The following is a 72,089-nucleotide window of genomic DNA, read 5'->3' as shown; positions in this document are numbered from 1 at the left end:
CACTTCAAAAATTGGAAGAAAGAGAGGGACACTAGAAGAAAAGGAAGAAGAGAAAATCTTAGAAAGATGAAAAATCTGATACTAAATTCTCAGCATTAACTAACTTTTAATATTTTAATTATGGATATAAAAGCTTTGGGAATAGTTGTTCTGAGAGTTATAGTAGCAGTAGCAGTACTAATAATGATGATTAATTTAACATAGGTGTTTGAGAATGTTGAAAACCTTAGCTACATTTTCTATAACAGAATATTACTGAAGAGAAAACTACCTGTCAGCAATGTTACCAATGAATTGATCATCTCTATTCACTTACTCTCTAAATATAAATTATCACTATTTCTTCTTCTTCTTATCTAAAATAGATTTCAGAAATCATTTTCTGGTAGGATTATGAGTCTCATATTAGTATTTTACTTGCAAATCAAAGTATATTAATCTAAATTACTGTGATTGTAAGACCACACAGAATGTGTCATGTCTTCACGAACAATTCAAGAAATTCAATTAACCTCTCTGTTCTTGTTCTCTCTCCCTCCCTCGTCTTTCTGTCAGCTCACCCTTCTCTGTGTGTGATTTCATGCCTCTCTGTATCTCTTCCTCTCAACTAGGAAATAAAAGTTGAAGACTAGAATGATATTTAAGGCCTTTTCTAACATTCATATTCTGTTTATGCCTACTTCAGTTTTTAAAAATAAAAACATCAGTGTAGATACCCTAATATACATAATTGCAACATTTAATTGCCAGTCTTGTGATGAAGGTAATAATGAGACCCTCCTAGAAAGTATATTTTTATGGATTTTAGAGATTTCTAACAATTTCAAAGATGGATTTTACCAGATAATTTGTTTCTTACCAGTATATTCAACAGTTTCATTTTAATGTTTGAAACAGGAAGTTACACCAGGAAATGTATGGCTCTGGGTCAGACTTCACCCAAGCAACCTGAGAGGACTTTAAGAAAACTCCAGACTTTTTTCTCCTCTCACCACCTTCTATGTTTTGTTCAGCCTCTTGAGCGTTGCAGCCCTCAAGAACCAATCTTTCTTAGCAGCAAGCTGCATGAGTGATAATCTAGCCAAGCAGCATCGCCTACCTGAAGGGTGTCGGTGGAAATCACATGATTTGTAAGAAGGAAGTTGTCACTTTGTGCATCATATTCCATGGTGAACCTGGCCCAGGATATCTTCACACGAGCAGCTTCCCTCATACCAAGCACAAATTCTCCGCTCAAACGGGGAGAGCTCATTCAGGTGCAGTGCACAAGGGCAACTTATACTTTAATTAGAGTTCTTAAAAGGTCTTGGAGGAGAAAATGCTGCCAATTGATGGTGGCAATTTGATGCATTCTAGAGTGATGTCGTTCATTAGAGACTTTGCTCAAGACGTGCAGCTTGCACTTAGCACTTTGCTCACTGCTGACTATACACAGATTGCTTCAATTCATAAAATGTGAACTTTGTAAAACAAGTATATGAATGCTTTATTATTTTCAATATGAAAGTATTCTTAGGGTTGTTTGAAAATCAGCTTTTTTGTTCTTTTTTTTTTAGTAGTAAAGGAGTTTGCATGTGATTAACCATTTAGCAAAAAGCCTAAGATGAGGAAAATTTTACTGCTAGACCGCTGATTCATAAAAACAATAAAGAATTTTTAGAATAAGCCATAAATTCACACTGTTTAATAAGTCTGTTTGTTCTGAAAAGAGGTACCTTTTATGGCAAAAGCACTGGAATGGAGCAAATTTATTTTAGGGAAATATTTATGGCTCATCTACAAATGAAAGACCAACTTACTGTTTTGGCCCTTTCCAGGCATAAAATGACAATTTTATTTTTTAAGCAATAATTTCAAGTTCATTAATTCACACATATGTGATAGACAGATATAAATTTTTGTCTTCTTTGATGATCATATGAATTTTGTGAAAAGTAATAATTAAATATTTTTGCATTGTATGTTATACTCAATTTTTCCATTTAAATTATCTTTATTCACCTAATTTGATTTTATATTAGCATTTTCCTAATTCTAACGTCTTATTATAGCAGTCCCATTTAGTCAGCTACCCTGGAGAATGGATATTTATACGTGGGCAGTGTTTGGCCGAAATCTGGCGTATCATTTAATTCTTTGGTTGACTTCTTGCCCCATATTATTGAGTTATTGAGTGTCATCCTGGCTGCTGCGGGGAATACAATATACATTTATTCATCAAAGTTCTACTTTAGTTGACACTGACTTAATTCTGGTACCTACAGAGACACGTCGGGCATATGCAGAACATGTGCCTCCCCCTTCCTCCAAGAGGGCGATCCCGAGGATTTCTGGGCCCTTTCGGGTTCCTTTCTTTTCTTCTTGTTTTACCTTTATCCTCGTAGCCCGCTCAGCCAGATGAACCAAGGGATCCACTGAGTCTGCTGCTTTGGGCTCAGATTCATTCTTTTCGAGTTTTATTGCCGAGGCCGGCATCGCGCAGTGCAGCTGCTCTTCCTGTGAGTGGTTCGGGAACCGGTTTCGCACACCCACCTCTCTCCTTCCCTCCCCACAGCACTGCTGAGTCTTGCTGGGCAGAAGTCGCGCTGCTCAGCGCCATGCCGAGTCCCCCAGCACCCAGGGGCTCGGGCCGGGACGCGGTGGGCACAGCAGGAGCAGACGCGGAGGTCCACTGTCAGACTCACTCCCAGTCTGCTGTTCCCTTAGGAGCCCATCACACGCACAGGTACCAAGTTCAGATTCCTAGGTGGACGGCAGGTATCAGCCACGTGTCACTTTGGCCCAGCAACCTCCTGGGCGCGGAGGAGCCCAGCCCTCTGCGGGCCGGGCCTGCTCTGCTGGCCCGCCCCTCACACTCTTCGGCGCCTGCCATCCCAGTAACTTCTCCCCATAATTTACTGAAGGATGTATTATGAGTCCTCTCCACTTCTCTGATTTAAAGAAATGGGAAGCAAAGAGAGAGAGAACCAACTGTGAAAAGTCATACAATGAGGGAGAGGTAGATGATTAGATTTCAAAGCCAAGGTTTTCATCCTCATAATGTACCCACGCAGTGCATCCCTGAAAAATATTCCTGTGGCGACCGAGCGAAGCAGGGCTGCAAACAGCCGGCCACTCAACACCAGTGCAAGCGTGGAGGCTTCTTTCTCTGTTGTCACTGTAACTGTGAATTGCACAAGGCAAGAGTTATTTCCATTCAGCAAAACAGAAAAATCAAGGCCTGACGTGTAGTGGATGTAACTCTTCATTGCCACTTAAAATTTAAATAAATTTCCTGAGTCAGTCCACTATTTCTGCCTCAGAAAATATGTCTGGCATGAGGACCATGGTGCTCATGCTTTAAGTGCTATCTGCGATAAAAAGCTGCTGAAAGTTTTAGAGGGAGACGAAGCTCAAGAGTGAAGTTGAAATTATAATCACTTTTGGAAGGCAGCTGAGCTGGGTAGGAAAGCTCCCCCCCATTCTGCCCTTCGGGGATGAACATTAATCCACCATCCAGCAATCTACTCACGTCTCACATGGAAACACAACCAGGGACATACCAACGCAAGGCAAGCATGCACTTCATGGCTCTCACAGAAATTAATTCCGTCCACGCCCCTCCACGTTTATTCTTTGGATTATTAAATCCTGACATTTGTGCATAAAATATGTAAACTAAAGTGCTGGAGGTTCATCTAATTATTGTAAATTGGCAAGAGCTGAGGCACTGCAAAATATGGTGCACAAAATAATTTTCTTCCCTAATCATGAACAATCACAAATACTTCTCCAAAGATAAATTCAAATGTCATGGAGGTGCAGTGAGCACTGCTAACAGAGGCTAACTCAGAATGTACAACAAAGAGTATTTTTAGGGAAGGCTTAGTTTTAAGAAATATTAGTAGAGTTTTTTTAGGATAACTTTATCTCTCCCCAACATTAGCAGATTATCATAGTGCCCTTTGTTGTTTATTGTTAATTTTTTAAGCAAATAAGGAATCTCCAGATCACCATATGAAATATAAGGTAAAAGGGTATTATTGGTTAGTTTTAAATTTTTCTAGATATTCTAAAGTGTAGGCAGGGTTGAAAAGATTTAGAGCATTCCCATTCTGCTATTTGTAGAATCTTTTTCAGCTGACAACTGCAACATATTTCTAGGTCAAAGATGACCAAATGTGCATTTATTTTAGCTAGAAAAAGTAAAATATAATTTTGAAGAATTCAAGGGATATTTTATATACGTCTTTAAATATCAATTTATAATCCAACATGATATATGACACAGAAAATTTAGAAAACTGAAAGTTTTAGTTTCTATATGTAGTAATAGAAATAATCTTGTTGGCAAACATTTTTCAAAGTAGATGGTAACTTGTCTCCAAGTTGGCAGAAAAAATAACTGAGCTACTGAAATCTTCTGAGCGATCTATTTGTTCATCCTGAAGTCCTAAAATACAATGTGTCTGTCTTTGTAAATATTACTACATTAGGTAAAATTTTTATATCCAGATTCTCTGATTTGGCTTATTATGTCCTTTACAACCGCTCTTATCTCTAGGTGCCCTTCAAGACTCTAACTTGGCTCTCTTTTATCTTCCTGGAGCTCTTCATTATCTATCCCTACCATCAGTTCAAGTTAATGAGAAAGTTTGAATCAAAATACTCACGTGATCAGATTTGTATTTTAGAAAACACTGGCTGCTGTATAAGAATCAATGGGATTCAGATAGGGGTGAGTATGGCAGAGGCAAAAATAGGAAGAAGGAAGACTAGGTGAGCATTTAGTACAGAAGATGAGATGAAAAAAGATGACATCTTAGATGAGCACAAGTGGAGAGTGGTGGCCGTCATCAGGACATATTGATGAGCAATAACTGCTTTTTAATCCCCCAAGATCAAATCTGTTTTGTATGATAACTGGTTTGCTTAATGCACTAGATAGCTGAGGATAGATTTCTGTGCTTAATGTGGAATATGTAGGACATCATGCTTTGAGAAGAATGAATAACTTGATATGAAAAACATGAATGTTTTGTGTGCAAAGACTCCTACTCCATCCCTATCTTAACAGGTTTGGGCCATTTAATTTAAATTTGGTCATTAACTCAGCTGGGTTAAGGGACACTAGGAGCGGGCTGGATTTTGAGGGCATTCGCCGCACCGATGAGTCAGTGGATTGATGAGCTCCTAGCTTAGTGGAGGCAGTGAATCGTTATTGCATCAGTCTGACCTTGGGACGGACCTCACCCTCTGCCCCTGCCTCCTCAGCACTGTCTGCTCTGCTTGCAGCTCCATCTGCTTTCCTCCAGGCTCTTCACTGAGACGGCTCTGCCTGGGGACCAACTCCCCAAGACCCTCGCCAACTTGTCCCATAGGTGTGGTGTTCTTCAGGGCTTTCTGAGAAAAATCGGAATAGTCTTTGGTCAGTGTAGATCCTTACTCGGTTTCACAGCAGGAAACGATTTCTTATCTCTTCTGGGAAGGACTGCTTGGATACTAAACATGATTTGATTATGATTTAGAAATCCCATTCATCAAATCTTAATGTTCAAATAAGATTTCCAGGAATTCCATTTGATATGCTCTTATAAGACATCAATAATATCTTTGTGTTTATTTGTGAGTCAATGTGTTTGCCACATTTCTGATTTTTTCCCTCGAATATTTTGAGGTAAAATGTGTAACTGATCTGCTTTCCTCCCAAAATTTCCCCACCCCAAATTAGGTTTAATGCAGAGTGCTGTCAACATAACTATTTCTCTATTCAATTAAATAACAGATTATAGGAAGTAACTTTTGAAGCAACTCTTTAATTTAATGAAAGTGTACATTTTATTTCATGTGCCACCTAAGCCTTACCAGGCAAATGATTTCCACAAGGATTTGCTTCCTCTCCAAGAAGTAACCAATTATTCATTTTGAATTGTTCTGCAAATGGGAAGGAGATCAAAGATGGAGAGAGGTGGAAAGAGGAAATAATGAGAATCAAGACGTGTGACATACATGCAACAACTCCCCACATGAATGTTGTCACTGTGTACTGCAAACGTGTACTGATAAACATAAAATATAAAATAAAAACCAATGTGACAGTTATATAAAAGCATTCATTGTTGCATGCAAATCGCATTTGTTGATCACCCACCACACACCATCTGTCAGCATCATCCCCAAGAGGACAGCAGCATCCTACAATTTGGGCAAATGTTGTCAGAAGAGTGGGAGGAGTGTTTTAGTTTCCTAGGGCTTCTGTGACAAGGTGCCAAATCTATGTGGTGTCAAATATCGGACCTTATGGGCTTGTGCTTCTGCAAGTTGAGTTCCCCAGTCAGTGCTGGCGGGGCCTCTGAGCAAGTTCCTGGCCTCCTCCCCTGCTGGCCTGGGCTCACATCCCTTCAGTCTCGTCTTCCCCATGTGTCTCCTCACATCACCTTCCCTCTCTGTGTCTGTGTCCAAACTCCTCTTTTTATAAGGACGCTGCTCCGGTTGGAACAGGGCCCACCCCAAAGCTCTGCTTTAATGTGATCACCACTAGAAAGACCTGATATCCTACTCAGATCACAGTCTGAGGTACCAGGGGCAGGACTTCAGCATGCGTCTCTGAGGGCACAACTCAACTTACGACAAGGAGGGAAAGCTGACCGAGGATAAAGGCAAAAGAGAAAAGGAGAGGTGAGACAATTCCCAGAGCAAATGAGCGAGGTATGTTGTTACTGCCAGGAAATTTGCCCTGGAGATAAGAAAGTTGGAAGTGGCTCTGCTGAGATCTGAAAGAAGGCAGGGATGCTTGCTTTTGGCATTAGTGGGAAGGGGAAGGAGAGAGGTTGGTTACTGGGTATGGTGCTATTGTCTAATACCGGGAATAAGATCTGGAGGTCTGTGGCAAAGCAAAGAGAATGTAATTAATAGTAATACATTCCACATCTCAAAATGGAAGAAAGAAACTGGAATGGGGGCTGGAGATTTAGCTCTGTGGTTTCGCTGCCTACTGCGCAAGCACAAGGACCCGAGTTCGATCCCGGTACCAAAAAAAAAAAAGAAACTGGAATGTACTCACCATAAAAAACTGACAAAAGGTTAAGGTGCCAGATATGCTAACTGCCCTCTGTAGGTATGTTAATTGCTCAGTTTATACATAAATCAAAACATTACATTGTGCCTCATAAATATATACAAATATTATGTGTCAACTGAATAATAGATTTTAAACAATTAAAAAAGAAAATCATAAATTTGATTTTTGTCTTTTTTGAATCGGATTATTAAAATATTGCACTATAAAGAAATGACACCTAAATAGCAAATGATTTAATTCAAAGCAATGATTTAATAGCAATTCAATAGCAATATTTAATTCAAACATTTTGATTTCAATATGACTTTTACACAAATTAATCACGGGAACAGATTATTTTTCCTATATTTTTATTAATACATGTTTCTGATACATAATAGAATATATTCATTATAGGGAATAGGAAATAAGGAATTATTTAAGAAGAAAGAAATCAAGAAACCAATCCCATTTGAAATAGCTACAAGAAATAGGAATAAATGTAACTGAGGAGGTCCAGGCAGTGGCAGGAAGGGGGGGAGGGGTGTGGGAAGAGGTTGGCTGAGACTACATAAGTCCAGGTAGAACAGAGGAATGAATATAAGAGATCAAACACACTACAGAGACTATAGCTGGTGACATCATCATATTCTTGGAAAATGCTAAAGGAGTGATTATTCAGTGTTCTCATCACAACAATCATATCTATGAGGTGATACATTTATTAATTATCTAGATTTACCCATTCCACATATACTTAAAAACGTGATGTGACAAATATGTAAAATTATATATGGAATGTTGATTTAAGTAAATAAATAAATAAATTTGAAAAATGTGACAAGACCTTTTTTACAATTAATTCATTCATTTACTCCTATCAAATCAATTTACACTGAATGCTTGAATATATGCCAGCATTTTGGTAGGTGATGAAGATATAAACATGATGAAACCATTGACCTTGCCCGTATGAATCTTGCAGTCTATGAGAATGCTCACAGGAGAGGATGTAGAAACTTTCACTGGGTCTACATGATGTCGTCCTTACCAAAACAATTAACCAAATGGAAATGTCTGAGAAATGGAAGTGATATTAAAAATACTTAAGTAAAGAAGTATAAGAAGAAAAGTTTCTTTTTACCTTATCTGTAGACAAGATATATTTCTAGCATTTCCCTTCTTATGTACCCTGGCACCTTCATCAACATATAAATTTGTATTTTTCAAAAAATTGAATTTCAAACAAATTCATTGATCTCTTGGTTTTCTCCAGGCTATAAAAAGTAAAGGATATAAAGTTATATAGAAGTTACAGTCCCCACAATTTAATTTGAAAGAATTTCTTAATTCGAAAAAAATTATTATGTGAACAGTAGGGAAGAATTTGTTCTAAGAAATAGATCTTCTGGATTCTGAGGCAAAGTGGTCAAAAAACTGAAGAACCAATTCATGAGGAAGTAAAATGAGTGGCTTAGGAAGCAAAGACAGAGAAAAAAAGGTCCAGGGTGGTTAATAATGTTCTGACTAATAAACTATATGAGCAGATGGGATATTATGGGACTGAGGAATGGGAAGAGAGTCAAACAACACAGCCAAACTCTGTTTCTAGACACTAGCGATGCAATGAATGTCCTAGTCCATTTCAACTCTAGTAAGAGGCAATGATGTGATCTCCTCAGTTCTCTGTTTGTTTAGAAAAGCAATAATCCTTCAAAATGGTACCTGACAGATGGAGACAAAAATAATATAATAAATATTTGGGGAAATTTATAAAATAAATAGAGTAACAGAAGTCTATGAGAAAAATTAATGATGAAATTACCCTTAACTGTGACTACTATAGTTGGCTGCTTCTCTTTTCTAAGGATTGAGGAGCAAGTGAGGAGAATTGCAGAGCTAGGTCTCTAGTCACATTGACAGCTGTGAATGCACCTCATTCTGCTGAGAGTGTCCGGGTATTTTCTAATACCTAATATTGGCTCAGGTGGGGAAAATCTCTGCCTTGCCCAGTACTACAAAGACATACTGATCCACCAGATACATCCTTAAACGCAGTTGGGAAGCAATGAACCGCTCAGCACATATCATACTGATGTTAGCTTTTTCCTTTGTGGACTGGGATTGAATCCAGGGCTGCCACACTGGGCTGCAACCCCACAGTTTTAATTTTTCTTTTTTGAGATAGGATCCTGCTAAATCACTAAGCTGCCCAGGCTGGGCTCCAACATGTGATCCCCCTACCTCAGCCTGCAGGAGTGTTGGGATTACAGGCAGGTGCCACCATGCCTGCTTATTACCCAACAAACAAGTGATCTGTTTACAATCTTTGCTACCTTACCAGGCCATATTTCATATTTTATTAATTTACACTGGAAGGTCCATTTCCAGTTGTCTTTTCCTGATTCTTATATTTTCATAGAGACAAAGGTAGACATAGTGATCAATTTCCAAGTAAACGTGGCCATTATTTACATGTTGTTCTCAGTCAAAACTTAGTATTTTCTTTAATGGTCTTAGAAGTAGCTTAGCTGTGATGAAATGAATGGTATTTTAAGAAATCTCCTCACTATAGATAACATTCAACAAGGTTACCTCGCTCCTCACTGTCGTCATTTGTACCATGTAAATTGGGAGGGATATTTTCATGTTGGCATTCCATTCATTTCCTTTAATGAGTACAAAGAAATCCCCACTGTGGCTCTTCCCCTCTCTTCTCCTGTCAAGATATTAGTGAGTTTCCTTGAACTCAAAAGGCCAGGGGACACGGCTCAGCGTACATGGTCATTAACTAAACCTAGATGTGACTTGCATGTGCAGCGGTCCGTGTCTCAAATCCCCTGCACAGCGGACACCTTCTTGTGGGGTAAAACCTTCACCCCCTAACTTTATAAAACATTGTTTTTATGGTCCCCACCAGAAAAATCTTTTGCTCTGAACTACAACCAAGTGTTAACCTGACATAGCATTATTTTGTCTATTGCAACTGCATCCCAATAAAGGCTCATTAAAGTACCTCTATGTGGAAGAAGTGAATATTAGTTGGCTTAGCACTTTTCAATCAGCCGGTATTTTCCTCGACAGTAATGTATAAGTTTTTAATGAATTCAGCAATTTACTCTTCTTTTCTCCCTATAAAGCAATGAGCTGTTACAGCACACAGGCAAGTAAGATAAATCTTTCCCCAATGGTGGTTGATTTACAACAAGTCTTTGTAAATAGAATATTCATGTTACAAAAAGTTCTTTTAAACATGAATGATATATAATGACATCATAACTCATTTTTCTTCTTTTACTTCTGCTCCCTGCAACACTGGTGCACTTTGTTCTTCTCCTTGTACTTCTTTAGGCTTGATTTATACTTTCTTGAAATGGAAAACATACTTTCATATGCAGTTGGGTGTGAGCGAGTGTGTCGTGTGTCTGCACATGACTAGATCACTGTCGTCAGAGTGGACGATTAGATTTTGACAGGAGCATGGTGACATGAACAGCCCAGCTGAGTAATTGAACACTTTGATCATCACGAATCCTAAAAGAGGACATAACTGATATATATGAAAGCTGGCATGCCCCTCCTGTAAGTCTTGGATGGTGAAAAGGAAGGTTTTATTTATATATATATATATATGTATATATATATACACACACACACACACATATATAATTTATATAAATATCGTTATGTATATATACATATATAGATGTTTGTGCCTAAAAAAGCTCTTTCATGAGACAATCACATTTTAGAAAACACCTTAATTCATTGTTCAATTTTGTGAATGATAATTCAGATCATATCTACAAATTACAAAGCTTCATATAATTTGAGTTTTCACATTTTATGACAAATCAGAAGATGGCAACACTGAGCCCTTATTCTTCATAACAACAACAACAACAACCTATAAAGGTCATGAGTGGCAGCTTCTTCTATGAAGAAAGTGAACGTATATTCCTAACTGCAGCATTTCAGATGCTGGTTAGAGCCAGGCAGGTAAAGGAATGCATGAGACAGTGAGATGTAGCGCACATGGGCTATCTAGGGCACAGTGCTCTTGGGTTACAGGAGGAGCTGCCAGCTGCACCACCTGCACCAGGTGTTCCCTAGGAAAGAGCATTGGCCCACGGGTCACAGCCTTTGATTTCTGAACACAATATAGAAAGTCAAGCATGGGAGCTTCCCCAGGGCTCAGGAAGAATGCAGATCAAATGTGGACCAAATGTGGACTTACCGGGTCCAAAGGCTAAAGCACGAGCTTAACAGAACTAAAGTCAAGACTGTCCTAAAAGTGTGTACTATTTCAGACAGACAAGAAGGTGGACAGAATAGTACAGAGAAGTCCCTCATGCCCAACATCTCCCCGTCTGTGACTAGTTCTGCCCCAGGTACATTACTGGCTCTTCTCCCACCCAGTAGTTCTTAGAAGTTAAGCTCAAACTTAACGTCATGCAAGTGTTTCAGACCATATTAGTTGTTTTTAGGGGAAAAAAGGTAATGTGTTTCAGCATAAAGGATAATGTGTTCATCAGGTCATGGACAAAATTGATCCTCCAAGATTTTATTTGACAAAATATAGTTCAAAATGTAGAGGACATCTGAAATTACTCAAAATATCAAGACAGTTTATAAAATCCAAACCAAAATTATATGGCTGCTCCTTTGGATTCCTGTGCCAATCTACTACAGCATAAGAGGATGAAATAGCCACGTGTCCAGTTGGGCACCAGTCTTGGGTAGAACTTGTGAAAAACCTCTGTCATTGTCATTCAATTCCAGTTCACTTGTACTCATTGTCAGGGACTCATGATGAATGTTCTAATTGCTTATTGATCTCTGCAAGAGGAGGAACAGAACTCGTGCTGGAAGGAAAGCACCTGCTTGCGTCTCATTGAGAAAGCCCCAATACCTAGAGCCTCTCACGGCTGATAACAAGAGCCTGTGATGTATTTGTCCCATTTGTAATTTCTTTTTTCGTGAGATTTGCATGATGTAAGTCCAATGTAAGGGTTTGAGTGCAATGGACAGTTTCCATGAATACCCTTCAGACTCCTGTGAAGGCCCAGTGAACGAACTCTTCCATAAAGAGTTGGTGAAGCTTACATTGACACCACTCAACTTTCCTACTCAAATCATGAAACACTAGCTACATATGTGAACTTTCTAATTTTTTAAAAGTCATATTTACATTAAATGCAAATATATTTTACCACAAATGCAGGAACTGTATCTCCAGGGACTCCATTAAAAAAACCGGCTTGAATAAAAGTAGCAGAGGACAATTATTTGCTATTCTAAATGCATTTTTTCAGAATATGCATCTTAATCTGCAAGGCAGTTCACATTTGAAACTGCTTTGCCCCCAAGACACAGGCACTAAATAAAAGCATACTGAAATTTTTAAAGGAAAGAATTTCACATAATTACCATGTGTTTATTTATAGACATGGATATTATAATGATTTTGGCTGCCTCTGCAGAGGTTTCCAAATAAAACTATAATAATCATCCTTTTTGCCTTCATTCTCAGATTCAACTGAAGTGTTGAACTTCATTAACCTTGCTGGAAACATAGAAATATAATAAAATTGCCTTTGAATGTTCTCTTTAACCTATGATTTAGATGGACTGAAATGCAAAGCAAAATGCAATTGAAGCTAAACAACACATACATTGGTGGAATTAAGAACTTGGTGTAATTTCCTGGGGTGGTGACTTTCTCAGACCTGCAGTAGCCCTGGGAGAGAGGAACAAGAACAATTACAAAGTTTCACTTGATTACCTTGGCATCAGTCACCCCACTTTTGATAGTGCCCACCTGGATACTCAGTGTCCTCTCCGTGGGAAGCAGACACACTGGTGGCCTCCGTATGGTAAGGGAGAGGGGAGACAGAGGACCCCCTCCATGGTTTGGCTTGGCAGCCTTTCCAGCAAGCACTGTTCCTGCAAAGCTTCACCCTGCACCTGCCAGTCACCCCCGGGAGACGCAATGAACGGAGCAAAGCCAGAATGTTCACAGACCCAAGCTGCTTGCTCAACCACACCAAGCACATCGGCATCGTAATCAGATCTTGCCTTACAATGACAGGAGCCTCCATGACAGAAAAGCCACTAAAATAATTGCACCGCTTTCTGCGCCGTTGCTGCTGGGTGTCAAGCTGACTGGATTGAGGGACACCTCGCTGACCCAGGAGCCATATTTCTGCATGTGTCTGAGGTGGGGTTTTCAGGGCAGACTGGCGGGTAGGGAGGAATCGTCAGTGTGGTTGGGTACAATCCAAGGGGCAGGGAGCCTGGTGAGAACAAGACAGAGAGGCAGAGGACAGGTAGAGTCATGCTTCTCTCCCGGAGCTGGGTCACCCGCTGTCCTCGCCATAGGACATCAGAATTCCAGGCCCTCGGCCCTGGACTCCCGGGAGTTTGCACTTCTAGCCCTGGAGGTCCCAGGCCTTCGGCCCCTGAGGGTCACACTGCCAGCTCCAGGATCTGAAGCTGTCAGAGTGGACCGAGGCGGCCCTGCTGCACCTGGTGTCCAGGTACAGCTGGCCGATCCTGGGCTTGTCACCCTCGTCATACGGGAGACAATTCCCCAAGAAATCCTTTCTCATCTCTGTTTATCTCTCCACCCGTCTCCCACTGGCCCTTTCCCTGTGGGCCACACTGACTAATGCATGCAAGTACAAAGGAAGCAGCTGCTCCACATTATGTTTTCTGCTCATTTGCTTTAGTGTTGCTGAGAATGATAGTTGCTGATTTAAATAGAAGTGAGAGGGAGGGACCCTGGTAGAGAAACTTGGTGCCCTTCTGAAACTAACCTTGCCTTGAATCAAGGAAGAAAACACGAATACACACCATTGGGAAGTGGGCATATCCCAGCAATGCTCCCTGTGTGAGGTTCTGGGCTTAAACACTCCTATGGGAAGAAAAATCATAAAATATGTTAATGTATTAAATTATGGGGGAAATTATTTATATTTGATGGAGTTAGATGAGTTTAAAGGTTCATTTTAGTTGTACCAATGATTAGAATGAATAATCGATAATGTAAAATAGGAAGAAAAGGTCCAAAGGTGTAGGGATAGTGGGAGGGGCAGGGGAAAGTAAAGAAGGGAAAGGGAAAATGATGAGAAATGGAAAAAATGGAAATAAAGTCTTTGTAAATAGGGAAGGGTGGAGGGCGTGAAGGGAGGGCTAGGAATGGGGAAAAAATAATAACCAAGATGCATTATGTAAAGGTACAATTCCCAGTGAGAAATGTAATTGTGTTGTATACCTACAATGTACCAATAAAAGAATTTAATACCAAAAAAAAGTTCATTTTAGTTAAATCAGATATATATGCCAGTTATAAAGTATACATTTTCTTAAATACATTATTTTAATTATATCATTCCAGAAAATAGAATCAAATTTCATATTAATAATGCAAATTTATGATAAAATTCTCATACAAAAGCATCTGACTAGGTAACATATATCATATAGTACTTTGGCCCACCACAGAAATGCAATTAACTCTGGGCTGAATGACAGCTTCAGTTTCAGAACGAGAGCAGCAGTACATAATGGATAATAAATGACTTCTCCAACTGGAAACCCGAGCGGGATTTGAGGTGTGTGGAATGTAATTATCCTCATTAGAATTAGGCCAAGAGGCACACATTTATTCTCATGAGGAGCCTGATAATGTTTTTAATGATTACGATTGAGCATACTTCAGTTTTCCATGCCATATATAAGACAAATTGTTTTCCTAGAACAATATAATCTGCTCCAGGAGCATGTAAATAACATATAATGATCATATCTACTTAGTCTAAGTATTTCCCTGACCACATTAATCCCCAAACTCTCCAGGCCTGATCTTCATGGCATGCACAGGAGTTAATGAGCACAGCAACATAAAACACACATTACCTCTTAGTGTGTTCCAAAAATGTTCATTCAGACGAAGTGGTGCTGACCAATAACACACCACCAACTCCAATCTTCACCCTTTATAAAATAGACAACCCTGGATGAAGGAAGGGATAAAAACGTTGTATTTTGTTAATTGGAAAAATCTGTATTTATTCGCTTGTGTCTGAGTTGCTTTTGAGGAGAGTATAAACGGTGTTTGTGACCTCAGGAAGGAAGAAGAGACAATGGATGAAGCCGAGGAGGGAGCTTTTGACAGCGGTAGGCACCTCACACCCTGTGTGTGTATGAAATTGCTTTCTACAAACTGCAGCTCACTGCCCATCATGCATTCTTTCCAAGGAAAGGCTGAAAGTTCATTTGTTAGATTCAGTGTGCTTCAGTGTTAGAGATGTCCTCAGAGCAGCTTCACGGGGTTTGCTTTTTATCACTTCTAGTGAATGCTTTTGTTAAAGGCTTATAGACTTTGTTTTGTTTTTAATAACTTTTGGAAAAATTCATTTGGCTAGATAACAAAACCCCTGCACTTTTAAGATTCTTTAATAGCTGCTCTTTATTTTTATTTTATTTAAGCGTAGTTATTTCAAGTACATATTGGTATGATTTTATTGAAATCATTTCTTCACATTTTGCCATTTGATATATTTGTATATATATATATGATCAAAGAAATATTCACTGAACCCATTCAAATTGTCCATTTGTATTTTTTTTAATCATTAAGTTTATTGCTACACTTTAGGTATGCAGTACAGTTACACTCATCATTGGGAACTTGTACCTGTACATGATGTATCTTGGTTCTTATTTTTTCCCCTTCTCCTGCCCTCCCTTCACCCCCTCCACCCTTCCCTATTTACAAAGACTTTGTTTCCATTTTTTCCTTTCCTCATATTTATTTCTTACCCTTCTTTCCTTTTCCCAACCCCTCCCACTATCCTTCCCTTTCCTCTTTGGACCTCGTTTTCCTCTTACACATTATCTGTTATACATTTTGATTGTCGTTTACACTTTCAGTTTCTCACATCAGAGAAACTATTCGCTATTTACACATGTGTGTCCTATTCATTTCACTTAAGACCTCAATGTGCATCCATTTAGCTATAAATGATGATAGTTTCTCATTCTTTATGGCTAAATAGTACTTTATTTTATATAAAAAACCAAAATTTTCTTTATCCAACATCCAGTTGATGGGCAATTCTGCTGTTTCCAAGCTTTAGCTATTACAAACTGTGCCGCTAGAAACATGGATGTGCATATATAGCTGTGGTATGATTCTTTTAATTCTTTGGGGAAGATACCCAGCAGAGGAATAGCTGGGTCAAATGGGACCTCTAATTCTAGTTTTTTGAGGGATCTTCATACTGATTTCTACAGTGGTTGCACCAGTCTGTGCTCCCACCAGCAATGGAGAAGGGTTCCTTTCTCCCCACAACCCTGCCAACATTTGTTATTGGTTGATTTCTTGGTAGCAGCTATTCTTTCTGGAGTAAGATGGAATCTCAGTGTTATTTTCATGTGTATCTCTCAAATGGCCTGTGATGTTGAACATTTTTTCATATATTTATTTGCTGCTTTTACTTCTTTTTCTGAGAAATGTCTGTTCATTTCAGATGCCCATTTTTGAATTGGGTCTTTAAATTTAAAGGGTCTGATTTTTTAAAGTTCTTTATATATTCTAGATAATAGTCCTTTGTCTGAGGAACAGCTGGTAAAAAAATTTTTCCCACATTGTAGGTTGTCTCTTAGCTCTATTTGTGGTTTCTCTTGCAGTGCAGAAGATTTTTAATAAGATGAGATCCTAGTTGATTCTTTGTGCTATTTCCTGTGCTACTGAGGTTTTGTTCATAAAGTCTTTTCTTATGCCAATGTCTTCAAGAGTTTTATCTAACCTATCTTCCACCAAGTTTAGTGTTTCTGTTTTAATATTTAGATCTTTGATCCACTTTGATTTTTGTTTAGTGCATGGTGAAAGATATGAGTGTAGTTTTAATCTGTGGTAGGTTGAAATCCAGTTTTTCCAATACCATTTATTAAAGAGGCTATTTTCCTCCATGAGGATGGTTGGCTCCTTTGTCAAAGATGAGGTAGATGAGTATGTCTGGAGTTGTTTCTGCATCTTCTAGTCTGTTCCACTGGTCCTTGGACCTGTATCTTTGCCAGTACCATGCTGTTTTTATCACAGTGACTGTGAAATATAGTTTCATGTTAGGGATTGTGATACCCCCATCATGTCTCTGTTGCCTAAAATTGCTTTTGCTATTCTAGGTCTTTTCTGGTTCCAAATGATTTTTTGGATTGTTTTCACTAGTTCTGTGAAATATACTGTTGGGATTCCAATCAAGATTGCATTGAATCTATATAGCAGTTTTGGAAGTATGGCCATTTTCACTATATTGGTTTTTCCTACCCAGGAACAAGGGATGTCTTTCCATTTTCTTGTATCATCTTTAATCTCTTTTTTCAGAGTGTTGCAGTTTTCAAGATAGAGGTCTTTTACTTCCTTCATTAGATTGATTCCTGGTTATTTCATTTTTTTTGGATGTTATCATGAAAAGAATTGTTTCCCTAATTTCTCTCTCAGTGATTCTGTTATTTGTGTACAAGAAGGCTGTTGATTTTTGAGTGATGACCTTGTATCCAGCTACTCTACTGAATCTGGTTATTAAATCTAGAAGTCTTTTGACAGAGTTTTTGGGGTCTTCTATGTAGAGCATCATGATGTCAGCCAATAATGACAGTTTAACTTCTTCCTTTCCTATCTTTTTTCCTTTCATTTCTTTCCCTTGTCAAATTGCTATGGCTAGTATTTCCAGGACTATACTGAACAGGAATGGTGATAGTGGAAATCCTTGTCTTGTTCTTGATTTTAGGATGAAAGTTTTCAGTTTTTGACCATTTAGTAGGTTGTTAGCTGTTAGTTTTTCATAAATAGCCTTTATCAGGTTGAGATAAAGACTAATTCAATTTTCTGTAGAGTTTTTATCATGAATGGGTGGTGGATTTTGCGGAATGCTTTTTCTGCATCTATTGATATGATCATATGGTTTTTGTCTTTGACTCTGTTAATATACGTATTACATTTATTTATTTATGTATTTTGAACCATCCTTGCCTCCCTGGGATGAATCCCACTTGGTCAGGGTGTATGATTTTCTTGATGATCCTCTGTATTCTGTTCGCCAATATCTTATTGAGGATTTTTGCATCTATGCTCATTAGTGAGATTGGCCTGTAGTTCTATTTTTTGGTTAGGTCTTTCTCTGCTTTTGGAATCAAAGTAATACTTGCTTCCAGGAATGAATTTGGGAGCATTGCTTCCTTTTCAATTTTATTAAAGAGTTTGAGAAGTAGTGGCATTAGCTCTTCCCTAAATTTCTTGTAGAATTCAGCAATGAAGCCATGAGGAACTGGGCTTTTCCTAGTTGGTAAGTGTTTAATTACATTTTCAATTTCACTGATTGAAATAGGGTGTTCAACTTTGGCAATTCATATGTACCTAGGAATCTGTCCATTTTTTCTGTGTTTTCCATTTTATTGGAGAGCAGATTCTTGAAGTAGGTACTGATGATCCTTTGTATTCCTGCTGGATCTTGCCGTATCTATTACATATCATACTTTGAACTATACTAACTAAAAAGATTATTTACTTTCTTTCATCATTGCCAATTTAGTACTTTCTGTTTTTAAAATATGATCTTTTTAGAAATGAATATGATTCTTATTTACCGCATCTTCATTTTACACCCTTCAGTTTCTTCTGTCATTTACAGCTCAAATTTTCACACTCAAAAAACAGCAAAGATATCATAATTTCAATTCAGGGAAGTTAAATTAGCATTGGTGTTTGAAACAGCAAAAAAATTCATGAAAAAATTAAATTATTTATAATTTCAAGCTATGAGAAGATAGGCGTTTTTCTGCTTTGCAATGCCTCAGACATTCCTGAATGGTATTTATCACACTTGTTACTGCTAGAGAAAGGGATGCAAATGTTTTAACAAGAATCCTGTGATCAGAAGAGGTCTTAAAAGGACTCTGTTACTCTGTTCCATAAAATGGTAAAATCAGAGCTAAAGAACTTAGGATGAAAAGTGATCTTTTCTTTTCATTAGAGTTTCTATGAAGATTTCAAAGCCTTTCACAGTAAGTGCTGTAGCAGCCTGACGTGCCTGTCTGTCTTGTGTTATATGTGAATGTAGCTCACAATTAAAGCCCATTTTCCCCTTTCAGAAACTATAGTGAACAGCTGTTCCCTTTGTTCTTCTAATCACCTACATTTCCCAGCACTTTATTATCATCACCTACTCTGTTTTAAGTTACTTCCTGCCTTTGAATTTCCATACCACTTTTTGGAGCAGAGTGAAGAATAAGTGCTCAGAGCTCGTCCTCAGTGCTGATGTTGCTCCCAATAATCCTCTACAGTGCTTGTGCCTTTCCTCTCTTCCCTGTCCCACTGTCAGCCACAAGTCAGTGAGTGTTATTCCTTGCGGCATTTGACAACTGTTTGTGATGATTCCTCCATATCAACCACAATACGGGAGGAGACAAAGTCCTTGTCGTCATGGAGCTTATGGTCCCATGCAAGACTGAGACTGATGGAGTAATGACTATGTGATGTATTGATAATGGCAAGTGTGTAAGAAAGTGTGAGCGTGGCTGGGCGGATGCTGCTTGCCTCTTTCCTGTCTTCAGGAGGGCTTGCTCCTATAGCTCACTGGGAAGTGAGCCTTTAGAAATCCCCTGTGTTGCTCCTTGGTAAAGTCGTATTCTGTATCTGTGTCAGTGAACCATATGATACCGACTTTTCCAGTTGGTTTGCAGAAATGGTGAGTATATGACTGACATCTGCTTTCCTCCTGGGCCTGGAGTTGCAGTCATCAGAACCTTCACACAGGCAGTGTCCGCCTATGTGAGCAGCCTTCTACATAAGGTCGGGACTCGAAGATGTGAGTTGGCTACTCTGGGCAAAACACTTCATACATGCTGCTCCATTTCATTGCTAAAAGAACAACAGTGCTATTTGCAATATTGCTTTGGAAGCCTGAGCTTGATATTCTCCTGACTGATTCATTTTCCAACGTTGATCCTGATCTTATAACACCCTTTGATTGTAATCAACTATGCCTTCAAGAACGGTACTTCTGATCTGTGAATCCTTCTAGCAAATCACAGTGTGAAACTTTGATCATAAGGACACCCTCAAAATATAATGTCAATAAAAAAGAGGCAAAGTAAGAGATTGAGGAACGTCAGCAATGTACTATTTCATAAAGAATTGAAGGGAGACCAAGAAGAGATCATTCTAAAAGAGGCCTGGAGAAATGATAGCCCAACTTAGCCAAATATGTGGAGGAAGAATGTCAGTCAGAGAACACAGCAAGGGGGAAGGCCAAGGAATAGCAGCATCCTTGGCGTGGGAGTAGAGCTAAAGAAGTGAGGTAGAGGGATGTATGGTGCAGGTCAGACAGAGCCTAGGCAGAGACCATGATTAAGGCAAAGCAAATCAAAGATACACAATTTCTGACTTCAATGCTAAGAAATCAAGGAGTATACTTAACTACTTCCATTGAGAACACTAGACCTTACTTTGGCGCATGAAACTTTTCTCACTAAATCAATTGAAAATGTCAATAAAGGACATTGTGTTGAGATTTTGTAAATCTTATAAAGAAGTAGATTAAAGTTTTTCTCTTTAAGTTAAATGAACAAGATCCTTGTGTTATGAGTAAGATTAACAAACAGGAGGACAAGCCAGAAGATTATCTAAATATGTGGCTGCAGATGTTGAACACTGGCCAAACTTGTTGTACCCAGCGAGAAATAACCAACCAGAGACTGATATTAAATCCACACAGGAGTTTATTACCGGCCGGGACCCGAGCCAAGCATTGGACTTGAGCCTCGACTGGGGGATGACAAACATGTTTATACACCTTTGAGGCCAACAGTTTCTAGGCCCCACTATGGGATAGAACTAGTAAAGCAAGCAAAAGGTACAGAACCGGAACGTCCTGGTGTTAGAACATTTGTGAAACAATAGTTGACTAATTGTTGTTTCTAAGAGACTCTCTAAGGGGAGGAGGTTTCTAAGCTTCCTCCTTCTGAGTTCATCTAAAAGGCAGGCAGGTAGGTCAAGCAGCAATATGGAGTCTGTCTTGCTAACTAGGGTCTTTCAAAACTCAGGTCACATTTATCTGAGGATAATTTCAAGAATGTGAATGAATTAGGTACATAATTTGAGAATTTAAGGAGTATTAGATTCACTGGGATGAAAGAGCACATAAAACCATTTGGGGCCATAAAACAAGCGTGTGTTTTATGCCAAATGAGATGAAAATTGTGGCAGTGACCAGGAGACCCAGTCATATTAGACACCACACAACCCAGCCCCTGCTGAACTGTTGGTGTATGGAATTGACTTTCAAAGGTGCTTGTAAAGCGTCAACTTGATGATGACATCATGAGAGCATGGGACTCCCTCCTTCAGATGTGATGTCCCAAGTGTGGGGAGCCTGGGCCGTGACAGATTTATGTTCAGCTCCAGGGCCACTCTAGAGAAATGGCATTGATCCTCACCCCAAACAAGATGTCAAATATGATCACTCCTGCTTTATAATGATCTGTTTAAAATTCAAAAGTCCCCTGCAGTCAACCTCTGCAGTTATTACCACTGTTTATTCAAAGTTTACTGAATGGTGGTTTGCATATAGTTTAATATTTTTACAAGGAATATTGGGCTATTAAAAATCTCATTGAACTCATACCTTACCTCTTTTGAGACAAAGCATCTTACATGTGCCTTGGTAGTTCACAACCCACTGACCAAGTGCTTTCTCTGCAAAGATCTGAGGTTTCTATGGAAGATTTTTTATTTTTCCATGTTTGCCTATACTTAGTCATTTTGTATCACATCCTTTTCTACCACTAAAGTGATGGATTCTCAGCAATTATTCAACCTGTATAACTCCTACCCATTCTAATTCAATAACCCTACAACAATGCTATATCCAGTGAATGATTACATGACTTGAGAAACAACAGGTAGAACTCAGTGGTCAGCTTACTCTTAAAAAACCTGCAACAAACAGAAATTTTCATTCATATTTTCAATACATTTAATTGAGAATATATTCACAGGCTGATATACAATGTCATGTGATTATCAACAAGGGCACATTGTTTTGCACTCATAAAAAATAACCACCCAATGGGGAAGGCAAGCATCAAACACTTTCTATCATTTTACAGCCAACAAGTACTACAAAGAATTTTTATTTGTTGTGTGCATTTCTATAGCCAATAATCATTGAAAATTAATTTTTAATCTTTTTTTCAGGCCACATACCATATGTGCATGATGTGTATTCATATAAGATATTCTATTATAAAATTTAAAATGTGTTATGTTTTGGCTTCCAAATCTTTTATGTGTATGGTTACTAGCACTATTTTATGTATATGGTTAATAGCACTGTTTCTGATGAGGTAATAGTGAAAATGCTGCAATGAGCTTCCAGTTTACTGACCTTTTCAAAGCTACCTTTAGAAGAAGAAAACTGTAAGTAATGGTGGAAAACTTGAATTTAAGCAAGAAATACAGTACTTAGAAAATGATTGAATGTGCCCAAATAGGGGGCCTTGGCATAGCTTTGATCTCTTCCTAAAAGGAAACACAAATCAGCTTTATTTTATAGGAATAATTTTTAAAAAGAATGAAGGAGACTCTACTGACCTTTGGAATAATATGGTTTTTCTTCTTTCTTACCCTTTTCTGGTTTTATTTCTTCCTAAATGACCCAGTGATAAAGGAAAATAGAATGATATATTCTTTTTATTATGCAGCATTTCATGTTACATACAGATACCACCATGGGAAACATTGGCTTGTGCCTCCATATGCAGCAACAAATGACAGTTCTTATGATGAACCTTTCCTTAGAAGCTCCTGAGTCTGTTTGTCTGGTCCTTGGGTCACTGATTCTCCGAAAACTACACACTAATTCATTAGCCATGGGCCTTGTTTATTAGACATTTCTGTTTCTGGCTTCTTCTAATCTGCTTGTCAGTCATAACTGTCAAAAATTTATTGAGACAAATGATAGTCTGTCACATTATTTGGAACCATATAAAAAGCCTTAGCATTAATTCAAAGATCTGATTCAAATGGTTCAATTGCATGACTAAATTATAGTGGAACCCAAAGTGCTTATGGCCACTTGAAATTTCCCATTTAACATTCAACCTGCTGTTTACATAATTTTGATGTAAAAATGGAAAATAGCTCCCTGGTATGATATTTACCAGAATTGCATATAGCAATTTAGAAACTATCTGATAAATTGATGTAATTTTCAAATTCCCAGTTTAACCTAAACATAATAAATCTACTCCTTCATTACTTCCTTTTAGATATGGACACATTGTTTTATGAGAGCATTGTAAAAGTGAAGTGACTACAGTATGTTTTAAAAGTGCAAAAATCGGTAGAGCAGAGATAATTAGGAAGCTTACAGGGATTTAAAATGTGACTATTTTAATGGCCTTCAGCCTCCACAAAGTAATTAATAACAAGAAAAATCTTTATATAATCAGTAAGTGCACAGTGAGAGATATGAGAGCTTAGAGATGCTTGTATGCTTCCACAAAGTGAAATTTGATCAAAAAATAAATTAGTTTAAAAAGATACTTGAACAGCACTCAATTCTGTGAGCATGCCCTGACACCTACCTAATTCTAGTTATTGAAATGCTTAACATCTATCTAAAAAAATGTTTTGTAGAATTCCAATACCACCTGTATACGTGGTTTGCTGCTTTCTCAATTACTGCTAAATAATTTTAATTTTTTTCATTTATTTTAATAGACTTGTGTTTCCTTGGTTTGTTTTCTAAAGTTTGGTGGTTGTTATAGGCAGATGGATACATACTATGTTTACTATTCTTACTTCACACTTTAAGAGGAAATGCTATTTCTCCCCACAAGGTAATTCTCTGAAATACAAAACAGTTAAATACGAACATTTTCACTTTAAGGTGAAGTTGTGACTGTTTGGGCTGAGGAAAGAACATGAAGACTAAGAGTTCTAAGTCTATAATATGAACATATTTTTGGGAAACACAATGGAAATGTCTCTTCCTTGGGGCCATTGATGAGATTGGGAAGGGAAAATAGATTAAATCTTCTTGAATTTGTTTAATTAGCTTAAACTCGTCATTATGAAAAAAATGAACACTTAAAGGTTTTATGCTCTAAATTCTGACCATTTGCAAATCCTTTCACAAAGTTCACATATAACTAACCTAAGAAAATATTTTGTATTGTGTATAATTACTGATTTGAGTATGTTTAGAGTAATAATTGCATAAGGATTCAATTTTATTCTTAATATGGTCTAAATTTTGGACTTACTTAAATAATATCTTGTTCATTAATATTCTTTATTGTGAGGGATCTCCTTATTGATTATGCCCAAAGCATGCTATAAGTAGCACTGGCTGTAGAGCGTTAACCCCACAACTGGCTCATTTTAAGAGTCAAGTTGGACTGAAGCTTACGTGACTCATAATAGCGCCTCAAAAGCACCACAGTAGCATGCAGATCAGCATGACCTTCCTGCTAATGGCCACATTAGAGACCAGAGACACGGCCTGTGAAACTGCGGGGCACTCAACGTGAGATAACATAGTGGCCATGCACCTGAATTCCATTCCCCCAACTAAAACCTTCTTAACTAGAAGAACAAGGTTCTACTATATTCTGTCTATGCTGTTCCTAATTTGAGAATGGTTTCATTCTCAAATGTTTTTATAGCAGAGGTCTCCGGTAACTGGTGCCCCACATTGGGCACCAGTTATCAAAGCCCCCTGAAGTGGGTTCCGATCTCCTGCTTAGTGCTATGACTCAAGGTTAAAAGAAAAACTCAAAGACAGAATTAAAGAGACACAAATACAGGCAGCCAGGATGACCAATGCTTGTGCAAGCAAAGCTAAACAACCAAAGGCCCTGGACACCCAGCGCTTTTGATATTTATTGGTGACATCATAGTTAGATTGAGGTGAAGGGGCTACATGAGAGGATGTGCAGTTGCTATGGACACATTACACATTGATGCAGGCAAGGCTTTTAAAGGAAAAGACATTCCTTGAATGAGGAACAGAACAGACAAACTATAGGTTGTGGTTAATAATTAACCTTGTCTTTTTAGTAAAGAAGGTTTTGATTTTGGGAACAGAATTTGGGTGCAAGTCACTCTAACCTCAGCATGTAGGCTTCAGCTGGACTTGCTTCTCAAAATAAGCCAATTTGGGGTTAACTCTTATAGCCTGCACTGCTCAAGCCTGCTTTAGGCATAATCAATAGACCAGTCCCTCACACTTTATCATTGAATTTCATTCTGATAAAAGTGGATGTTTTAATAAATGCATTATAGTTTTAGAAAATGCAGAGGTTTGATAAATTGTTATTGAATATTTATCTTAAAACTGCATTTTACATTATACATAAGAATTCCCTGTAAGACCCAGAATTTTAAGATTTGTTCTTATAATTTTTTCTGGATGTTTCATAGCTTTTGGTTTTATACTGAGATCTCAAATTTTGAGTCTCTTTCTAAGTATGGTATGAGTGAAGTAAAAGTTTTGATTTGTTTTTGCACAAGGCTTTCCAAATAGTCTGTATATTAAATGATTATCTTTCCTACTGAATTAATTTAAGTCTTTGTTAAACATCAGTTGAAATGTGTGAGAGTGTGTGTGTGTGTGTGTGTGTTTCTGGGATTTATCTACTTCATGACTATATTCATTTATATACATGACCTATACAATCTGTTTTTATAGCAGTTTCATAATAATCTTTGAAATTAGGCTAAATTCTCTAATGTTATCTGTTATGGTTTGCACATAAAATGGCCAGGAAAGTCTTCATATTTGCGTGGTGACTGGATCATGGCATGGTGCTCCACAGGCGAGTTCATAGCTGACTTGCTGTGACGAGGTGGGGCCTGGGTGGAAGTGGGTTCCCGGAGGTGTGACCCAAAAGGGTGGCACTGCCTTGCAGGCTCCTCCCTTCTCTGTTTCCTGCCCACCATGATATGAGTTTCCTCCACTATTCCCTTCCATTTTTCCATCCCTGCACCTCTGGCTGCTGACCACCAACTGAAACTTTTGAAATTGTGAGCCAAAATAAGCCTCTCCTCCTTTAAGACTGAAGTTGTGTCCCAGCAATGAGGAAAATGATTAAGGCATCACCTCTTCCTTTCTTTTTCTGCTAAGATATATTGCCTATCTGCTGTCTTTGCATGTCCAGAAAATTTTAAAATTAGCTTATCAATTTTTATGAAAGAGATTCATAGAAATTGATTTTTATTGGAAACACTTTGAAATTAGGTCAATTGTGGAAGAATTAAAAGCTTGTTCATACTGATTCTTTTGACCTATGAGCATGGGACATCTATATATTTAGGTGTTATTTAACTTTTCTGTGAAATATTTAATTTCTCTCAGTGTACAGATCTTGCACCTCTTTAGTTGTATTTGTTCCTATACATTTTAGATTTTATACATTTAAAAATTAATTTCTGATTGATAATTGCTCAAAAATAGAAATCCACCTGAGTTTTCTATATTCCTCTTCTACCTTGCAACCTTGCCAAATTCAGTTAATTCTAGCAGCTACTACTCTGTCCCTTTTCACTTTGGTCTTTCTGTACCCTTAGTTATAGAATCTAAAAAGCTCTGGTCTAGATTTCTTTCTCTGGCTCATGGCCTAGAAGCAATTTCAAAATAAAAACCACCTAAACAGAGTTCACAGTCTGCTGATTATTTTTATTTAATATTCACCATCTCACAATTCATTGTTTCAAGAATATTGTAATTTTGCTTTATAAATAATACTAATGTGATTCCTGTAGCTTCATTTTGGTTGGAAGCACTGGTCTACAAATTTTACATTTAATGAGATGACTCACTGATATTTGACTGTCATCTTTGTTCTTCGTTTTCTTTCAATCCTTTTCTTTGTTCCATTTTTTATATTTTCCGAATTCTTTTGGATTAAATGAACACTTTATAATGATTCTATTTTATCATCTCTGTGATTTACCAGCTGAGAGTCTTTGTGGTAATGGATGATCTAATGATTACTGCAGTAGGTTTCAAGCCTTCCTTCTAAATGGTCAGTTTCTCCAGTTTTGCAGTCTCAGTAATGACTTAAAAATGCAGTTGTCACATGAAAGCAGCCATAGATAATGACTAAAAAATAAGAATCTTTGCATATTGATAAAACTTTAATTACAAAAAGAAGAGGAGGGCTGTATATGGTCATTTAAACTATACATCTTAAATTTCTCACAGTCTATCCTCTGGGGATTGTATTTATAAATAGCATAACAACCTTTAAAATATCCTTTCCTTTCTCACCTTCCAGACTTTATGATATTTTCCTGTAGATTTTATTACTATGTATAATAGAGACCAACATTCATGTATATGTAAACATTCATTTCAGCCAATTTCAAAAAGATTTCTGCTTAGCATATGATTCAAGGATGATATTTTTTAATTATAAAATAATTTAAAGAGATTGTTTTACTAACTTTTTGCCTGAATTTCTAATTTCAGGAAGAAATCTGACATCATTCTTACTTCTTACTGGATAAAGAGAATTTCTCTGGCTTCTTTTAAAAGATTATCTTTATGTTTGGACAATTTGATTATGATTTCTTTTACTGTAAGTTTCGTCTTTTTTGCTTTTGTATTTTCTGACATTTCAGAGTCTGTAGATATTGTTTTAGTCACATTTGAAAATTTTCATCCAATTTTTCAATTACTTTTTTGTCATATCTCATTGATATTCTGTTCATTTTTTCAGATTTTTAAAATGTTTGTTTCACTTGGATGATATTTGTCATTTTTAAATTGTTTTGTGATGCATAACAATTGCATCCACTCTGTGGAATTGATACATACACAAATTGTAGCTTAACGATTATACTCCCCCTTTGCCTCCTTTCAGTAGATCCCTTCCCATCTCCACAAAGTGTACCTCCATATTTCCTATCATGTTTTTCATTTTACTTTGTAAATTACTTATATTTTTGGTTTCTGGTAGGAGAGAAACCATGGATATTTAGTCTTTTGTGTCTGATTTATTTCACTTGGCATTATGATATCAAAATCTTTCCATGTTCCTATGAATGACTCCCATTTATCTTTTTTCATTGCTAAGAGGTACTCCGTGTGTAAATGGTACATCCTTTTCTTTATCTATCTGCTGATAGTCAAGTTGACCACTTTCAAAGGAGGACATGGCTGGGCCAAATGAAATTTCTTTTTTCAGGTTTTGAGGAATCTCCATAGATATTTCCAGAGCAGGTTGTCAAAGTGCCTTTTCTTGTCACTGGAACACAATACTCAACATTAACAATTAAAGGAGGAGAGGTTGATTTTGGCTCACAGTTTCAGAAGTTTCAGTCCATGGTTAAGAGACTCAAACACAGAAGTGGCTTGGTGGAAAGGCTTGCTTCCAGGCAGAGAGAGAAGGCAGGAGTAGGGGAGAAAAGTATACCCTTCCAGGCCACAGCTCCAGTGATCCATCTCTTCCAAACAGGCTATTGGCCTCTCCTAATGACATATTCAGCCATAAATTCATGAATGGATTGATCCACTGATGGATGTAGCACCTCCATGACCAGAAAACTTTGCAAAAACCTGATCTCTGAACAAATGAGACTTTTGGACTTTTTGGAACATTCCACTTCTAAACCATAACAGGGTTGTGCTAATGTACATTCCCACCAAAAGAAGATGTAAGAGGGTTCTTTTTTCCCTATAGCATACCAACACTGTTTCTTTAATTTATGATGATACCTATTCATTCAGAAATAAGATAGTATCTCAGTGTTGTTTTGATTTGCATTTATCTAAAGGCTAAAGATCCTAAACATTTTTTCATGTTGTTACTGATCATTTGTATTTCTTTTTTGAAAAGTGTCTATTCATTTCAATTGCCTGCTTTTTGATTGAATATTTTATTTTAGGGGATCTAATTTTTTTCATTCTTTATATAGTATAGATGTTAGTCTTCTGAGGAGTAGCTGGCAAAATTTTCCCAGCTCTGTAGGTTGTCTCTTTGCTCTGTTGCTTGTTTTCTTTGCTGTGTAGAAGCTATTTAATTTGATAATATCTCATTTGTTGATTCTTGTTATTATTATCTTGTGCAGTTGGGATTCTGTTCAGAAATTCCTTGTCTATGCCTATGTTTCAAAGAGTTTCTTGGTTTTATCTTCAAGCAGATTCAGTGTCCTAACACCATATTCTATTATGATTCGTCAGTGATTGAATCTGCTGATGAGTGTAGCATCCCATGATCCAATCACTTTCCAAAATTCCCACCTCTGAGACACATGAGAGTCCTGGGAACATTCTAGATTTAAGCCATAAACAAGTACTTTCTGCAACACTGATTTTGTGGTAACGAATTTTTCTTGGTTTTCTTTGTAATGGACAACCTTTTTTCTCCATCTTGAAGGTTGATTTTGCAGGGTATAATAGGCTGGGTTCAAAATTGTTTACTTTTAGGGCATGAAGATATGTTTTTAAAGTTCATATTGAGAAATCTTCTGCTGTTTTGACAGGCTTGCCTTTAGAGATTACTTGATTTTTTTTCTCTAACAGGTTTCATGTTCTTTTTTGACTGAATTTATGGAATTATGACTATGATGTGTCAAGAAGTTATTTTCTGGTCTTAGCAATTAGGGGCTTTGTATACTTCATATACCACAATATTGAATTCTTTCCATAGATTTGTAAAATTTCTGCTATGATTTTGGTGAATAAATTTTGTACTTTTGGTGTCATCTTTTAACTTCCAACTGTGTTATTTATACATCAGTCCAAATTTGATGGGTGTTCTCTTCTTCCTTAGTTCAAAACTGGAGCGATCCTCTCATGTAGAGGCCATGGTGGGCATGGCTGTGCATTCCCATACCCTGTGCTTGGTACTGGGAGGTGCTCCTGCTAGTTCTCCTCTGATGATTTGTTCTCTTTCCTCCCTGTAAATAAGGAACTTGGGGATCTGAGTGGGTTACTGAGCCTGCTTCTCTCTGTTAGGCTGCAGCTGTGACATGACTAGACAGAGGTCTCTGTCGGTGTCCTGTGGTCACTCATGTTCAGTTGTTGCACATGGGGGAAGGACAGCAGGACTGGCCCCTGCTGATCTCTGGAGGGGCTTCTTCCATCTCTCAGAGCTGCCCCTGTCTCCTCCCTACATGTTTCTCTGACCCCAGCACCCCTCTCCAACTCTCCCAGTGCACCAAGCTCTCTGTCCACACCTCTCAGAGTCTCCTTCTGGCCCTAGAAATCACTTGGCACCCTTGGTCTGGTGGGAGGGCCTCTGGATGCAGTGTTAGCAGCCAGTGGGAAGTTCTCACTCAGGTGCTAGGCTCAGCAGCCCTCAGTGAACAATGGGATCCATCCAGCGCTGGCACCGAGCTCTAAGATATGGAGGGTGGGCCTCCAGCAGCACACCCCGTGGGCACAGAGCTCAGCCTTGTCTGGGTGCTGGTCAGATAGTACCCACCCTGACACTGCTGCAGTATCTGTCTCCACCCACTCCTAAGTCACTCCAGCCACTACACATACCTGTGTGTTCCCAGGCCCTCCCCAGGGCCTACTCTTGTCTCTTTTGTCCCATGGGCTCATCTGTCCCCACCCAGTCTCTGCAGCCTGGTTGGTTTTATGGCCCATTCTTTCCTAGTGCCTCATCTAGAGGGCTCTATCATGTGAGCCACTTGCTCGCTGGGCTCCGTCTCCAGTGGGGAAAGGGCTGGTGCCAGGAGCAGGCTGGTAACTGCCAAGTGGGTGCAGAGCAGAGCAGCTCAGTGCCCCTGCTGTGTACTTGGCTTCTCCTCTCAGGGTGAGATGCTGCCTCAGACATCCCACTTGCCAGACAGAAACTGCCTGAGGTGGGGGACCAAGAGGTGGCCCTGCTTCTTCCTCTAAACACCGTGGTCCTGACATGCGTCTGGGGCCTCTACTTCCAGTTACCTCCCATGTTTGCCTTCTTACTTGCTCTACGTCTGAGTGCTGTGGACCCTGAGGAGTCTCCTCCAAGCACAACCAAGGAGCAGCACTTGCTCTGCTGCACCGAGGTGGAAAACAAATCAGAGGTCACCTGTTGTCCCGTCCTAAACCCCGTAAGCTTCTGTTTTGCTCTACTGAGTTTGTCATTCATCTCACTCAGTGTATTTTTTATCTTAGATTTTCTAGTTTTCTCCTTTTCGTTGCATTTTACTCTTTTTGTTTTATATCAATCTACCTAAATTTCTGAATGTATAGAATATGGCTATAATAAATGTCTAATGTTCTCCATTTTTATTCTCCTTTTTATCTATACCATTTCTTATAGTATTTCTTTTATCTTCTACTTTGTCACTTTCCTACATAGTACATTTCTTAGATGTTTTATCAGCTAAATTCTGTTCATGGTCAGGTCTCTGTTTTTAGGCTGCATTCACTTTAGCTGCTTATACAATTATCAGAGTGTAGTTAAATTCTTTTAGTCTTTGAATCTTTTATTCCACTCTTTGATTTTTTATTTACTGTTAGTAAATCAGCAGACACTGCGGAAGGTATTTGTATGTTTTCTGTTTATTCTCCCTGGCTAGATAAAACCGTCTCACTTTGTTGTTACTCTGTAACTTTCTCTTTCCTCCTCCTCCTGCCCCCCCTAACTCTTCCTTTTCCATCCTTCCTCCCTCCCTTCCTTCCTTCCTTGCTCTCTTCCATCATTTTTTCTTTCATCCTTTCCTGGAAATTGTTGAGCTTTTCCCAGCTGAACACACATATGTCTTGTGAGTTCTGCAATAGCCCAGCCTCCCCCTTACATATCACCACTTTCTGTGCCCACCTTTACCTCCCTCTGAAACTCCAGTGAGGAGCATAGAAACCTCCCACAGTCCCTTGTATCACCTAATGGATCTATCACGTTTCTCATATCTTTGTGACTCTGTGATAGATGCTGTTAAGTGTTGTCACACACGTCTGTATCACCTCTCCTTTAATCCTTGCTTTGTGTTTTAATTTTAATAAATATTTTGCCCCAATCTATTACTGATATTTTGATAATTTTCTTGTATGTATTTGAGTCATTTGTTCCTGTATTGTTTTTACTGTTCTATTATCTTACTTTAATCATATTAATCACATTTACTTTAATCATATTTGGTTTTGAGATTTTTTTTTTTTTTTGGTACCGGGGATCAAACTTGGATCCTTGTGCTTTCGAGACAGGTGGCATAACCACTGAGCTAAATCCCCAGCCCTCATATTTGGTTTTAATCGTGCAAATGTTTTCATTTTTACACAGCCCATTCATTTTGAGGCATTTTTGTCAAATCCTGATCTGGGTGTTATGCCTCCTCATAATGAAGGTCAATGTTCTTTACAGGTTTATAAGAGAACATTATTTGACACTAGTTTTAAAGTCTGCCCCTCCGAGAGTGTGATTACACTTGGCCTCCGCTAGGTAGCTGGAGTCCACCAACCCAGAAACCCTGGCAGTGCTGCCTTCAGAGTTGAGTAGGATTTCAGCCTGCAGCCTTGTACAGCACAGCCAGGGGCTATGGATTCTGAAGGCAGGCAGTCATTACACAACAAGAACAAATCACAAATTGCCTTGGAGTCCTTTCTGGTGCCTGTCATGTTCTGATGCATCTTTTCCCCAATCATGTGATTCTTCATGCTTCTGGATTTCTGCAAGGTTTATAAACTTCCCAAATAAATATCTCCTATTAGAATAATCTTTTAAAATTAAATATGTGGAAAAAATAAAATAAAAATAAAATTAAATATGTGGAGTGTTGGTCAGTGAGTTTTACTTTCATACGTATGACTTCTAAAAGAGCTTTGATAAATTATAAATCTATGACAGTCTAAAAATGTTCAGCCTAAATTTCAAATAGTGGCATAATATGTTATCATTTGTTTTCATATTACAATTTGAGAATAAAATTGTTATTTTGCTCTTCTAAATATTTTAAGTACAAGTGAATTAATATACACATTATCCATGGAAGTGTAATGTATACTTCAGTGTATTTAAGTGTCATATTTTTCTATGTTGCACTGGTTTCCATGTGCAACCCCCATTTTGTGCAGAAATCCCATACTCTATGGTGTATGTTATAGATTTTGGGGGGAATCCACCAAAGCCAGGGTACCCATCTTACTGTCTTCTAAACAGAGTGCATATTTTTCTTCTAGACAAGCAACCTGGAGTCCATCAGTGAACAGACACTACCATTTTTCTCCTTTCCTATAGAGAAAATATGAAAGCAAACTTACTGATGAAGAGTCACATGGATAGGTTGAAAAATCAATATTTTAATTCCAGAATTGAATGGAAAATAACTGTCATACCAGCTGCTCATCATCACAAAGTCTTAGAGCCAATGAGACATTATAGACTTTTCTAACAGGTGAGTGTCACTGGAAAGCTAATTTTGGTACAGCCTCTCATTCTGAACAAAGGAAGGAAAGAATCCCACTTATTTCATAATCCAAGCAATTTTCCATGAGTGGGATATTTTAGATCATTTTCAACCAACCTTGCATCTTCCTTCACCAGTGTATATTTGCATAAGATTTAATCCACAGAAATTTATACTGTTATGCTACACTTTATGTGTGGACATTTTTGTGGCTCCTTCTAGCACACTTCTCTTCAACTAAATTATATTTATAAATTGAAATCGATTTTTCAATTCCTATAAAGCTTTTAAGTGTTAACAAAGTTCCCTTGTATTGAATTACTATACAATTATTAATAGTACATAATTGATTAAATCATGAAAAATAAGTTTTACTGGCAATGTGTTTCTTAATGAGATGGATAGGTCTTCTAAGAATTAATTCATGAACTCATAGATGAATATGATATATTCCTAGAATAAAACAAGTTTAAAGAAAAATTACCAGCAAATACAGAGTATATGGGCCACCAATGAACTCAAAGATTACAAATGTAAATTAATTATTGTTAAATTCATTGTTCACAAGAGTTAACATATTTCAACTAAGTTAATAAAACAAGTGTACAAAACACACAAATAATTAAGCAGAAATTAATTGGCTAGGGATTTTGAGCAGATTTGTACAAATGAAAACATATGGATAAAAATATTTTGGTGACTAATAACCAACTGCCAAATCTTAATAAGAATGTGTGTCTTATACACTGGAATAAATATTTCAATCAAATATGTAAATTTGATATACCTCAGAAAACATACTTTTTACCTTCTGTTTTAAATGATGCAAGGCAAGCAACTGAGATGAGTCAATTGTGTGACCATCAGTCATAACGCCTGGGTGAGCCTTCTTGGTGAAGCTGGTGGTACCAGATGGGCTCTTAGCATCTCTGAGCAAACTACGAAAGGAAAATAATAAACTCAAATGTTCAAAATTCCAGCTGACAACAGACATAAAAACATAAAGACTTCTGAGTGTCTACTAGAGGACAATCTTCCTTCTCCAAGCTGTAGGGCTACATTTGCTTAATCAAGAAGCAAGCCCTCACTACGCAATTAGTACAGGTCTAACACAGAATGAAAGGAACAGCATCCTGTAAATTGAGAAATTTGAGAGGAATTTGATAAGGCTAGAGACACTGACGAGAGGTTGTTCTGGTGAGATCATCTTGCTGGAAGAAATATTTCCCTGCGCTCAGTGGCAGAGACAGCTCAACCTCCACCCTGGCGGCATCTGCCTTTTAGCCTCTACCGAGGAAACTGTTCCCCTGCTGCTTACAGGAAGAGGGGCCTCACTGAGCAAGAGAGCACCAGTGCCCCTCAGGACCTGTCCTCACCACCTACTTTCTCTTCTACACCTATGCAGTAGTGAGCTTTCCTACTCATCCGAATACCCAACACTCACAACCTAAGGGAGGGGCAGGTTTAACTCAGTGCATAGTTTGGGGGACTCAGTCCATAGGCAGCTGGTGCCAAGGCAGGAAGAGCATAGCAGAAAGGTGCTGTGGACAAAGCTGCTTAGCCATGGTGGCTGGAGAGTACACCCAGGAAACAGCCTCAGAGAGGAGCTGGGAGGAGCCATGGGCAGCTCCCAAGGCCACCCCACCGTGGGGGTGAAGCAGAGACTGTGGGTAAAGTGCCTTAGAATTAGCCATGAATCGCATTTGCCAAATAAAGAAAGATGAGAAGAACCATCCTCAGGACAAAGACCAAACACTTAAGTCTTAAGGAACCTCACAGAAAAGGAGCAGGAGAAGGAAAACAAGGGTGTAGTGGAAAGGGGCTTAGGTAAGGACAGATTCAGTGCAAAGAGATGAGGAAAAGTCAGATTTCAGCCGTATACTCACCCATTACAAACCTAAGAAGCACTTAATAAGTGCCTCCTTCATGTCAGGCATGCCTCTCGATACTGAAGCTAGGGCAATGATTAAAACCAAGAAGTCAAGCATCTAACTTTTATGATGCTTACACCACAGTATCAGGAGCAAGTGATACACTCGTAATCATAAGTCAAGTGGTGACAATGTCAGTAAATTTGGATGGGCAGTAATGGAGAAGGAGAGCATCAGTGCTTTGAAAACCAAATTCTCTTAAACTCGGTGATTTATTTTCTTGTAATTTGGCTTAAAACTCTGACTGGAATTAAAACTAGTTGAAAATTAAGAAAGATCAAAGGCAGCTAAGAATTGTCATTTTTAAAATGAATTAGCATAGGAAATAAGCCTTCTAACTATAGTGCTGGTTCAGGCTATGAATGTGATATCTGTCTGTGGGGCCACCAGCTGCAGCACCATGCCTTGGAAATGCCCTTGTCCTCTCTGCTCTGCACTGCTGTCCTCAGTGGTTCTTGTGCCTCTGACTGGCCTGTATGCAGGACGTGATTCTCAAAGGCTTCATTTTCCTTTATCTCTCAGCTGCTGAGCATTTGCCAAGTGTGTGGAAAAACCAGGAGACTGGATTCTGGGCAGTTTCCATCAGTTACGTATCTGTAATTGTGCACAAATCCCTGAAAACCCCGTGAATCTGTTTTGTCTTCTAAAATGGGAATAACATCATCTAACAACAGCTATTGAAAGTATCAAACATGAACCTATAAAAGAAAGTATTCTGTAAACTACAATTTTAATGTGAATATAAAAGGACTATTGTTTTTTACCATGTTACTTGGCGATGACTTGCAACCTGTTCTAAACATTGATGTAGTTTTCTTTTGCTTTATCATGTCCTTAGATTCCTTCTTTCTTTTAAACTCTTTAGTATTGCAGATTATAGGAAATACAGATATGTACCAATGTCTCTCTGTAGATAGATGAGAGACAGATAGATAGATGATAGATATCTGTGTATGGATAGATATGCACACCTATACCCAAAACGCATGTTAATGCTTCACTCTGGTAATTTCTTTTTTAAAAATCTATTTCTTGAACAGAAATTTTGGAGTTCCTGTGCCTTCCTATCTAAATACTTCTACTGGATGGAGACCCAGGGCTTTATTTATAGCCCTGGGCCACTCTGCCTGAGTATATGATTTTTCATTGCTGCTCCCCTGTAAGTGGCTGGCTTTGCAGTCATATTATCTGTGCCAGTTTTCAGCATCTTCCACGTTCTTGTTCCTTCCACCCACACCATATGGCTTTGCCTGGTCTATTCAGTAAATACTCGTCATTATTCCACTGAGCCTCGGTGACGATGGATTTGTTATTGGAGATAAATTGTGCAATCTGCAAGAAGAAGAGAGATGAGGTTTTGCGTAGATATTTTTACCCAGTTTGTGGTGCAGGCAGAGTGGTGTTACTTTAGGGAGAGGACACACAGGACCTCTGTGTCCACCTCTCCCTTATCTGTGTCCCATGGCTGGTCAGCATGCTTTCCAGGGCTCTCGGGATGGGTGGACGTGACCTCTTTCCATACAAGATTATAAGAATAAGATAATGAAGGCCAAAGGGTTTTTAACAAAGGCAAAAACTAAACTGCCTGAATGTAAATATTGTATGATACAAAATCTAAATATTTGAATACTTCTTGATTAAATCGTAGAGGTTGCTTTCTTTTGTATTTAACAAAATGAATGTCTAGCCAAGAGAGGCAATAAGTTGTAGCTTCAACCAATAATAAGGTTCCTTTTCTTTGGTTTTTAGGTTTTTTTAAATTTTCTTTTCTGGGGTTTCTTTGGTGATCATTACTCTCAAAATGAATAGACAAAAGTATGAAGCCCTCTGCTCTACATTTACAGTGGAAAGGAATAGTAGCAAGCAGTTTCCAGGAAGGTAGAATTACAACTGTCGAAGAAAACCTTATACCCAATTACCAGTATTTTTCATCTCTGAACAAATGTAAATATGAAATGTGACCCAAATTCATTTGTTTTTCGGAAGTGGTGCACACTAGGATTTTCTTTTCCATGAGAAAATGACACTTTATAACAAAAAAGCCAGCAAACTTTACTATGGATTTACTGCTGCATTGCTCCCTGGGTAAATCTTCACATTTGCTTTTCAAACCAGGAGGAAACCATCAAGTTACAGAAGGAGCAACAAATTTCTCTGCAAGTTTGAGGCTGTAAGTTTGAGTTGCAATGCATTCCCCAAACGCTATGCAGAGTAACAAAGGGTCTGTGTGTTCTGGATTTGTGGGTTCATAGGAAACTAGAAAAGCCAAAGGAAAAGAAAGAAGAGCATTTCAAAAAACATGTGTTGAAAGCCAGGCATGGTGGCACATGCCTGTAATCCCAGCACTCAGGAGGCTGAGGCAGGAGGATTGCCATGAGTTCCAGGCCAGCCTGGGCTACATAGTGAGCTCAAGGATAGCCTGAACTATAGTGCAAGACTCTGTCTCCATGAAAAAAAAATGCATTGAATTCTAGCAGCAGTCTTCATAATGTAATAATAATGCCAGAGCTTTATACCTCACCTTGGTTGATTAAAATGGCTGCAACCTAACTTATATCTGTTGCCAAAACACACAAAAAAATATAAAATTTCTGCCTTGTTTTAATACATACCAACCACCTACATAAATGATGCAATTAATTCAAATAATAAAACCCATGATATTTTGAGAGAAGGTAGGGAGAAAATTCAGATCAAAATAATATTTTTTTGTTAAATGCCCAGTATAGCTATCTTTTTGTAAAGGTCTCAAAATAAACCAGCAGTTTTTCTCATTAGCCCATTGCATAGCGCTTTGTGCCCCTTTCGGGTCTCTTGCTAGGTCACACACGAGGACAGCAGGTGTCTCTGCAGGTGCACACAGGCCTTCAAAGGTGTGAAGGTATGCTCTCAGGCTGAGCCTCCATCAGCCTTTCTTGGGCTCCATGTGAGTCACCGAGTGGGCTCCTGCAGGCCCCTCTGGCTTCTGAAACTTGAGCTCCTTCTCAGATGGACCATGAGGCCAGTGGCCGCAGGGGTGCCAGTCCAAGTGAGCCCCGAGAGCACCGCACTGACCAAAGATGCTCTTGCAGCCTCCAATGCCAAAGCTGGTCTTGGTTAGGTTACTCATTTCAAGGCTGGCCTCTCTGTTATCCTGGAGAACTGTGCTGCTTCCTGAAACTAGCTTATTCCTGAAACTTGTTCCTGAAACTTGTTTATTTTTTATTTTTTGTCTTTTTTCAAGCAAGTGAGGAAAGAAAGCCTTGTTCAGCTGCAAGCTGCCGTGCAACAGGCGGTACTTCCTTAGATCTCAGGGAAGCTATCCAGACACTTCATGTGCAAGGGAAACAGAGCATGTGTGTTCTGCTAAAAGGACTTCAGTGAATAAATTTTTTGTGAGCAGAAAAATTTCATGATATGGGGGAAATGTTTGAATTTAAAAATTTTTAAATTTATTTATTATTTCCCAATTTCTTCCAAAATGGATTTAGGCTCATTTGCAATAAAAAGCCTCAAATGAGGTGGGGTATATAATAAGTGGTGTCCCTAAGAAATGTCCTCTGAGATGGTCAAGCACGAAAAGCAATACAGGAGAAAATGTGCTCAGGAAAAACAATAGGAAAAGGGGATCCAGACCAGGACAGCAATGAGGCCAAATAACTGCACAATGTCAAGCAAAGTCTATAAATGGGTTTGGATCTGCATTCTTTGTGTATTTAAACTACTTCCAGGGCTGCTTCCTAACAGGGATGGAAAAAGAATAGGCACTCCTAGATCAATTTGTAAACCAAGAACCGCATTGACCTATTCCAGCAAAGACTGCATCTGTGACAGCAGCGTGATCCAGTGGCCTTCCTGTGCCCTCCAGAAGGCAGGAGTGACCCCAGACCCATGCTTAGCTTGGCCTTCCACAGTCCCGGACTCTCCTGTATGTGTGGGATCCACTTCTTAGAACTACCTGTGGATTATGTGTGGACTACAGTAGTTCACTGCCCTGTTTCTTGAAAGGTTGATTGCTGCCACTCAGCCCTGGGTATTTAGGAATTGTGTCCACTCATTGTCACTCGTGACCCCAGGCTCCTAGATGCAACCTCTGTCATGAACCTGATCTACACGAACAATTCACTCCAAGATTCTTAGGATGCTTATGCCCAGCCCCTCCTAACACAGCCCTTATAACCTCAGTGAAGGCAATAGTTTCTGACCATATTAGAGAAAAAAGACAACTGGGAGAGGGGTGAGGTCTTTGAGTCATTTGTAATTAATTTCTCTGGAGGTCACCTTTATCTTTGTTCCACAACAAGCTACTAGGAAGTTTTGACACCTCTGCTTCATTTAATACACATGATCATTTTTTCCAAGCTTTGAAAAGTCATCTTAATAGCGTATTATAATACATCAAAGATCCCATCATAGGATTGGTGAGTAGAGTACTAGCAGAACCACACACACACAATGGTGACTCAAGTCACAGGTTCAGCAAGCCTCCTTTGCTAATGCCACAATCCAGAGAGCAAAGGAGCAGGACTCTGAGGCTTGTCTAGTGCATCTGGATGGACGCACTGAAGAACACTGAACGCTGTGGTTTGGGAGGAGCACCTTACTGTAGAACAGCATTGCTTCCAGTCTGAGAATCATAAAGGAGAAGCTACTGTGGCCATGCCTCTCCAATTGATAATTTCTGAAAACCTGGGACTGGCCCTTCTAACTATTAATCCAGCAACACGGTCAACTTTTATCAGGACTATTAGTAAAAACAGGATTTGCTAGAGGAATACAGGGATTACTGGTGAAAAAAGTGACAGGGCCTCATTTATAAAGAAAAAGTCAAAGCATGTCTGAAAATGGATCTCAGGGAAGCTTTTCCTGTAGAGAAGAAGGGCAGCAGGACCAGGAGGAGAGGTGGGCATGAATGGCTGCGTTATCCAGCAAAGCACCACTAAATTTAACTTTGGTTCAGTTGAGAGAGGAGCTGTGGAAACAGTGTGGACTTCACATCCAAATTCTCAGCTGATATTCTTGTGCCCCTCAGGTATTGGTTGAAAGCCCCAGAAATATGCAAATTTATAGGTAAAGTTATCTCTCTGTGGACAAAGGTAACGTGATTTCCAGCAGGCTGATGAGGAAATACTGATGTTGACTTTTAAATGAGAACACCATTGTGCATTGTGCATAAAAACGTTCCAGGGATTCAAGGATCTATGTGCGGCGCACTGACAGACTCTGCCACAGAACCTTTTTATTATGCTCCATAGTTCAGATAGGATGCTACCCCTGCATTCCAAATGAGCTTAATGTTCAGTACATTTTTCAAGGGATGATCATAGGAAAAATGAATGCATTGACAGTCGGTTCCATAGGTGAGAGCTTTAATGCATTTTCAGTAGCATGTGTGCTCTTTCTGTTGCTGTGATGAGTTGGTATAAACCGAGCCATTTGAGATTCAGAAGTAAAGGGCTGGTGACTGGCACAAAGAGCTGGGTCTTGGGCTGCAAACTGGGACCACAGAATAGATTCTCATTTTTCATTGTGAAGTCTTTGACGCAGCTGTGGCCTCGTTAATTCCGTACAGCATCCCATTTAGCCACTAACTTTCTAAGAAAACTAGACGAGAGATGAGGCTAGGCAATGCCAGGGGAGAGTCTTCAAGAGGAAGGAAAAGTTAAGTAAAGTACAAAAATTGGAAGAAATTAGAGCCCAGAGAATAAGAACTATTCCTGGTAAATAATGAACAAAAGATGCAGTGAGTAGAACAGTAAAATGTTCTTTCAATGGGATATGAAGATTTTTATAGATTTTCTAAGATTTATATCTATTCACTTCTTTGAGAGGATGACACACTAGGCGTGCATTTTCTAAAATTATATTACACAACCATTGATTTTAGACAAAACATTAAGCTATGAAAAAGGGAAGTAGAAAAGTGTGAATGGAATACGATGCGGTGGTAAACGGAGACCAGCTGTTAAATCCACAGGGGGGAAATGCTGTTGTTGTTACGTAAGTAAACAAAGCTATTTTCAAATAACAAGCAGATTAGGAAAGGCAGCATATTCTCATCAAGCATGCGTCTTGCCTTCCGCCACTTTGTTCCTTTTGCTCAGTAAAATGTGGGCGGGCCGGCAACACATCGCTGATCCAAGGGTGAGAGGCAGGGTGCCTCCATTCGCTCTCTTGCGAGCCCGCCGGCTGCCTCGGGAAGAGCACACACCTGGTGGTTACCCGCAAAGAGGAGGAGATTTCGCAGGAGCCGACCCCGGGGTCTCCCGACACGCACGGCGGGGCCATGTGGAGAAGCAGGTCTGCCCAGCACGCCCACACAAATTATAAAAATGAATGTGTGTGATGGCAATTTAGTAAGGTTCGGACTACTCTGTTATCTCAATGGTAGACATTAAATCTGGACATTCTCATTTTCTATATCCACCATATATTCTGGTGCTACAAAAATATCTTCTTTCTAGAAAAGGTTTTACTATTCCAGTGGCAAATCTGCTAGAGGGAGGAAAGTGTGGGGCCGCAGTGCAAACAACCACTGCTTTGTGACAGCCTGGCCCATTACCGCTTGGAGGTAAATGAAGCGCTGGAGGTTATCTCTGAAAGCCTTTAATTGCGGCAACAGTAACACAGGCGAGCTGATAAGCAAAGGAGTCTCCACTTTGCCTGTAGGAGGGTTGTATACAAAGAGGGTGGGAAAGTTGCTCTACTGACACCTACAGAGCAGCTCGGACTGAGGATGGAGCTCTGCTTGCGGGATTTCAGGAGGTCTTTCTACCCCTCTGCTGGTGGAGCTAAGCAGAACCAGGCCCAGAGCAGAGCGCTTGCCGCGGAGGGTACCCCGCTCCCGGACCTTCACCGCGGGCACCCCTGCCTGCTGCTGCTGTTTCCTTCCGCTGGGTGTGAGCGGAGGATGTCCGAATCCCGTCTGCCCACACTGCCTTTCCGAGGTGTACGAAGTAGCTCCGGTGTCAGCACGAGCTCATCTCTCAGCATTTCCCCTAAGGCCTTGCGAAGGCCAGCACTGCAGCACGTGGGAGCTCTTGCTGAATTCGCCGAGGTTCGCGCTCGCGTTCTTACAGAAGCATGTTAGTGAAGATTCCCTCTTCCATCTCTGTCCTCCCAGACACCATTGTTCCTTAGTGACTCCAAAATGAAGTCAAATGGTCCAGGCTTCCCGCGAGCAAAGTTGGACTCTTCTTTTCCAGTTTATACCCAGTCACCTTCTGTGTTTAACTGTCCCTCTGGGTATTGATCCTACATTCCAATCAGACAGTTTTGCCATTATAATTTATATTGTAAAATACGCACTTTTTTCTTTCATGTGTAAACGTTTTCTCCAATAATTTACTCTCACTAAAGCATGTTTGGTGGCATTAATTACCATCCAGGAAAACGTAGCCAGGGAGGGGTAGGGAAATTGAAGGTGTGATTTTAATTACAGTGGCAGGGAGCAATCCTGTAGCAGGCGGCCCTTGAGTGAGCTTTGAGCCCCGAGAGGGAGTGAGCCCTGTGGTGATCTGTGGGAATAGCATGGCAGGCAGGGTGCACGCAGCCTGGGAAGACTCTGAGGCCGAAGCCGCGCTCTCGTGTGCAGACTGGGTGCAGCCAGCTCCAGCTCGGGGATATCAGGGTCTGAGGCTGGGTGAAGGGCAGCTGGGGACCAAGGACTGAAGGACGGGGTACGGACAGCCAAATTCTCTCCACAAGCAGGGCTGTGGAGCGCCGTGAGCAGAAGAGTGAGATGACTAACTCTAGGTCTTGCAAGGGCCTTTAGCCACTGTCCCGGGAACTGACTTGCAAGAGAGAGACACTCCAGGGAAACTGAGGCCACTGCCACTATCCGAGTGAGGGCCGAGGATGGCGTAAACAGACGAGAAACTGTCACACTCTGCATGGCTTCTGAAGCTAAGTTGAACACATTTCCTGTCACACTGGGTCTGACCTGAGGGGGGTGGAAGGTGAGGATTTGGGCCAAATGACCAGAAGGATAGTTTCCACAGGATGACGAGGCTGTGCTAACTGTGCAGGGAAACATCCGGAGTGGGGTCTGCCAGTTGCGCTTGAGATGCACCATATGGCCTCCTGGGTTAAAGGCAGAACCGGAAGTTAAAATATAAATCTGCATTCAGCTTGGCTATCAGGCTGCAGTGATGCATTTGCAAGATGCGACTGCAGGAAGGACAGGCAACCCATGTGCTGATGTGTGCGCCAAGGAGGGAGGGCGGAGGCGAGGAAAGGCGCTGATCGGCAGCGAATCCACTGCAAGACCTGAGAGCTGAGGAGCGATCATAACCGCTGGCCTGAGCAGCCTCGAAGTCGTCAGGAGTTTCTTTGGACAGTTTGGACGAGGTCGTGCAGTCTAAGTCCCGTTTAGTAGACTGAAAGTACAGCAGGAGGACTGAGTCCACAGAGGAAAATAGAGCACATTTTTAGGAATTTTTCTTTCTTTCTTTTTTTTGGTACTGGGGATTGAATTAGGGACCATGTGCTTGCAAGGTAGGCAGCAGAACCACTGAGCTAAATCCGCAGCTCTTTAGGAATTTTCCAATAAATGAATGGAATATGAAGAAATTTGAGATAAGAAGTATATTGATTTTTTGTTAATTTTTTTAAAAAATGAGAACATAGTGTATTTGCATCTAAATTACAGTTACTCATAATGGAGGTAAAAATGATGATATGGGAGGAGGAGAAAAAAATAAGTGGGCAGTGTCCTAAAGAGAAGAGAAAAGAAGGGTTTTGTAAATAAGAGAAAGGTTTGGCCATGGCTAAGATCACCAGCATTCAATTCATTGTAATGAGCAAGTTGCAGAGTTGACCGTACAAGACTGGGGTAGAGAGGTAGGAGTGTGTGTGTGTATGTATGAGAGAGAGAGAGAGAGAGAGAGAGAGACTTCATCACTGGGGCAAAACACCCAACACGCGCATCCTAAAGGAAGAGCGGTTTATATTCGGCTCACAACTTCAGTCCGTGGCCAGATGGCTCCCAGGACGCACAGGAGGGTGGGGGCCAGGGGAGTAGATGTCCAACCTGTGGCCGCCAGCGAGCAGGGAGAGAAGAGGGTCCCTTCAGTCACTCTCCAGCGACCACCTCCAGCCAGGCCCCTGCTAAGGGCTCTCGTCAGTGGCTGATCCACCGGGGCACACAGTGCACCACATCCGTCACCTCCCCAAAGTGCCACCTCCTCCGATCCTGAGACTTGAAGGGTTGTTTTAGATCTAAGCCATGATGATGTGGCAGTTGGTATGGTATGTGAAAAGTGTCCTCTAGATTTTCTCTGTGTCCGGGCAAACACTCTGCATGAGCTAGTGGGAATTGAAGTTCCAGGAGTGTATAGTGTATATATAACAGGAAGAGAAGGAAACAAATCAACCAGGGACATGCAGTCTATGCAGGCTGAGATGAACACTGATGAAGCTAAGGTGGCTCAGGCAGCACGGCTGTACCTTCTTCCCATTCAAACTGAGCTGCTAAATGTAGGTACAGGGTACGGGACAGTTTCGTTTTAACATCATTCTTGTTTTACCAAAAATATATGACATGAGAGAGAGGCAGAGAAGCAGGAAGTAGATGGAGGTGACTAATGATGGAATTAAGCTGAGATCTTGGGATAGGAAGGAATGAAGGACAGGAAATTTGGACAGGAAAAGGAGTGGAAGATGATGATAAGGGGGAACAACATTGCTGCTGTGGAATCACAGAGGAGTGCGATAGAAAACATTTGGAGACAGGGGAAGGGTAAGGTGCCAGACACCAAAAGTATGAAGAGTTTGCCGTTAATGAAACAGTGACATTTAAGGGTGACTGTGGCCCAGCAGCTGTGAGGACAGTGGAGATGAACCTCACGGGAGGGAAGGAGTTAAGGCCTGGGGTACGGGAACTGCTGCTTTGCAAATATTAACCACCGGGAATTTTGACAGCAATGCTAGAGAAGACAGGGACAACGGCCAGCAGGAAAGGGGTAAGGGGAGTGACTAGGGCCTGGCAGCAGTGTCCAGCTTGGTGTAGTTCTGGCATAGTCTGATGGCAGGAGATTGAAAGTTGAGGCTTTATGGGAAGGAAAGAGGATGTGGAGGGACCAATAATGAACATCGGGAAGGATATTCTCCTCTGCAGAGCGAAGGGCGCAAGTGGGAGGAGGAAGGGTGTCTCCTTCTGAAGGAGCGCTGGGGAAACAGTGATCCTGAGGAAGACTGGCTGCCCAGTAAAACATGTGAAGGCCTCTTGCAGAGAGGAGGTGGCGCGGGCAGGAGGTGCACTGGGAAGTTCCAGGAGGTGTGGAAGTAGGGCTTCAGGAGCTGGGGGGAAGGGTGGGAGCGCAGCACCATACAGACCAAGTGGACGTTTTGGTCCCCATGGGAGGAAAGACCAGGATGGTCTGGGTTGGCTTATATTTACAAGTGTTCACCACAGGGCAGTTCTTAATATTTTGCAATAATTTATGCAAATAGAGTTATTCAATACAGAAGACGGATTTTGCCTGAGTCTTCCATTTTTATTTTAGTTTTCTGAAACCAACCATTGTAACAAGTGTGCCACTCGTAGGGGACATTGCTAATGGTGCGGCTGTGAATATGTTGATTTGGCTGGATATGGGGAATCTCCGAGCCTTCTGCTCAATTTTGCTGTGAACCTAGAACTTCTGTTAAGAATAAGATCTACTAAACATGAGAAGATTCTGAATCCCAGAGACAGACACAGTGCTTGCTGGACCTTCTCCACATGTGATTCAGTGGAATTCTGCCTCTTTGGTGGGAACCACCGCCTCCTGCCGCCATTCACAAAACCCTCCTAACTCTGGCACGACTCTCATGGAAGTGTATTTGCCCTCCCCGTTACACTGACCCGTTCTTCTGTTATAGCTAACCGGGCCAGATTTTACGTGAGATATAATAAGCTTTTTGAGAAAAAAAACCTGCACTTATTTCATTTCTGCATTCCCACAGCACTTGAGCCAGCAGCACGTGAGTTCTCCTGAGAGGTGTTTAGCACATGCGATGAGGCGCCATGGAGAGCTATTTCCATATGAACCGATAGAGGCAGATACGCATGCAGCACATGGAGAAGACAAATGGGTAGGAAACTGGGATGGCCACACAGGGAGGGTGGGATAATAAACAGTGTGTTCCTGAAAATTGGAGAGCGGGACTGAGTCGCGCAGCAAAATAAAGAGGCTAAAATATTAGGTCAAGGGTGTCACAAAATTCACCAAAACTCTTCCCTGTTTCTCTAGAAAAATAAACTTTCCCTAAACCAATAGACCTATAAAGTTAACTCATTTACACTGATCGAAGCTCAGCTGAGGCTGATGTAACAATTCATGATGCTCAGAACTGATGTACCTCCTCCCACATTGTGGAAGTAATTCTTCAGAAAACAGCACACCATCCTCTCACATCATTATAGTTAAAACACGTCTACTCAAACAAGCAAATTACATGATTCACCAGTGATCTTTATGGGTCTATTTCATCTTCAATCAAATATATGACTATAAAACAATATCTATTCCAAGAATGATATATTATGAACCTCTGCTCCCGCTGGCCTGGCATGCATAATTATCAGATATTTCTTTCTATACATTTCTGTGTAATGTATCATAATTATTATAATATATAATTGTCAAAGTATGCTATATAGTAGTATATAGTAAATATCATATATTTTAAACATTATAAGTACATATAACTTCGTATTGTATTTGTGTGTGTATTTGTTTATAAAGAAACATATCCAACAACAAGACAGTTTTCTCTGTGTGTGAGAATAACAAATGATTTTTGAGGTAAGGGATAGAAATGTGAATTTACTACAGTGAATGTATTTTACAGTTATAAACAGAAAAAAAATGCTTATAAAATTAACATCCAGCAAAAACTGTAAAGGATTACAAAGAAGATGTTTGTTTTCAGGCAGCCAATTCTAACATACTTTAGATATTGTTTTATAGTCCTATATTTGAAGACAAAATAGGCTCATAAAGATCACTGGTGAATCATGTAATTTGCTTGTTTGAGTAGAGGTGTTTTAACTATAATGATGTGAGAGGATGGTGTGCTGTTTCCTGAAGAATTACTTCCATGATGTGGGAGGAGGTACATAAACTCAGAAAAAGGAAAATAAGACTTCATGGGACAGCTGCCTGTCCCCCATTGTCTGTTCACCCTTTGTCCTGGGGAACACAGAAGTGTAGGACCAGATACTATCTGCAAGCTGAACAGCAGGAAGATGTCTTGGAATCCAAGATTTCCATCCCTTCCTTTACCTTTTCCTTAGTCCCTTTTCATATTTATGTGCCTACAGAGCACCTCCCAGTCAAAGAACAGCCGGTCAAGGTCAGATTTTGATCAGTGAGAAGATGGTAGAGGCCAGTCGGAGAATCCAAGATGAAGAAGATTTTATCATGTAAAAGGTTCTTTCTGCCTGCAGCATATGAGGATTTCTTCTCTATTTCTTCAGTGACATGAAAATTGGAACTATGTTTCTTAAAGAAAGGAACAAAAGAGACTAAAGTTTAATTATACTGTTTTATTTCCCTTGCAGCTGTGTCCCATTAGCCGCTGAGCCCTGGTAAAGTTCCTGGCAATCTTTGACCCTCCTACTCCTACAGCCCAGTGTGAACTGGTAATTACCATCGATTATAGGCCACTGACTGTAGGGAGAGAGATACTTTTTTTTCTTTTGCAGGGGCCTATGAATTAACTTTATCGTTGCATTATAACTCTTCAATTTCTGTATCTGAAGCTACTAAAAAGTTCAAGACACATGGTTGTCTTTAATATTGCCATAAATTGCTAAGAACTGTGATGTTTCCTAGATCAGTGTTGCCTTGAAAGGTTGCCTTCTTTTCAATAGGTAGGCTGATTTTTACATGGTTTTGGGCATCAAAAGCGTGCAGAATTCTTCTCTGAACTTTCCATGACAGAGATAATTATAAGAGGAGGTAAACCTTAATGTATGCAGTTAGTGTATTAAAACATTTAAATCTCTTAATGTGCTTTTAAAGTACGTACTGATATTTATCCTCTTAATATCAGAAGACCCTGAAGAAAGGCTCTTCAGGTTCCACAGTTAGGAAGTGCTGGCTCAAGGGGCTGAACTCCAGGCTCAGCTGGGAGTTCTTGCTCTTAGCCAGAGTGCTCTCCCACCTTTGTGTCTGTTGCGGTCTTTACAGAACTGCAAATCACTCATGGGAAAGGCCCATGGGAAGAGAAGCATAACCAGGGAGAGCCAGCATTACTGTCATACTGAACAGCCCTCAGTCAATAAATTCCTACTGACGCCTCTTCTCTCATTTAGCTTTAGAACAATGTGACCTTCCCCGAAGGATGTTGTGACTGATCAGATTCTCATCCCATCACCATTGCCATGTGATGGAGAAGGTAAACTGCTCAGACCCTGGGCCTCAGTCCTAAGCACCTCAGGACTTTGTGCTCAGTGGCTCTCTGGCTGGAGCGGCATGAAGCAGACGCTGGTGCTCGGGTGAAGCATGAAGCAGAGGTGCTTTGCCACCACCTTCCAACTTTCTGGGGTTAATAATAGCCTATGTTTGACAGGAAGAAAGAACAGCCTCTTAAGTAGTCAGGGATATTTAGGGGATACCAAGTCCACAAAAGTACACTTGTTCACCTGAAACCTGCCTCTTAATTTGCAGAAGCAAGTGCGAAATGAAGTTGCAGGGCCCTTGCTGGACAGGGAGGAAGACTTTCCAGGCAGAGAGGAGCCTCAGTGAAGCGCAGGGCCCTCCCGAACTCAGAGCCGGGCCCACATCGCGCTGCTCTGCATCCCTCAAGAATGCCCTGCTCAGCGAGCCTGATCGCTGTGACCCGGGACACAGAGCTGAGATGGCCCGGCAGCCCCTCCCGCGCTCAGGCCGGCCTCACGTCTGCAGCCGCGGAAAGAGCAACCGCCCACCGCTTCGCAGCCCCTCACTTCGCTCTGTGCCTCGGACAGGCATGGAAAAGCTGTCCCGCGGTGATTCCTGTGCTCAGGAAGACTGGAGATGAAGACAGCTCTAGCAGCCCCCTTTCATTCTCGCACTCTGCCAGAAATAAACTCTGGAGAGGTCAGTTCCAGCAAATACATTTTGAAACGCAGAAAATTGTGTGACTGCTTAATGTATCTTCATTTTAATCTTTTCTCCTTTTCTGCAGTAAAAAGAGAGCTTTTCCAAGTTTTCTTACTTGGGGCAATTTCTTACTCACTTTTCTTTTTCCTTCTTTTTTCCCGTTTGACAGCTCTTCTGTAGAAAGTTTATCGTTTATGAGCTTCTAGGCTTCGAGTCAATATGCGCTGTCAGAATCCTTCGGGCCATGTTGAACTTTTATTCAATGTTGTCTCTCCCTCCTGAAGCCCTGTAGCTATCATTTCTTTGAAAGGCTGTCCCAGCTCAATATCTGAAGATTAGATTCTCACAGAACCTTTAAATCACATAGCAGAAGATATAACACAACCAGCAGTATTACTATTCCAGGCTCGTATTTATGGGTTTAATTAGCTGGGCTAGATATAGAGCAGAGAAACTTTGACCCTAAAAGAGAATTTGTTGATAATTAAATTCTTACCTACTTTTTAGTAACATACCTGAATATTCCCATTATTAAATAATTAAATGTGCTGCTAGTAGAATAATTTTTAAAACCCCATTTTCATTATTTGTATAGATATGTATTAAGAATAAAGTATGTATGTATATTGTATTATTTTGTGTTATATATTTACAACTTCATTGCTGATTTATATTGAGGTGCTAAATATTAATAGCATATTGATATATTCCTTAATAAATGGCGGCTACTTAGATAAGAAAATTCATTTAAAAATCACATTAAAATCATTCTCAGAAATATTGTATGTATTGTGCAGAATTTAAATGTTATTTTAATTAAATAAATTAATAACATAGATTAAACCTTTATGTTATTGCCCTGAGGGCAACACTGGGATTTGAGGCTTATTAACAGGGGAACATGCAAAAATGGAAAGTTCTAAAAGGTTCATTTTCTTTGTTGCCCTTCAACTAATTGCTGTAAAATAATCTTCGCTCTTTTGCCAGTTTAAACTGTCACGGAAGAGTAAGCAATCCAAACTGCAATCTCTTGATGTTGTTGCATTATCTGCTGCCAAGTCTCTTTTTAAAGTTCTGCAAACAAACATGCGTGCCAATTAAGCAAAAATAAATACAGGAGGAATGTGCAGTGACCTTGTGCCATTTTCTCATTAATTCTAGGAAATGACTCTGGGCCTTTTCCTGTTTTTGCCCCCGAGATGAAAGGGCAAGTCCTCCCCAATGATGCAGGTAAAAGCACCAGGTTTGCTTCCATCTTGGACGCTAGACTCCGATCGGAGACCATGCCGAATGGTGCACTTCGAGGTGGGAGATCCCTTCCTTCATAATGTCATCTGTTAGAGAAAGGTTTGAGAAAAGGTCAGCTTTCCCCAGTGTAAAGAATTCACTGGCAATTCATCCAAAGTCACTTCTTGCTTCTTAGAACTATCTTTCTTTAAGATTTGCTGCGATGATTTCCCCCAGCAAATAGATTCAAAATACCAAATAAGAGGCTAGGGATTATGTCCACAATCCAATGACTTATATTCAAATATATTTCACTGAAAAGTAAGGTAGTTTTGAAGTACAGTACAGAAAACCATTGGACGGAGGAGAGGTGAATGTTCTCTGCCCATTCGGTTGGAATCAGTCCAAATTCAAGCAAAAAACAAAACAAAAAAACAAACAAACAAAAAAGCTTGAAGGGTGAATTAAAGAATATCCAATGAAAGAACTATTTTCCAAGATGTGATCCACAATAAGAGAACAATAAGATACTGTGAAACACAGTGACTAAGAACACTGAGGTTTCCGCTAGGTTTATCAAGATAAGAGGGGGATAGTAGGACCAGAGCCCAAAAAAGCGATGGTACTGGGGCCAGAGATTTAATTCAGTGGTTCCAGCATCTGCCTCACAAGAGCAAGGTCCCAGATTCGGTCCTCGGTACCAACAAAAGAGCTATGGTACTGGACAACCGGCCTGAGTACTGCTCTGCACTGTGAGGTGGTCTCAGCTCTTTATTCTCCAGAGCAGATTTGTAAAGGCTACAAATAGGACTCAGAGGCCAAGAACAAAGGGATCAGATCACTTTATTAAGCAAGCAGAAAGGCAGTCTTAGGACAACACCCCTGGAGGACCTATGAGCTAGCAGGAGGTATGGGAGCCCCCGTCCAGGTCTGGGGTGGGATCTGAGGCTTTAGCGGGGAGAGTGGGCATCCATGACTGACGGTGCTCATCCAATCAACTATGTCCCCCTTCATGTCAGAAAGGGGAGATTTGAGCTTATGGGCCAAGTCAGCACCAACGTGGTGCCCCAAGCTCAGGAAGGGCATCAAAACCATGATGCAAATGGATGCTGTGAGGTCCAATTGGGCCGACAGGGCCACCACAATTGAACCTGAGGCTTGAGACCCAAGTAGTGACTGTGGGGTCAGAAGGTGTCAGGCTAAGTAGACAGGAAGTTTGCAAGGGGTCGTGGAGTGCTCTTTCAGGAAGGCTGGAGAACAAACTCAGCAATTTGGCCCAGGCCCTTCTCAGAGCCTTCTCCCAGCCCTGCCGTGTCTCCCTGTCCAGCTCATTTCTAGCTGACACCTGCCCCATTGGCAACAGCTCTGGGTCCTCACAGTCAGTGCCAGGAGTGGAACACACCCACTAGTGCACTGTAGCTGGAGGGAGAGTAAGGACCTACAGGTCTGTCTTCTCTTCCTGAGATCTCGTCCCATGGAACTCACCAAGCGAGAGGCAAGAGAACCAGAGTCAGGCACCGCACCTCTGACCACAGCAGAGGGCACTGATGGAAACCCGGACACAGGCTGTGTGTCTTTGACCTGGGACCCAGTATTTCCATACATACCCTTTTCCTCAGCATTCTTTATGGTTTTTAAATAGAAGTGTAGAAACAGAGGTCTGCTGAGAGAAGAAGGGTTTGAAGAAAAAAAATCTTTTGATGGAAACATACCTTAAAAATTTAAGCTGTTCCCTGTATTTAAATGAAGTCATGATGTTAATAATCACATTATTTTCTTTCCCCTTCACATAGCTGACACTGAGCCATCCTTTGACAATTATAAAGGCCACCATCTTTATTTTTGCCCTCTGGCATATTAATTATGTATTCCTTCTTCTTAGAAATATTCACAGAAGCCAGCCCATACCAAAGAACCACCCTGCAACTTGGATTCACTCATAATTCCTCACTATAATCCTCAAAAATGATCAATGAAACTGCTGATATTATGTCTTGGTATCTTCAAGTGCCAGAGCAATGAAAATAGGAAACAACTGCAAAGATCTTTCTGCAGGACATTCCCATAGTATAGAGATCTAAACATAAGAAATGTACTAAATTCCACTCGGATACTTCAAGGAGAGCGTCTCGCCTTTATTAACTTTCAATAAGTTTATTGCTCTCCACAGGGCATAATATTGTGGTGTCGAAGATAGGAACTAATGCATAATTCCCTTTTTTCAAATTAATTAAAATTAAGATAAAAATCAAGACAATCGAGTAATCAATATAATACAAAATAAAATAAGCCCTACAGAGGAACAAAGCTTACATTTGCAATTCTTACATGTCTTACCATCTCTTTAAATGATGCTAATTTCATATGCATCCCTCTGAAAAAAGATCATATCAACATGTTCCATGGCCTAAGGAGGAAGCAGTCCCCAGCTACAAAGAGTAAACTCAAATTGCCAAGCCTACTGATACAGCATGGATAAATCAGCTCTGGGCTTACTAAGCAGGATAGAGAAAGCAACAGTATTTAAAAAGACAGCAGCCCAAAATTCTCTTTCCTTAATACTGAACAGATATTGATATTACTAATGCCAATTTAATGTTACCCCCAGTAACCTCTGTAACGATCATGATCTTACGTAGAATATATCTGCTTATGTGAAGCAAAAAAACTTAACCTCTCTTATTTCTACCTGCTGTCCTGATACATTTAGAATAGCTTTCAAAAGAGTGCATATTTTTTAAAAATGTGTTCCCAGTACGTGGTACACCATAGGGACATATCATCCCTGAATATTATATTTTTATTTCTAATATAGTAGCATTGACTCTCATGGTGTAGCTCCAAAATCAGGCTACCAAACAGCCCAGTAGCCCCAAACCAAGTAGTGTCATCTGTTTATGGTCCCAGTCTTCCCCTGCAGCTTTCTCCCTAACAGGCCCTGCATCGCCATCGTTTTCCAGAATTGCATGAATCAAGTCCAGCCTCACCTGACAGAAACATTGGAGACTGATTTAGGCCAATTAGCAAAATGCTTTGAGATGCATCCAAATCATTGTATCTGTCAATAATGGTTGGCTTTATTTTTATTGTTTTTAATTGCTGAGTTGCATTCCCTTATAGAGATACACCACATTTTATAACCCATTGACTCTTTGAAAGAGAATTTGGATGGCTTCAGTTTCAACGTGACTATGGATGGGGATGCTGTAGACATTCCAGTACAGGTTTTGTTTTGGTGAACATTGGTTTTTATTTCCCTAAATAGGTAAGAGTGGTACTGTTGAGCTATGTAGCTAGTAAGTGTTTTAGCAACTGCTGGTCTGTTTTTCAGGGTGACTTTACCACTTTCTTGTGATTCTCACAATCAGCATTAGTTTTCGCAGCATCCTTTCCAACCTTTGCTATGGCTGTAATTCTTTCACATTGTTCATTCTAATAGATAAGCATTATATATCATCCTGGTTGAAATTTGTATTCCCTAATGAGTAGTAGTATATAGAAATGATGTTGTTTCTTAAAGAAAACAAAAATTTTATTACATCAGTGAAATCATTAGTGCTAATGATTTCTTTTTGAGATTATATGATTATATTTTTAAATAGCTACATAATTTTTCCTTTACCCTAGTGTGTTTAGGGTGATTGCTCCTGGTAAGAACTGTCTTCACCCTTCCATGTGTCAAGTGTATGGGGCTACAGTTGTGCTGGTGGCTTCTGCTTCAAGTGTCTTTACAGTTACTGTGACCACACTTTCTTCATCGCTGATGTTGGTAATCTGTGTCTCTTTCTCCACAGTCTTGCTGGAGGCTTATCAATTATATTGTTTTTTGCAAAGCATTATCTTTTGATATCATTATTTCTGCCTAATGTATGTCTGTTTTAAATTTCATTGATCTCTTCTCTTTATTATTCCCTTTCTTCTACTAAATCTGAATTAAATTTGCTCATCTTTTTCTCCATTATCCTAAAGTAGAAATTTATAATATTGATTTGGAATCTTCTTTTGCAATGTAAGTATCTAATACTCTAACATTCATTTTGGTGGATGGTTTAGTTGCTTCCCACAAGTTTTGATACACTGAATTTTATTTCTGCATAATTCAAAGCAGTTTCCTATTTGTCTTGAGATTTCCTCTTTAACTCAATGAGTTATATGGCAATATTTTCATTAATTTCCAGCAGACTATTTTCCTCTAATCTTTCTGTTATTTTCTTCTATTTTAAACTCATCATAATCAAAGGGCATATTTACTTGTATCTTTTAATGACAATGGCTTTTTCTGATAGAGGATATGGTCTATCTTTTGGAAAGTATTAATGTTCTAAATATATGGTGTTTGTTATAATAAAATTTTGTTTATAGTGACAAAGAAAACATCAAATGGTTTTCCAATAAAATTTCCTCACTTCTAATTAGTGAAACTTTATGTATAAGAAAAAATTTTCATTTTTTTTAACTGGCTGGTTTTATTTGGAAGTGGAACAATATAGAAAACAGAAGTAGAATTTCAGTGCAATTAGTCTGAATCTCAATGATATTTCTTCTGAAAATACTTTATTTAAATTAGCTTCTAATTACGATAAAATATCATAAAATAAAATATGAATTGTGATTTAAATGAAAAAATGCTTCTTTCTTAAGAAAACTTAAAATAATGAAGTTAGCATTGGAGGTCTCGATGATTATATTTTAAGGTAAATATTGGACAATTCATATTTGGATGTATCCATATAAAAGACAAAATATGCAAATAATGCCAAGCAAGTTACTATAATATAAATATTCAATTTTTCCCTTTTTAGCAGAAGGATCTTCAGATTTCTCAATATAAAATATTTTCAAGTAGGCTAACTAGAGCTTGTTCAGGATACGCTCAGATTTATTTTGACAACTATATAAATTGTCTTTTTCCCTACTTCTCCATCCTGCCAGAAAGGAGTAAACCCCTACTATATCTGTATCTTCAGGATAATAAAAAGAAAATGACACACAATTCTTTTAGCAGATTTTATTGATCTCTTTGTGACTTCCTTAGATTTCTAGCAAACAGCACTCTCTTCAAACCACTGCAGTCATCATGTTAAATTACCTCACTATCTCTAAAGGACTTAGGAAAATTATAATTTTAGTTTCAAAGAACATGAACCTACTTTACTTCTTTTCTTATCACAAGTCTAGTTTATTAGGGGAGATAATTAATTATAGGTCCAAAGCAGTCTTTTACCTTGGGTTGCTTCATAAAATGAACAAGTGTTCGGTTTAACATATATTGGAAAAAATAAATAAACATATTTACATTCTGAGTTGTTGTTGTGAATTACAGAGTATCCAAGTGCTGATGCTTTCAACTAGACTTTGTGCAAGTTGCTTCCACTGTGAATAGCATATTCCAAGGTTAGCAGATAAAGCAGGTCATAGAAAATGGTGAAAGTATAGGTGAACAAGAAGAGGTAGATAAGGAGATTCCCAACTTTTTGCCTAGTTTTACTCTTAAAGAACAGAAGTACTCACATCTATAACTTTACAGTTGCAAGGAAATAAGCAGAAAGAAAAATTCAGAGGACATTTTCTTCTTGACATTGTGGTTGTTGAATGAGCTAGACACCTGTAATCTGCATAGCCATCAGTTCCAATACCAAGTCTGTTTGTTTTTATGATCTTGGATAAATGTGAGGCTTACATTCTCCTATCCAAAGTGAGTTTAACAGTATTTACCTCAGATAGCCATTAAGCTGGCTTAAAGGACGTGGGAAGCACTAGTGCGGAGTCTAGAATAGAGCAAATATTTTTTTAAAACATCAAATTAATTCATAACAGTTGTGTTTTTGCTTAATGGCTGTAATAAGTGCTATGATAATTTGGATCTAGGCTCACAATTGGCTCATTCTAAAGGACGATGGCAGTATTCCAAAGGAAAGGAAGTGATTTCAAGAGTAATGAAACGGAGAGAGAGAAGCTGGTAGTCATTAACCTGACTTGGCAGTGAGTTCCTGTTGAATGTGGTATGCTCTGCTTGTTGGTTTAACACAACAGCACTGACAAAATGGGGCTGTAAAGCATCAAGTTGTTCTTAATCTTTCTATCAAAACACACCAAATATTTACATGAGTAAATTAAACAAATCCATGATCTCACCAGATTCTAAGATGTTCAAGAAGTAGAAGGACTACATGTGGTTGTGAAATCTCTTGTCCTTTCTTTATATTCCAGTAAAGGAAGTTTGTGGAAGTACAGCTGAGGGCAAATGGGCTTATTACACATGCCATCATCGCAAATCTTTCAAATGTTTTAAATGTAGATAGTTCAATAACTGAACTGTCATCATTACATTAATCGATCAGTCCCACAGTGGAGTGCCACATTGAAGTGTCTCTGTTTGAAAGGGAGAAGTCACATTAAAAGTGTCATATAATTTTAAAACCTTAGTGGGGTGTTATTCATTTCATCATTATTGTTTATGGTGGTTGTATAAGTAGTGCTGTCTTTATAGCTGATGGAATTATAACTCTGATTTTATGACATTCCATTCACCTGAAGCCACACTGGCTACGAGCTGTACTACTACTTAGTGAAAAGAGTGGTATCTAGTGCCAACCCCTTTGAATTATGCACTCAATTAGCCTCTGCAGTACTTCTATTCTTACCCAATTTGCATTGTACTTGTGAAATTTGCAGTTAGCCTTTTAATATACTGCCTCAAGACGAGTTTTTTATTTCAGGAACAAATTGAATAAGAAAATGTCCTCTCATGTTAGTGCAGTGTTATCTATAAACACCCTGGGTCTGGCCTCCGCTGGCTTTGAGCTCTCGGGATGTGGATAAAATTGTTTCCCATGGTGACAGCCTTTGACTGAAATTCTTACCAGTGAAGGTCAAGGACAACAGCTTCTCTGGGTCTCTTTTATCCCTATCATCAACACCCTCATGGTGCCGAATCAGTTGCGAATTTCTTCTCTTATAGAAGTCACAGACACAGCAAAGAAATGGATGTTTTGATAAGGACAGCACAAAGAGCTACCAACATGGGAGAGAGGCAGCCCACATTAGCTTCATAAAATGGTGAAATCTTAAAACCTACCTGTAAATCGTTGTCAACGAGGACACTGTCCATCTTTTGTTTAATCAGTGTCATCTGTCAACACAATGGCCTGTTCAAATTAATCGGGCCAGACACCGCTGGGCATGGTAGTGTCTCCCTTAGCCATCCTTGGACCAAAGACAACATTTCCAGTCAAAATCCTCATTTAAATGCAAGAAATAAAAATTGTACTTAACAACTTCGCTCTCTTCCATCGAAGGTTTTTATGTGACTCTGTGTCCATGTTCTTCCTCGGGCAGTGACTTCCAAAGCACACCCGAAGTGGGGAGCCCAGGCGGCCTCCATCTGTGGGCCTCAGAGAGACGGCGAATCCTCCCCCATACTCCTTTCCGCAACCACGTGCTTTGCTGCTTCCCCGTCCGGCCCGTGTGTGTGCGGGATGGACTCCTAATGACCGTCTGCTGTACAGGGAGAATGGCCCTGAGTATTTCTCAGGTGTTGTGTTTCAGAGATGTTTCTGCTGCAAACTGGATGTTCTGGGAGGTTGTTTCTACTCAAACCCTGAATATTACAAGTGAGGAGTTGGGCCAATCATAATTCTTACTGGTGCACTTTCCAGAAAGTGGTTCTACTAAATAGAAATATATTACTGAAAGGCTGGGAAGTGATGATAAACCCTACCCGTCATCTCTGCCTTTAAAGTCGTTTTGGTTAAATGTAGACAAATCAGGAACAAAGCACCTGCGCTTGCCATTTTCCACTTCTACCCCCGTAGACCTCATTATGCTAATATCATGACTTACTTGACAGAGTAGTTTCATCCATAATCTTGGAAATATATAATGGATTTAATTTCCAAGGTTATATTTTCAGAAAACTATTAATGTCTCTTTCAAAGTCATTGAGACTGAATTATGTTTCAGCAAAATATTAAGTACATTAAAGGTCCTTTTAGATTTGATGGAAGCCAATTGGCAATCCAGTTGCAATTATTCAAGAGCTTTGGGCTCAGAATTGTTAAACTTATTATGAATTATCCATGCAAGCCATTATCTTGAAAAATTAAACCTCTCTGCTACATTCAAACTTCATCAGAGACTGTCACCAAAATAACTGTGGATTTTTAAAAATTCTCAGAGCTTTTCATTTTTAAATGTTCATTAGATAATGATCCTTCAATATTCAGAAAATCTTCTGACCTGAATTAAATAAGATTGCCTCTTGTTAAAAAGTGCCTTTTTCATTTCTCATGCGATACAAGAATTTGCCCATACCATTTCTATTATCTGCCCGAAAGTGGCAACCAGAGCAACTTAAATTTATGTAGATAACATTTAAAAGTCACCAACACCAGATTATAATAATGAGAAGGGCTTATAATTAAGCACTGAAACTTCTTCCACCTAGGGATGGTTCTCATCAATAACCTGTCCACAACTCGAGACAGAACATCTTCTCCCCAGGGACCACTCTGCTAGTCGTCCTTAGCAGACATAACCAGGGATTCTTAATAGAATTACCAGTGGGTCTCATCCCTCCTAGACAGAGATTTGGTTACTTCTATTAGAGCTCCTCTGTTGTAAATGCTAAGAAGTGAAATACTCAGACTGTATCAAAATAGATAGTTGGTCTGAGTGGGTGTAAACAATATTAGGCATGTGTATGTCAGAGGTCTTCAGTCTCTTTTGCTATTTCTAATACTTGACAGGTCTTAGGCTTCTGCCATTTAGAACCTAATCTTCTAAAGGAACAAGGTTGGTAGCACGAAATAAAACCACATGGGAAGGCGTATAATAATGCCAAGATGGTAAGAAATTTTATTTGGAAACTGTAAAATAAATGGACACTCAATGCACTGTACGGTTAGAAAAATCAGGCACAAAGGGTTAAAAAGAAACATAGAAATATGATGGTCATCTAGTGCAAGCCAGGAAAATGAACAAAAAATAATTAGGGAACAGGGAAATTTCAAAATCAAGAGGTACGCATGTTTTGTAGAGTAGGGAGAACAGATAAGAAGACCGTGCAGGGACCAGCGGAGCCAGGATGTGGAGTCCAGCCAGTCAGGCACTCAGGACAGAAGAGCGTCGCTGTAGGGCAAAGAGGACAATGCAGGAGATGATGCTCCTTCCCAATGATGATTCAAGTCAATGATTTTCCTTGAACCATAAGGAATTAAAACTAGGCCTCTACTCACCTAACACCTGGAGAAAAGGGTTTAAACATTTTATCAGAGGTGAGAGACCATGCCTTAACCATTGGTGAGGCTATGCAGCATATGTCATGTGTCCTTTAACTCAAGAGATTATTTTCTCACTTCAGAAGCTGCAGTGACTGCTTAGCTGAGTGGCAGTCTCGCTGACGTGTCCTATTCTCCTTGGGGTGTCGGGCTCTCGCAGTTTCTCAGCTTACACACCTCTCAGCAAGTGGGGGAAATGAAGAGAGTGAAGTGAAGGGCAGCTCTGCCCTCCTGCGGGAGGCCCTAGAAGCCTTCCATGTGACTGTCACCTGCGGCTCATCGGACGCCAATCCTACATGGCCTTCTTAGCTGGTCTTCACTGCGGATATCTGAGCTCCTGCCTGAAACGTCATGCTATTGCACCCAAGTCAAAGCATTTACACAGATAGACGAGACAATCAGAACATCAGCACAGGTAGTTAAAACAGAGAAACAGTCAGAAATAAAACCCAGGCCAGCCCAAGAGAGGAAGAATGTTCAGGGTATTTAGCAATCTAGACAGCGAGGTAATAGGGTACCTTGTCATAATTTCTGATTGAAAAACAAGCAAAACAAACTCTGGCTACCTAAGTGAAAAGGGATTTATGAGAAGGCACTGGATAGCTCACAGAACCGACAGGAAGTCTGAAGAAAATGGCCAGGAGTTCAAAGAGGCTAAACAGTGTGGTGGACGTCAGATCATTTCTCAGAGTAAAAGTGACTGCTCTGGGTACTTTCAGACCAGAAACAGGCTGCCAGGCTAATGGAGCACCACCACTACTCTCAGTGCTGTGCTCAGTCTCTTACAGGGTAGTTTTATCTGTGTTCCCCACATGAGGGCACAGAATGCTGAATGTCCAGACACACCGAGCATCTGATTATGTTCCATGTGCCGGGGGAGTGGGAACTGCCAGCCGCCTTAGCTTCAGCATTGTGTATGCCTAGAACTCAGCACAAGTACCACACATACACACAAATACATATGAAAAAGGACCAGTAAGTGGAAATTTCCCTTCCTTTAGTTTCAAAGGTATAATGAAAGAGAAATACTAATACCTACTGCTCTATGTTGAGAAAAGTTTCTTCATAATTCAGCAGCAAATAGTTGGTAATATTAAAATATATATATACCAAGTTATAATAAAGGCAGTATAATATAGTGCCTTCCCTAATATTCATTACCTAAAAGCACATACAGTTTGGTAAAAAATCCACAAACTTCTCTCCAACAACTTCCTGAATCACTTTCCTCATCGCTAATGTCAACAGAGAATTTTTAATTAATTACATTTCCTAATATTTGTTACTTTTTCTAAATAATTTATGTAGTTAAAACCAGCAAAGATTAAAAATACAGAAACATGACTACAAATCTAAATATAATTCAAAGGCATTTGAGGCACATGGTGAGAGACAGGAATAAGGACTCAATCAGATGCTTACAGGGATGACTTAAGCTAAAAGGAAGGGAGAAACATTGAAGTAGAAAAATGCAGTTGAGCCATTCGACCAGCTGACAGGAATATGATTAAATTTGACATGCAGTAATCTGGAAATCAAAACTGCAAACTAGTTAGCACCAAAACAAATCTTTCAACTTTAGAAAGATCAACTTTGAAAACAAAGTTAAGTGTTGACGAATTAAGCACATAGATTGAAAAGAATAAAGTTGTTTCAGCTTCAAAGGAAAAATGGTTTTTTTCAGTAAGAGCTAAGAACCAGGGCAAGACTATAGCACCACCTTCATCTATGTTGTTCTCAGATGCATGTGCTCAGGATTTGGGCTCAACTAGCAAACTGGAAAAGAAAAATTAAAATAAAAAGAATGAGTTCTATTTTTAAAAAGACATAGAAGAATAAGAACCTATTTTGAGTTAAGAATGAAAAAAGTAAAATTGTAAGTAGCTAATAAACAACTATTGAAATATATAAAAGCCATCTCCCAGGGAAGTGGAATCCATTTTCTTTAAGAAGAAAGGATCAATGAAGAAAGAAATTAAACCATTCTAAGCTAGAGTTGGAAATTAAGTTTCTGAGGGCTATAAATGAGAATGGGTGATGGATTACCATTTCCATTACCTCTGGGAAGAGGGGTATTAAAGCAATATCCCTATCCCAGTGCGGTTTTGCACTGGAAGTACCTAAGATGACTTAAAAGAAAGTCAAATGAGATAAAAGTATGCTCAGCAAAGTGTTCTATGCCATAGCTAAATAAATTATCACTATACAATACATTTTTATAAAATAATCAAGTGGAAGAAGGAACTATCAAGAAATGAGAAGGTATTTTTAATAGAAAGTAGAAATTATATTTTTATTTGTCTTCAAAATAGCATTTTGTAGAGAATATAAAATAGTCTAATCCAACAGCCACCTTACCTTATGATTTTTGTAAGAATTGTATGTAAACCATTGTTCCTTGTTCATAAACAGTGACCCATAAATATATTAATAATAATGATACATTAATAACAATGGCAATAACAGATAATGGCAACACTGATAAAAGCACCAAAACCTTGAAGCATGGTAACCAATGAGATGTCATGGCTTAGAAACCTGGGCAACGAGTTTGTGCTCTTGCTGTCCTGCTATATACACCAGTGTTTAGGGGCAGTCATTTAACTCCATCAGATCTTAGACTTTGTGACTGTCAGTTGTGGTTGTCAACTTGATTAATTAAGAAACACCTGACAGACGGGTCTGTGATGGTTCCAGAGGTGACTGGCAGTCAGGCCAGCAGACCAGACTGAGGGGCAGACCTATCCCATCCTGGGCCACCGGCCAGTGGCCTGGCATCCTGAATGGAGTCAAAGGAAAGGAGGAGGAGTCAGAAAGCTCCCTCTGCCCGAGTGGGTGGTCTTTGCCACTGTGGACGGGAGACCAGCTTCTTCAGCCTTCAGTGCAGATTCTCCTCGGGCCTCTCAGTCCTGGCCATCAGTCCAGACTGGCACTGCAGCCTTCAGCCCGCCTCTGGTTGGGTAATAAACCCCTGTGTGCAATCCGTATGTCTCTCTGTGTTTTCTGTTGTGCTCCTCTAGAGAAGCCCACCCCACACAGACCTCTTATCTCATACCCAAGTGTGGCGCAGGGTCTGTTCATGTCACACTGCTCGGCTCAGAGGCAAGACCACTGCAGAGACAGCGTTTGCTCTTGTCAGTGGGACTGGACTGCGTTTACCGGGTTGGCTTCTTCCAGCAGCACGGAGCTAAGACTCCCACAGTCCAGTCCGTCTCTCCTGGGGAAGTTGTGCTAAGGACGGGTGAGGAAGACAGCATCACATGGGTAGCCCACGGGCTGGAGCATCCTTTGGAGGCCAACAGCTCTGTTGTGCAATTTTTAGAAACATGTCTGTGACTCCCGTGATGGCTTTATCTATCACAGGACCTGACAGGGCTGGGATTAGTGCCCTGGGCCCTGCCGCAATCCTGGTGCCACTGCCTCAGCCGGGCCAGCCCAGAAGACACTGGGGACAGAGTCATTTGGTTTGCAACAGGAGATTAAGTTGGAGCCTGAAAACCGCTTTTGACAGCTTCGTAGGTCTGTGCTGGGCCCAAGCCAGGTGTTTTGTTTATTTCATTTTTTTCCATCAGATTGAGGTTTATATCCTAGCATTGAATCCGTTTCCAAACCACAATTCTGATAGAATAAGTGCAAGGTTTTCTCACTAAGACATAGTCTAGGTCTTTTTTTATAATATAAGAATCTACAACCCCAAGCGTACTTTCTAAATACTGAATCAAGTAATACTGCAATCTACATTGTACTAAGAATGAAGCCAAACTTGAGCTTCATGCCCTCACCAGACTCTACTCTTTGAATTCACAGACCCTAGGAGCTGCATAATGTGCCAGGCCCCGCAAATATTCAACAGAAATTACCAGGACTAATGAATTTCATGCTCTTTCTCACGAACATGGTGTGCTCTCACGCCTCCATGCCTTCTCGTTCTTTCTGCTCTGCCTGGAATGGACTCTCCCACCATTGCACCCAGCAAATCCTCTTCACCCATCCATTCTCAACTACATCTCCACCTCCCTCATGGTTCTTCCCTGGTCCTCCAGCAGTTACAGGTATTCTGTTGCCTGGGCTGACAGCTCGTAGATTCACTCAATGAATGAAACTGATTGTCTGTCCCTGGCCCTACCCCATGTTGTCAGCATGAGGAGGATCGTGTCTCTTAGCTTTCCTGTGCCTTTGCAATCACCCCAATGGCTAACTCATAGTACATACTTTGAGGAAATAACTGTTTACTGCTCAGGGTGCTCTGTGGAGATTTTTCTCTCTCTGGTTGAGATTATTGCAGCCATAAATCATTCATCTGTGTATGGCTCCCTCTAATAATAATCAAGTGACTTTAGTTTTACAACAAAAAGATTTAAAATTGTGTACATACTATTACACGACATTTAAATGAAAATTATTCTCTAGTATTTTTGAAATTTATGCAAATAAGAAAATTTTATGTATTTTGATGCAGAATTTCACTGAATTAGTGAGAAAAGGAAATAGAGCAGGTTAATCAGCCAATGAGTATTAAGCACCTGCACTATATATGACACTAGTTTATAAATATTACCACATATGATCCACAATTTCCAAATTTTATGAATAACCAGACCATCAAAAATTTAAATATTAGAGAACATAAGAGATTAATAATACTATAATATGGCTTTAAATGCACCAAAGATAATTAGCAACCAAAGCCAGAATTTTTAAAATAAGACTCTAATGCTTTTTTTGAAAAGCCATGGGAGGCATAACTCAGTGTATTTAGTATTCTAGTAGACACTTGGGAATTAAACAACATAGAAATATTATATATTTTTCCAATAAATCAGGATGATGGGCTCAAGGGAAAATATGGATCATCTTATTAAAAGAAAACATGTTCCCCTTGGGTTGGAGTGGATTGGAACTAAACCACTATGCCAAGCCCTGGGGGTAGCATGGGCACTTCCCTTGTTTCACTGGGCAGAGGAGAAGGAGCCCAAGTACTTAGTCTGTAGAGTGCCCTGACACTGCCACCAGCAATGCAGCCCAGCGAGTGTCACAGCTGCACGTGGCATGGAGTCAGTCACCACACCCTGGGTGCCGTCCCACTGCGGTGCCAAGCTGATCCTCCAGGTGAGTCCTTCTGGGAATCTGAGTGAATCATACCAGTGAGAGATTGGCCCTTGAGGGGACCCCAAGGGGGAGGCTGTGTTTACTGGTGAAGGTGGCGTTTCCCGCAGGTTTGTCCCACAGACAATTTCAGGAAATGAACTGATGAACAAAAGATGACTCCCTGAGAACCACCTTGCTACCCAGGACTTCCGTTGTATGTGACAAACTTTCTGTATATGCTGTGATTTCTCCCTGACATTATCTGACCTGTGACTGTGAGGAGAGCTTTTTCATTTGCTTTTGGTAGCATCTGCAGAAACAATATGGTGTGTGAAGGAAACCTAACCCAACTTCCCTCTCACAAGTGTGGAGGGGCAGCAGCTTTGAGAGTGTCTAACGCTCGGTGCTGGTAGTGGCATCCTTAGGATTCAGGGGATGATACGGAGACCTCCTTGCTCAGGACACTCTCCAAGAACACAACTGCAAATGCTTAGCCTCAGAAAGGGAGGATGCTGTTCTCTGAAACAAAAAGAAAGTCCAAATCTCCGGGTTAAAAAATAATGCACACCGACTACTTTCACACTCAAAGTTAACAATTTTCGGATTATGTCTTTAATTCCAAAATAGAAGTATTTTTATTGTTTTGCTTTGCTTTAGAGATAGCTTTGTGAGACAGATGAGGTGGTAGCCAGTCGGTTAGAGGCATAGGTACTGATAATTTCTCGGTACAGGTCTATAGAAAAATGCCGATGCATCAGACACAACACTGAGGGAAAGAAGCCAGTCACAAAGAAGTGTGTGCTATGTGGCTATACCACCCTAACAGCAAACCCTGTGAGAGTGGCCGGTGGAGTCAGCACCGCGCCAACTGTGGGCAGTGCGGTAAATTGTGTCCGAGAGTCTGGTGAGCCACTTGCTATCTCTGCAGTGGGTTGTGGCTTCCTGATGTCCTTGTCTGTTTTCTGATGCTGTGATAAGAGAACATCAGGGACCCCGTCATTTGTGAAAAACAAGGAAACTTATTCCTCCCCTTTCTGGAGGCTGCAAGGTGCTGGTGTCTGGTAAGAAAGAGCCTTCTTGGCGCATCCTAATAAGCCAGAGGGTAGCACTTGGTCGCAGGTGTGTGGGGGAGAGGGCAGGGCCAAGGAAGCTGCAGAGGCTGACCTGCTGCCTCAGCCACGCCGGGCTGGGCCACCCTCCAGGCACAGCCTCTGGCTCTCAGGACAGAACGGCCTTCACGGCCCGAACACCGCCAGTTGCAGTTCAACACGAATCTTGGAAGGGACGTTCAAATCCTAGTGCAGTAGTTTACTGCGCTTGGAAAAGTCCTCTGACTTGTGTACCAACAGTTGTGCAGTTGTGTATGTTTGTGTGATGCTTCCATAAATATTTTAAATTCTGTACAAAAATTTGAACTCACATTAGTACAGCTTGATATCTATCTGTCATTTTAAGTAACTCTGCTAGTAAAGAAAGATTTGTCGTTGGCAAATTTTAAGTTAATAATGTTGGGGGTAGGAGGGTAGAACAGACTTAGAGGAAACAAAATGGAGATTTCTGAAAGAACTGGAAATCTAATTAGCTCTGTGTTTTAATTCAATGGGATGTAATTACCAATGCCCCCAGATAAAAAGAGTTATTCTCTTATCAGACACTGACATTTCAAAATGCTAAACTTATATGAGAGAACAAGATACAACTAATTTGCAATTCATACTCTTGCTAAGACAGATTCTCCTGGTGAGGCTCCTCTGAAGCATGCCATTCTGTGCTCTTTCCCAGCACTACCAGGAAGCTGATAGTTCACGCACACTTTCACCAGGCGGAGACTGGGAGTCAGGAACGTGAAAAGAATTGCTAGTGGGCTAGACCTGAACTACCAAAGACAAAATTTCTTTGTTGTAGTCTGAAAACGCCTCTCCTTATAACAATGTCTCCATGTTTTGTGACATGCTTCTCCCACAGAATGTCAGGCATCACATTTATTGGAGGATGGTAATCAGGCGTGCACACCGTTCTGGTGTATACATCCACTTTGATAGCAGGCCAAGGCAAATGTGAAGGCATCAAGCCTTTTTCCTCTTCAATAGTCCTGTGGCTGAAAAGTTCTTAGTAATTCCCTTAGACTTGGATAAAACTGTTCCGCCTAAAAATAACCTCAAGAAAAAAGTGGAAAGTGTTTTAAAAAAACTCTGGTCTGGAATTGCAACAGGAAAATTGGGCCGAATCTGACAGCACCGACACCAGTTACTCCTCCTCCTCTTGAGACTCCTGCATGAGCTTGCCGGGGTGGGGTAGTCCTGCTGTGAGCACAAACCCTCCCTCCCCTTCACACATCGGTGACTTTCCCCTTGCCCCTGGCCTTTATGTCTTAGCTTTTCTTACTGAGAGTCTTGGTTTCCTACCCACTGCCAAAATGCCTGTGTTGTTTATGTTAGGGTTCCTGATGCCTGGAGGAATATCCACGAAAGACAGCTCTCGTTCAAAGGGAACAGGGGTTATTAAAGGTCCATACAAGTAGGACCCCCAGGTAATCTAAGCAGCTGGAATTCAAGGAAATAGGGTTGTCTTGCCCTGAACATTCATGAACCTTCTTCTATGCTTCTTATTTTTTTGTTCTTTCTCCTCTCTGTCAAAGAGTTCTGCCCCCTTGTCTACATGTTCCAATGAATCCACTTACAATTTCCAAGCCCAAGTGTAAAGCCCCAACAGGTGAAGAATCTTTCACTCAGCTCTGACTCTGACTTGGGAAGCGGCTTCCGACTGGAAATATGGGTACAGATCCTGGGCCCCTGGACATGGAGGCAGCTAGACACTTACCCTGGAAATATCATTTCATATTTCAATTAAAATCTTTTATTTCTGATACTTCAAAGAAGGAGATCTGAGTGTAGTTACAAAGGCAGGGATGAAATTCGGTGCTTGCTAAATTATTTCCATCATTGCTGAAGGTAAATATCTGTAAATTGGAGAAAGAAGAGGATATAAATCACAGTCAGAAAGGGAGCACGAATCCCCTGTTTCCAGAGAGTCAGAACAAAACGTCCCAGTGGTAGTCACCATGAGCAGGGCGCATATGAAGAAGTAGGTGGGTAGAGGCTCCATGCTAATTCGTTTCATCCACATACTAAATGACTGAGAAACGCAAGTGTTTTACCCTTTAGATTAGAAAACCAAGGTGCAGAAAGTTCAAGTAACTCGACTGAAAGCACAGTCTCTGTCTTTGTAGAGCCCAGTGGTAGGAAGCAGGCCTGATTCTGTAAAACTACAGATTTACACAGAGGTAGGTTGGCAATAAAAGAAGTTAAATGTCATTATTCAAGCCTAAATATAATAATGAATTTAATAGGATTTTACCCGGTTATAAGTAATCATGTAATTTGACAGGTCTCCCACCACCTCAGCAGCTATTATGAATCATAGCTGCCCTCTTCCTATCGTGCCTTGCCCCCTCCCCTCTGTGACGTCATGCCAAGATGGCTGCTCCCACCAAAGAATAAACCCTTTTTCCCAGCATGCCCCTGTTCCCACCTAGAAAGTCACCTAATACTCGCTCACCTCCCACCTTCTAGTGACATCATGGGCTCCTCCATTCCCTAGTCACTACCTCACTCAACCCCACCTCAGCCCCTACAAACCCCACCCCAGTCTCTATAAAAGACTCTCCCTGCCCCGGCCATATTGCTTTTTTCTCTCCTTTGTTCAGAGACAGCCCTGCAGATCTATTCCCCTAATAAAGGCTTGTTGTGGCCTGGTCTGGTCTTGGTCTTCGGCCCTTTTACCTGACATAATTGTATACAAAACAATAGTATCTCAAAGCATTCTCAAATATGATCTACTTTTCTTTGCACTATAGATACAGTGCATTCAAATCTTCCTCACTAATTCTCTTCAGATTAATTTAAACTTCCTCTCAGACAATCTCAATCTAAAATTTGAGAACTTTACTTATTTGGAAAACTCACATAAGGCACACTTGTATTTTTGGGGGGAGTGGAGGGGTACCAGGGATTGAACTCAGGACCTTGCACTGGCGAGGCAGGCGAGGAGCCACTGGGCTAAATACCCAGCCCCAAGGCACACTTCTATTTACCATTGCATGTGAATATCGAGGTGCTTGTCAGTTACCTCTAATTGCATGTGGAGGACAGTACTACAGGTCAAAGCGCAGCCTCCTTTGCTGTTCTGTGACTCTACATGTCTGGTGAGGTTTGATTTGACCAAAAGCCTAATAAAATAAAATTCATCACACTCTATTTGCAAACTACTGAAATCATCTTTGTAAAACCAAATTAAGTATGCGGAGGTGCTAGTCTCATTTGTACTTTCAACTTCCTCTTGTAAAGAACTTCAGACTGTTTTAGCTTTAGCACAGCCTGGGAAGCCAGGGCGGAGAGGAACGAAGTGCTCTGAAGGATGGGGACTGGGGTGCACTGGGTAGGAGGGGCTGCCCTGCGGGAGCTCTGACCCCTTCCACACAGCAGGCTAAGTCCAGCGGGAGCTTCCTCGTCCCCTGCCCTTCAGTAACCATATATGCTCAAAATTAAATATTTTCGCATGAGTACACGAAACGGCTCTACCGTATTTTAGAGATTTTTCATAAACCAATGTCTAAAATAATGTAGGAAACTGAGAACTTGCCGAAACAAAACAAGTTTTCTTGTAACAGGAGAAGAATATTTTGTCTTGGTGCGTCTCTAGTAGAGTACTGTTGTAACACATCTTGATTTTGGTATGACTAATTCTTCCCAGATATTTAAATGTGTATTGTTTTAAAGTAATTTCTGGATGGATGTTCGACAAGGGAGCTAACTGTGGAGGTCTGGGTGTGGAGGTATTCTCTGGAGGTGATGCCCAGCAAGGACGCCTCGGGCAGTAGGATGAGAGGAGACTTTCTGGGCACTGCTTCTGGTCTGGGCTCCCAAGAGTCTTCTCCAAGTTTTGTTTCACATTCTCTTTCCTATCTCCTGGTCCCCAGTCAGTGATCAAGGAAACCAGAGAGGCCTTGTGTCCAACACGGCCATGTCCCGCACTGTGGGTCACTGCACAGCTAGGTGATGAAAAGGCTTCTTCCAAACTTTGCCCCAAGTTGTAACACTACACTGGAACGCTACATGAATAAGACATAAAATTTTACTGTACTAGACCTCTGAAGTTTGAGAGTCTATTTTAGTAGCTAACATGTTAAGAAATACAGAAGTAACAATTGGCAAATAATTTGGGAATATATTATTCTTTAATATGCAAATTTACTAAGCTTTTCTTATTTACATATTTTAATTACCATTTTTTGAATTATTGTCTATTAATAAAATGCAATTGACATTAATGTATGTTTTCACATAATTCATACTTATTCCAAAGACTGCTCTCCATAAGACCCAGCTGTTGACACCGGGGGTATAGGTAATACTATCTATAGTCCTTGTGTGCTAGGAACTTACTCTGCCTGAGGAGAAAAGAAAGCTAGCCAATTACAATTTAAATACAACACATGATAAAGGATGGCTAAACTCATGTCCTTCGACAATAATTCCTTTTTAGAATGAAGGAAAACAAATTTCATGCATAATTTGTATGGCAAGTTTGACATAAGAGGTGCAATGTCAGGTGACCCGAGGGAGAACCTGTGAGGAGAGGGAAACCAGGAAGACATTCCAAGGAGTTGGGCAGTAAATCAAGCAGTAACACTTAACATCTACTAGGAAACGTGGAGGGAGGGCTGACAGGAGGAAGTAAGTGGAGGGAGAAGGAACCAGTAGGCTGGTGTCATTAATTATGCTGGGGACAATCAGAATTACTCATATTAGAAAGAGATTGAGTTATATCAGCAAGAGATCAATGACACAGACAAAAGATTTCTATCCAGGCCAAGAACTAAATTTATATCAGAGAAAGGAGAATTAATGAAGGCTTTTGAGTAGGACAGGACATATTCCAGATGTGATCAGGAGGGCAAATCTTCTGGCCCTGTGTAATGGAGAGTATGGAGAGACAGGAAGGAGTGAAATGTTATCAGAAACATCTGGGAGTAAGATAACAGAACCTAAATAGAGGATGTTCCAGGGGAAATGGAGAATAAGAAGCACATTTTAAAAACATGCAAGATGTTTTGAAAAATGAACCAAATTTCAAGAATGATTAAGTAGGCATTATATCATTCTTGGGACAAAAATTGTAATCAATCACATTTGTTTTTTGACTACATTAAACAGAGATCTTTCAAGTCCTTAATATAATTACAAATCTGTAATCAAATTTTAACATTATCTACTCTCTTGCATAAAAATGTTTCTATCATTTTAGTATATGAATAATTATAATTAAAAATCCCATGGACCGAAAAATTAAGTAAACACCCTTGGGAATGTTTTCATAATGATTTGGTTTCTAGAATGCTTTATTTAGTGACATTGTTATTATTCATTTATTTACAAAGTATAAATTCCACTAGTTAAACACAATTACTGAAGCATTGACTGTCCAAAGAACTCTATTCTGCATGGACAAACGCTGTAATATTAAAACATATATCTGCCTAATGAGAGAAATTCATTGTTGACTAAGCAAGTTAAGTGAATGAAGGAAAATTTCTCATGACTCCATTAATGATAACTATAAATGTATTGTTATTCTAATTCTTTTCCTCAGTAATTTCGGGAAAAATTATAACAATATTATGCATTTGTATTGACATAGTTACCTTGCACCGATTTTATAGTATATATCAAAGTCAGTGAGAAAACTTGTTTAATCAGTTGAACATAGACTCAGGTCTAAGGCATACATGTCCACCTCATTAATGGCGTACTGTATAAATGGTTTGTGGAGTCCTGTCTTTATAACTAAAAGACTGCCTCTCATGTAATGGTGAGAAATCCTAGGTCTTAATCAAAATTCTGGACAGGATTTGTATCTACTTCATTTCCTGCATAGATAAAATATCATGTTTTCTCTCTTTTTCTCCATTTGTCTTTTCTCTTTGTGTAAGCTATATCTACTCACAACAAATAATACAAAGCTATAAAGAATTAATAACCATTATGAACATTTGTTTTCATT

The 72,089-nt window shown here is 39.9% G+C and overlaps 1 long non-coding RNA gene across 1 annotated transcript; it reads left to right on the top strand.

The window, feature by feature from the left end:
• Positions 1–48,654: 48,654 nt before the first annotated feature.
• LOC147824277 (uncharacterized) lies at positions 48,655–51,184 on the top strand. The gene is made up of 2 exons (XR_015442596.1): positions 48,655–49,431; positions 50,596–51,184. It is a non-coding gene; the product is annotated as an uncharacterized LOC147824277 (long non-coding RNA).
• The last annotated feature ends 20,905 nt before the right edge of the window (positions 51,185–72,089 follow it).

Source organism: Heterocephalus glaber, unplaced genomic scaffold (genome assembly GCF_053883595.1).
Source record: "Heterocephalus glaber isolate CG9 unplaced genomic scaffold, H.glaber_assembly_v1.0 deba00001550, whole genome shotgun sequence".
NCBI classification, from domain to species: Eukaryota; Metazoa; Chordata; class Mammalia; order Rodentia; family Bathyergidae; genus Heterocephalus; species Heterocephalus glaber.
Note: the sequence above shows the minus strand (reverse complement) of the source record. Positions and strands in the feature narration are given on the sequence as shown.